At 33.7% G+C, this 65,047-nt stretch overlaps 3 protein-coding genes across 14 annotated transcripts; 2 read left to right on the top strand and 1 right to left on the bottom strand.

Annotated features, from left to right (window-relative positions):
* Positions 1-8,782: 8,782 nt before the first annotated feature.
* On the top strand, positions 8,783-11,123 carry LOC105183798 (WD repeat-containing protein 13). Of its 2 annotated transcripts, none has more exons than XM_011142156.3 (4): positions 8,783-8,992; positions 9,089-9,762; positions 9,838-10,145; positions 10,222-11,123. In XM_011142156.3, the coding sequence occupies exons 1-4, from the start codon at positions 8,911-8,913 to the stop codon at positions 10,466-10,468; spliced, it is 1,311 nt and encodes a 436-aa protein (XP_011140458.1). In that variant the 5' UTR covers positions 8,783-8,910; the 3' UTR covers positions 10,469-11,123. The 2 variants fall into 2 exon arrangements, with proteins under 2 accessions (XP_011140458.1, XP_011140459.1); XM_011142157.3 differs by having other exon boundaries at positions 8,880-8,992; positions 9,838-10,130; positions 10,222-10,468.
* Positions 10,742-21,328, bottom strand: LOC105183797 (uncharacterized). 5 transcript variants are annotated; one of them, XM_025298778.1, is made up of 10 exons: positions 20,507-21,324; positions 20,241-20,383; positions 20,118-20,141; positions 16,436-19,629; positions 15,794-16,337; positions 15,503-15,712; positions 15,377-15,385; positions 15,026-15,152; positions 14,158-14,229; positions 10,742-14,019 (listed from the first exon to the last, which is right to left on the bottom strand). In XM_025298778.1, the coding sequence occupies exons 1-10, from the start codon at positions 20,595-20,597 to the stop codon at positions 13,487-13,489; spliced, it is 4,947 nt and encodes a 1,648-aa protein (XP_025154563.1). In that variant the 5' UTR covers positions 20,598-21,324; the 3' UTR covers positions 10,742-13,486. The 5 variants fall into 5 exon arrangements, 3 of the variants coding, with proteins under 3 accessions (XP_025154563.1, XP_011140454.1, XP_025154564.1); XR_003112899.1 differs by having other exon boundaries at positions 13,905-14,019; positions 15,373-15,385; positions 20,507-21,328; XM_011142152.2 differs by lacking the exon at positions 15,377-15,385.
* Positions 21,329-30,827: 9,499 nt separating this feature from the next.
* Positions 30,828-39,794, top strand: LOC109503826 (uncharacterized). 7 transcript variants are annotated; one of them, XM_025298782.1, is made up of 8 exons: positions 30,835-30,952; positions 35,118-35,439; positions 35,957-36,197; positions 36,357-36,512; positions 36,833-36,979; positions 37,053-37,108; positions 37,181-37,237; positions 38,721-38,937. In XM_025298782.1, exons 3-7 carry the CDS (start codon positions 36,065-36,067, stop codon positions 37,232-37,234), a joined length of 546 nt encoding a protein of 181 aa, XP_025154567.1. In that variant the 5' UTR covers positions 30,835-30,952; positions 35,118-35,439; positions 35,957-36,064; the 3' UTR covers positions 37,235-37,237; positions 38,721-38,937. The 7 variants fall into 7 exon arrangements, 5 of the variants coding, with proteins under 5 accessions (XP_025154567.1, XP_025154566.1, XP_025154565.1 ...); XR_003112901.1 differs by lacking the exon at positions 30,835-30,952 and adding an exon at positions 38,227-38,315 and having other exon boundaries at positions 35,034-35,439; XM_025298781.1 differs by lacking the exon at positions 30,835-30,952 and adding an exon at positions 35,768-35,845 and having other exon boundaries at positions 35,034-35,439.
* The last annotated feature ends 25,253 nt before the right edge of the window (positions 39,795-65,047 follow it).

Here is a 65,047-nt window from a genome sequence, read left to right as displayed (position 1 = left end):
TTAATAGAATATTTTTCATACAGTATTAAATAATCTCCAAAAACAATTACATCCGTGAAATTTTCTATCTGCGCGAAAAAAAATTCATAAAATATATTTGTTTCGTCGCTCTAAATGAGAAAACTCTCAGAACAATATTATAGTTGTTCAGTGCACTACTCAATAAAAATATAATAATACTATGTTTGTATGTGTGAAGAATATTTGCTAACTTACAGGATATTGTAATGAAAGCAAGGAGGTTTTATCTCGTACTTCTAAGGCCAAGACTTATTAACGGCTAAAGACATATTCGAATTGATCTTGCCATAATTGGTCGGATCAGTGATCGTCTTGCCTTAACTGCCAAGCCTCATAACTCGGAAAGTACTCGATGAAATGTAACTTTGTTAGAGTGTTTTGGAATGCTCTCGAGATAAGCTACAAGAATGTGTAATAAAAAATCGTAGTTTCTATTTAAAAAAACATTAATGACTTTGGTCTGATTTTGACAAGGTCACTTCACTCAAGGTCAAGTCCACATTTCCGTTATGTGTCGTCCTTCAAGCCATGCAACTTTCGTTCGAAAAATTTTTTAATAAAATCATCGATAATGGACCATATCACTTTAGTTAGAAAAGTCTGGAAATGGTCAAATACCTCGAAAACGAAACATTTTTAAGAAAAACGTTTGCAACTAAAGTTGTAGGGTTTTAAAAGTTCTATTGAATGATCATGTTCGGTTGACCTTGAGTGGAGGAGTCAAGGCGAGGTCAATGCCAACATGATTTTTTTAAATGGAATATCCCATTTTTATCACACAGTGTTAAAGATGACAGCGAGACATTCCCGAAATACTATTTGATGACCTATTTTTCCCAACAACTAAAGTATCAGTAGCAGGACAGTTGTATAAAGTAGTGAATGTCATATTTCATCATGGATCGTGCATTGCAAGCGGTCATAACACAAATATATGTAGAGAAGGTAAATCTGATTGGATTGAAGCTGATGATAAGCAAATAAAAAACACTGGCCCAGCTACAAAAGTTTGTATTCTTTTCATGGAAAAAATTTAACACGTTTAACGTTTATTAATAGTATCCAATATTTCAAAAAAATGTCTTTTTAGAAGTTATTATTATTCAAGAAAAACCTAACGACAGAAAATGTACGTAACATAAGTTTTTACAATTGTAAAATTTATTATAAAACTTACCTTTTTAAACAAAAAGGTAAAAAAAGGCGCCAAGTACAAGCGCAACATGTATTGTGTTATTTTTAGAAATTTCAAATTCAAATTTTTTTTTAAAGTTATATATATGTACATAACAGGTTTTTACAAGTAAAACTTAAAGATAATACATACGATTTTACAAGTAAAACTTAAAGATAATACATACGATTTTACAAGTAAAACTTATATAAAACTTACCTTTTTAAACATAAAGGTAAAAAAAGACGCCAAGTACAAGCGCAACACATATTGTGTTATTTTTAGAAGTATCAAACTCAAATTATTTTTTTTAATGTATATATGTGTACATAAGTTTTTACAAGTAAAACTTATAACTATAATAAAACTCTGCAACACTATTCTACTGTACAAAAGAAGTGATATATTAGAATAGTAGCGCCAACTGAGAAACCTAACATATATATATGATTATTATATACTTAACTTAATATTTTTAGAAATCTCAAATTCAAATTATCTTCTTTTTTAAGATATATATTATGCAATATATATACATAAATTTTTAAAAGTAAAAATTATATCGTGTTATAAAAATTTTACACATTTGTTTTAGTAGTGTCCAATATTCAAAAAAATATATTTTTAAAGGTTATGTTATTCAAAATATTCAAGAAAACCTAGCTTACAAGTAAAATTTATCATTCTTTATTAGAACACTGAGTTATATGGTTATTTTACTTGTTATTGTAACAAATTAATTATAACAATGCGATAAAAAATATTTAATACAAAAAATCTTGGCGCGGCTGCACCAAAAACTATCGAACTAAACTATAATATATCGAACTAAAACTTGATTAATACATACATGACAGCATTTTTATTATAATAAAATGTTCTTGTAAATTCTCTTTATACATATACGGTATAATGTTCTATTTAAGTTTATATAGTATTATAATAAATAAATTATAAACCTTCATTATAGAATATATTATAATAAAAATGCTGTCATGTATTAAACAAGTTTTAGTTCGATATAGCTTTTGGTACAGCCGCGCCAAGATTTTATGTATTAAATACTTTTTATGCATTGTTATAATAATTAATTTGTTACAATAACAAGTAAAATAACCATATAACTCAGTGTTCTAATAAATAATAAATAAATTTTAATAGATAAATTTTACTTGTAAAAATTTGTTATTTTATTAAGAACTTTTTCGAACGAAAGTTGCATGGCTCGAAGGACGACACATAACGGAAATGTGGACTTGACCTTGAGTGAAGTGACCTTGTCAAAATCAGGCCAAAGTCATTAATGTTTTTTTAAATAGAAACTACGATTTTTTATTACATATTCTTGTAGCTTATCTCGAGAGCATTCCAAAACACTCTAACAAAGTTACATTTCATCGAGTACTTTCCGAGTTATGAGGCTTGGCAGTTAAGGCAAGACGATCACTGATCCGACCAATTACGGCAAGATCAATTCGAATATATCTTTAGCCGTTAATAAGTCTTGGCCTTAGAAGTATGAGATAAAACCTCCTTGCTTTTATTACAATATCCTGTAAATTAGCAAATATTCTTCACATATACAAACATAGTATTATTATATTTTTATTGAGTAGTGCACTGAACAACTATAACATTGTTCTGAGAGTTTTCTCATTTAGAGCGACGAAACAAATATATTTTATGAATTTTTTTTTCGCGCAGATAGAAAATTTCACGGATGTAATTATTTTTGGAGATTATTTAATATTGTATGAAAAATATTTATTATCTTGCAGGATATTGTAATAAAAGCAAAGAGGTTTCATTTCGTACTTCTTGATTCTGTTACAATATTCTTTTATATTTCATACTACATCCTTGTATAACTTAAAATTATTCTTAAAATATTATTAAACAATTCAATAATCAAACCTGTGAACCTGCCCGACTCCGCAAAATAATTAATAAAATATATTTCATTTTCTTGGTGCCGAACATTATTAATATTATTACAAATAATATTACGAATGATATAAATTTTTACAAATAAAATTTGTAAAAATTTGTATTATTTGTAACCTTATTATACAATTACAAATAAAATTACAAATAATAATATTACAAATAATATATATTACAAATAATAATATTATTAATAATAAAATATTATTTGTAATAATTCGGTGCGCCGAGTAGACAAAACTTTTCAGTATTGTCATAGAGAGGAAAGGAGAGAGAGACAGTCGCGCCCGCGATTCAGATTATGGGTAAGAAAGAATTAGGCTCGCTCGCTGAGCGAGAACGAGAGCGACAAGGAGGGAATGATATTCTCTCTCTCTCTCTTTCTCGCTCGCACGGCGCGTCGACGATTGACAATCGCGTGGCTCACACGGATTGACCGAGCTGACTATGTGCGTATATGGGGGGGGGAGGAGAATCCTCGTGCAAGCCCATCACCAACTTCGCATCACTGATACCAATGATGTCAAAACCGAACAAGCTGCGGACAAGCGTAACTTGTAAATACCGGAGATCAATTGTTTATCAGCTCACAGACAATTAATATGACGAGATACCCGCGGAGACGCGTGTATGTACTTCTCTTTCGTCTTTGCGTACAATTGCGATCAATAAAAAATTTTCACGAATTGTTCGGTTTTGACATCATTGGTATACGTGTGTATATGTGTGTGTATGTGTACAATTGCGTACACGTACAATTGCGATATACACTTATCACGTTAGCATTGATCATTTTTATTCATGTTAAAAGAAATAAGTATGATTATGTAAAGAATTTGTCTGCGTATTATTATACATTCTACATAGTTCTCCCTGTGATACTAAAAATAACACACTTGAACAACCTCTACGCTCATATCACAAAGCCTGATCCATTGCGCTACTGAAGCAAATTGGTAATTCTTCTGCTATAACGACATTAACAGAAAAGACTAAACTTCAAACTGCATTTCTCAAAAACGTTTAAGATTTACACCGTTTTTGGATAGCATTTGTTACTATTACATCAATATTATACTTTTCTAAAAGCAAAATCACGCGCTTATTTCAAGGATGAAGATTCCTCTCGTGTGAGATATTGATTATTCATTCTTTATTAATGGGAAAAGATTTTCTTTTGGTTTAAATGTTCAAGAAAAGTTATTTGTCCTCTGAGAATCTTTCAATTTTTATGTTCGTGAAAAGTTTATAAAATTCGTAAAGAAAAAAAATTATTTTACTACCTACCTGTTCAAGAGTTGCGCATAAGAGATATTTTAACAAATCTGAATCTGAATCAGTCAGCAAATTAAATTTTTCATTCAAAGAAGCATATGTAGGGTAAGCATAAGTAAGATAAGTATAAATAATAAATTAAATATTATTCTCTGAATATAATAATAAATAAATGTTTTTTTCTTTAGCTGAATCATCGAAGTAAATATTCTATTATAAATTGACTTTTCGGATTACAATATTAATTTGATTTTTCAGAGTACGCTTTAAAATTGACTCTTCGGAATACGCTATTAAATTGACTTTTCGGAGTACACTTTTAAATTGACTCTTCTGACTACACATTTGTTAGTTGACTCTGTGGAGTACATATTTTTTAATTAACTCTTCGGAGATAAGAGAAGAGAAACATTTTATATTTTATTTAAAAAATCTAATTTTTTGCAGGAAACTGATTGATGAAGAAAATAATTAATTCACGACCTCAACGAAGATCTTAAAAAAATACTGCAAGAAATAAAGTTGTTGTTATTATATGCCATAGTGTACAATATTAAAACATACGCGCAATAATTATCTATAATTTGCATATATGGGCGTTTATGCAATTATAAGTAATATAAAAGTCATGACAAATTAATGTGGCCGCGCGTTATCTCTGTCGCGTCATTGTTAGAAATCGTCCGAAATTATTTTTTTCCCGAATTATGAATATAAAACAATGTGGAAAGGAAAATAAGGGGGTGAAAGGGGAGACCGCGACGTCTGCCTTACGATAACATCGCTGCTGGCTCGCTTCGTCGCGATTGTCTATTCGCTGGTGGTGAGACAAAGACCGATTCTTCGTTTTTATCTAACTAATCTAGCTCGCTCGTGAACATAGCACAGAACAGAATCAAATAATTATGGACATAGCACGGAATAGTACCAACAAGCAAAAAATGTGGAATATATATAAATATACATGTATATTTATATATATATATGGTTCACCGTAATGAGTCCTGCTAGCCTAAGATTTATGCAATTGTTTCAACTGTGATTGCGATCTTTAAGTCATGTTTATTTATGCCAACAAATGGAATATTTTGTTTCGAGTTCAAAATTTTGTATGTTTAACGATTCTGCATCCTATGTTATACATCACAACTTTATGATTTTCGTAGGCTCTTTTCACAGAAAAACACTCCTCATAGAAATATAGAGAATATTCATACAAGCACATACAAATAGGTATATATTATACTTACAAACATTTTTTATGATATAACGTAAACTATAGATTGAAAAAAATAGCTGATTATTATTAATGTAAATAATATCTGTTTTTCAAGAATATATGTAAATATATTTTCAATTTATAACTGTGTTTTATGCATGATAGTTACAGAAAAAAATTAATATGACCTACGAAAAGAAAAGTTATATATGGACAGGCGCGGAAGGACCTCCCAAACATCGCGCCAGAGGTAAGTCACCGTGGGGTTTTAGCCGGTAAGAGTTCGGCACTACCTCGGCAAGGAGCCGGGGTGTCCATGAGGATTTCCCCAGGTAAAAAAAAAAATAATAAAATAAATGGAAAAAAAAGGTAACGCCGATCTACATGCAATGTTAATTCATGCGAGTCAATCGACGCACCGAATCGAAATCGATTGCTATTGGTCCCCTCGTCGAATCCACGCCGAAAGACAAACATCAGCCTCGGGTGCGTGTCGAGACAGAGCGAGATGGAGCGAACACATTCTCTGTCTCTCTTTTGCTTGGCTCGTCGAAACAAGTCGAGCGGAGGGCAGGGTCTCAGAGGAAATGTCATCGACGAAACGTGCAATGCTTGCGATGCCCGTGTTGTATGCAACACGTGCATTTTCTTAAAAAATGAAAAATAATTTATTGTGATACACGTATGTTGTGTGCAACACGTGCATTTTCCTAAAAAACGAAAAAAAAAAAGATTGGCGAAAAAGGACAACGCCGACCGCCAAGGAGATGCGAACCACCGACCTCAACCTCGCGAGTCTAGCGCACTTCCACCAAGCCACACGCTCTTTGAGAAACTCGCTCCTTCATTTGGTTCATGAATCACTCACGATTTTTAATCGCGACTTTCTTGCATATGCTTCAATGCTATGCCGTATCTTTAAGTGCAATGTTAATTTGTAATACAAATCTATCGACACAACGAGTTTGGTCGAAATCGATTGCTATTTATCATCTCGTTCGTGGATTCACGCCGAGAGTGAAACGTCAGTCTCGGCCGTGTGTCGGGAAGCACAATCTCGGCAACGTTGAGAATCAGAGCGAGATGGAGCGAACACATTCCCTCTCTCTCTCTCCCTTTCGCTTGGCTCGTCAAAACAAGCCGAGCGGAGGGCGGGACCTCAGACGGATAGACGGGAGCAGTTTCTTTGTGTGTGTGTGTGTGTGTGCCGACTACATTCTTCACGGAAACGTACGGCAATTTAAAATGTTTAAGCATATATCCTGAGATTCTATCTGTTGCGTATGAGTGCGTATATGCACACGTACGTCACGCAAACTTTCAATGCAACACATGCACACGGACACAACTGCGCTAAAAAACGTCTGCCGGAGTATAAATAAATACTAACGTAACGCTGAAATATTTTGGAAAAATAATTTTGGGTACACACAAAATATTATCTTATTATCATATATTTATATATCGATATAAATCGTATATAATCTTCATGATATTAATCATATACAATCTTAATTCTTATTTTTTTGTGCATGTTAACATGTTAATTCATGTTACAAATACATAACAATGCGCGAGACCGTGCTTGTCAAGTACGCCAGTGCCCGGAATTATTTGCACGATCGGGCCGATTTCTGAGAGCTACGCCTCCTTACTTCCCCTTACCGCTCCAGCCCGCACGGCGGACCAAGAAACTGACAGTCGCGAGGCGCTGTCTCAGGGACGTCACATGAGACAGTCACATGAGACGCTTCACAGTTTAACATAGCTGAAACAAATTTATTTATTAAAACAACTCCATAGGCATTTTTTATAGTTTACTAATATAATATAGTCTTAATATTAATATAAATATATGTTAATAGAAATATCAATATAAGTAATATTCTTAATATAACTATAATATACACTGTATACACTGTAATATTCTTAATATTTCTATTAATTCTTTTTGAAAATCCTCGCACTGTTCATATTGAAGATCAGAAGTTAGAATTTCAGGAAGAACTGTGCCGTTTACAAACAAATATTTCTCTGAAAACGCGACCGGAAAGTGGAATAGAATTTTAAAAAATTTTAAAGCCATGTTCTTATCCCAATCTCATAAATTTTGCACTTCGTATTTCTTCTATGTTTGGTTCTACATATTTATGTGAGTGCTCCTTTTCTAAGATGAAATATATAAAAACAGATAAACGTTCTTCTTTAAATGATGCATCCTTATCCTCATTGATGCAAACAAGCACCTCTAATATTAATGTAGATATCTCGTCGCTTATTCAGTCGCACAAAAGGATTAGGAAATCGGTTTGATACATTCGTCTTCTTTTCAATTTCTCTTTCTCGATCAAAATTATTTTTCTTCTTCAGTGGAATAGGCCTACAGGGGATACCACTTAAAAAAAAACGCGTTGGCAATAGTACCTCATGGGTGACGTGGAAACCTATTGTTTTTTTATAATATAGAAAACCTATACTTTGTACTTATAATAATATTAATACATTAATACTGTATATTATAGTTATATTAAGAATATTACTTATATTGATATTTCTATTAACATATATTTATATTAATATTAAGACTATATTATATTAGTAAACTATAAAAAATGCCTATGGAGTTATTTTAATAAATAAATTTGTTTCAGCTATGTTAAACTGTGAAGCGTCTCATGTGACTGTCTCATGTGACGTGCCTGAGACAGCGCCTCGCGACTGTCAGTTTCTTGGTCCGCCGTGCGGGCTGGAGCGATAAGGGGAAGTAAGGAGGCGTAGCTCTCAGAAATCGGCCCGATCGTGCAAGTAATTCCGGGCACTGTTCTAATTGGTCGACCTGTGATATGCAATCTATAATCCTAATCCAATCTCAATTTTCATTACATAGTCTGATATAGATTTACGATTCCAATCCAGACCTACTACATTCTGATTCGTCCATTTCCAATCCCCAATCCGCAATCGCAATCTTTAATCCATAGTCTGATACGGGCTTTAAGTTAAATGGTCTGTTCTTTATAGCTGCACTGTTGAACTGGTGCAATAAATTAAATGTGAGGCAAATATAGGTTTTCTCACTCTAGCTTATTGCACCAGTTCAGCAGTGCAGCTACAAAGAACAGACCAAAAGTGAGACAAACATAGGTTTTCTCACTTCAACCTGTTGCACCAGTTCAGCAGTGCAGACAAAACGAACAGGCCTAATGTTTATGAAGTATACGCATCAATAACAAAATTTTAAGCCAGTACGATTGAAGTAAATAATACATTGCAAAAAATGGCCACTATGTGGCATCAACAAATATTTGCATTGGATGCAAAATATAATACTCTAAGAGCTACTAAATTATCCAGTTTAGGTATGTTCTAATTTTATTATTGCAATTAAAATGTGATTGCAACTAATGATTAATTAATTAATTAATCAATTTTAATGTTTAAAACCTTATTTGTAGGAATGTTGTATATTCGTCGTAGAAATCAGTTACTCCGTGAGAAATTTTCTAGAGATCTAGAAATTGTTACACAGTATTTAAAATTACGATCAAAACTATTATGCCGACGTTATGGAGACTGTCAAGAACAGAACAGCATAGGGAGTCATACAATTAATGAAGAATCATTAGAAAAGAAAATGAAACATCACACAATACAGCGGAAATCAACTGCAGAGAATTTTGCATTTGCTGGTGTACATCATGTTTTTGACCAACATAAGACAGCTGTATCTATGCTCAAATTCGCCAACAATGACAGATCTAAATTATGTTGTGCATCATTAGATGGTACGCTGTCTATATGTGAGGTCATTAGCACACCCCCAAAAGTAATTGCTTTGTTGGAAGGTCATCATAATGGTGTAACTGCACTCGACTGGAGTATCTGCAATGATCTTATAGTTTCCTCTTCTTTGGATGCTACAATAAGACTTTGGAGAGTGTGTGTGGATATGGAACCAAGTTGTTTGCGTGTGGTGAATGATCAACAACGAGCTGAGGTTCTTTGTTGCAGTTTCATTCCTGCTAACAATAATTTAATAATAGCTGGAAATTCTCAAGGCCTGATTCAGATTTTAAATGTATCCACTGGTATATATACACGTGGTGGATCGTGTAAGATCGGTGGAAAGGTTGATATATTAGAATAAGAACCTTAACAATGCTGTAAATAAGCAAGGTTGATTAACTACTATATAATATTCCAGATTCTTTCTCTGACATGCGAGGGCAGCGGTGGTTCAATAATTTGGGCTGGTAATGATAGAGGTGTGATAGTCTCTTTCCGATTGGAACCAGGTATAGGAAGGTTAACAAAGCTACAAAGAGTACTGGAAACTGGTAGTATGATAACCAGTCTTTCTTGGCGCTCTTGGTTATCAAAAGATGCTCCTTGGGCAGCATTATTAATAAACAGCGCATGCAACATGGTGTTGCTATATCACGTCGTTGATAGTCATGGTTCTTTATGTTTTTGGAGAAAATATCCCATTAAACATAGGTATCGTCTTATTGTGTAAGACTCTTTAATCGATTTTTCTTTAAATATTTTATTTCAATACAATATGGCCACACAAAACATATATTTATAGATATTATTCATTGCGGTCTACTTTCTGTCCACAAATGGGTGCATGTTTAATAGCTACTGGCTCAGAGGATGGAGCTGTTCATCTGTTAGACTGTGCAAGAGAAGGAAAGTCCGCAAGAATCAACCGACTGCATGGTCATGCGACGTCTACAATAACATTGTCGTTTAATTATGATGAATCTTTACTTGCGTCTGCAGATCACGATGGATTGGTCATTCTGTGGCGTAATCATCAGCGTCATTTATAAAGCATTCCTTTGCATGTTTTATGATTTTCATCAGATTAGAAAGCCTATTTTAGATTAGAAAGTCCTATTTTTTCCAATAAAATTCTTCAAATCTTTGGATAAACTATTAAAATATTATGTATATTACACATAAGAAAAAATTACAAATTTAAAAAATTACAAATCCATTGAGGGAAAATTTTATCTTTGATATATTGTTGGTAAAATACTTCTGTTTTCAAATTATCGATTTTGGCCATGCAAGATTCGAGTTCTGCCTTATTAGTTTTGAAGTTTTAGCGACAACTGGTCATCTCCTTTAATGAAGAAGTCACAATATCATTCGACGGCAGGTCTGACAAATGTTTTATTTTTAAATAGTATGAGTTAACAAATCAAGTTTTTAGTTTTTGTAATACTGTCAAATAGATAATTAAATAAGTTTTTAACATTAAATATCTTTAAATATTAATAAGTAACATAAATATTTAACATTGGTTCTTGTACATATCAGAATAAAATAATTGAATAGGAAAGATGTTAAATAAGATGTATATGTTAAAATTATTAGTAATACAATATTATAGAATGAGATACAATAAGATAGAATGAATATTGTAAAATGAAGGAATCTAAGAACACGGTTTGAATAAACGGTTATTTCTGTATAACAATATATTAATGTTCTCTATTTTGTCTTATATCATAGTGAGCACAAAGCAGTATCAATAGTAATTGTGAGAACCATAATAGTGCTCACGGTGCTATAGTAGCGGTGATTTTTTTATATATCTCTTCGAGCCATTTCATGAAGCAATAGTGGCACAAAGAATTATACATATGACATTAAAGTAATGGTGGTATAGTAGTAATAGCAGTTTTCACTTCGATACTGATTCTATTAATTCGTTCCGAGTTTTGTTAATTTTTTCATATATTCGATGTAAATAAATATACAAAAAACGAAGTACATTATTGCAAACAAACATACTTATAAAAATTGTTTGTAAAAATGGTAATCTTGTGTCCGCGTAAGTTTGCGAGTACTTTAGATCCATAGAAATATCTTCTTTTACGATGTATGTATATCAGAGTTATTGATCGTTACGTTTATATATTGCACATTTCTCTCAAATATGGTATAAAGGGATATACTGTAGACCCACACGGAGTTATTCATTAACGTAAAAATAAAATAATATCTGATACTTATATGTAACATAGAGTAAAAAAAAAATGTTTATATGCAATATGATCTCATGCATGATGTATTGGAGAAATAAATCACCTTTATGAATTCTTGCTTCGATATATGCATGCACACAAACTTTTGATTCATCAGATCCGAAATTTACCACAGTGACTGTCATATAAAACGGATATAAAACGGATTGAATATACGAATACACATTGTAATCTCTCATCACAGATCTTCTAGTAAAAGTAAAAATCTATATCACGAAACATCATGTATACATCATATAGAAAATTAGTCGTGCAAGTCATTTCGCCACAAGAATGCATAAAAGCGTGTATATATCTCGTATATACTTTGCATAAAAACGTGTATATATCTCGTATATACTTCGCAATATTATACAATACTTTGATAATAGAGAGCAGATTTGCGTATAATGAATATTGAGAGATGCGTGATAATAAATGTCGGTACAAAGAAAAATAATGCGAGAGAAGGACGCTCATACTCTGAGTGAAATGTTTCTTATATAGGAGTCACAAAAATAATCATACATTTCTACGCAGGCACTACTGCTCCTTTAATGATTATGCTACGAACGGTGTGTATGTATGTGTATATATTATTTACACATGCGCTAAAAATTGTTCGTAATAGTTTCGATGCACCTTCTACAAATCGATTGTCTAGAATTAATATTCTTATCTACAGTTAGCACAATCTTTCGATCGCTTTTTATTCGTTCTTATAGTACTACTAATTCATCATGCAAGTAGTCAACTTTATTAAATCATATATTTATACATATGTAATTACACGCACATGCGCATGTAATTTAATAAAGCTCGACTTATATGTGTGTGTGTGTGTATGCGCGCATTTTGTGACATACTATACGTGCGCACACACATACATACAATTATAAATAATCACACGCACACACACGCATACACGTATATACAGGATGTCTCATAATTCAATACGAGAAATTCGTGAAAACAGAATAGATTAAGACAAACATAAATGTCTCATATTATTTTGTGATATTTGCAATAATTATCGAGTTATTAATAACAGAAATCTAATAAGTAAGTCGAGATGGATAACTGGAGAAGCGTTGCAGCTAGCTCGGGCAAGAGCGCGGATCAGTCGATCTAGCAACTGTTGCCAGTGCACGGCGAAGGGAAAAACGCGCCGCCACTCGCAATTTTATCTCGCCGCACACCATCAACATTCTTGGATCAACTGGATCGCACTGGGTGGCTCGAGCAGCTGCGACGCTTCTCATAATTCATTTCGCTGCGAGCTCACTCGTTACATTTCTATAATTAATAACTCTTTTATGTTTGTCTTAATTCGGTCTATATCTCCAAGAATTCCACATACTGAGTTATGAGATACCCCGTATAATTATATAAACAATTAGTTTCATTAGTATAAAGCTGTAATTTCTTATATTGACAAATTTTCGTATTTACTATGGGACAATTCTAACAACTTTGCTAACAAAAGATGAAACTCATTAGACAACCAATCGAATTACAGCCTTGAGCGATAATCCGCTATATCGTTATTATTTACATTTGTTTGAGATACATGTCATAGTAGTATTAATCTCATCAGCGACAACCGTCAAACCATATAATATCTGAGGGAAAAAATCATCACGTATTTTCATGAGATATTTTGATGAGATTATTACGGACGGACTTGAAATGGTCTCTCTCTCCTTCTCTCCTTTTCTTCTTCCCTCTTTTTCTCTCTCACTACATACATACACACGCGTACGCGCAATCATATACACAAAACTTCGCACACACACTACAAACTCTAGTGTCATTTTAGTCAGGAGTTAAAACACTGCACTTGTTGGTGGGTTCAAACGTTTCCTCGCTATTATACTGAAAACTTCTTGAAGATAGACCAAGTTGTACATCTTCGTGAGGCACCTTTGGTAACGCGTTATCATTCACCTGATTCGATACAATACATTGGTCCTGCGCGATGTTTTCGATAAGATTCGTCGACTCGTGATTTTCTTCAGCGTTTACTTGCTCATCACTCGCATGCAGTTGCTTTACAGGAACGAACGAGGTGGACGGCGTACCGTTCGATGATAATAGATTTAGCTTCAAACGATCTCGTGTGTGTCGTAACTCTCCTAATTGATACTGCTGCTGCTGGTACTGCTCGTATTCGTTGGCGAAATCAATGTGATTATGTTGTGGTGACTTTTGTCGATAACTATCTGTTTCATCTCGGTCATTGGAGAATAAAGTTGCGTTCGCACCAGGAAAGAACTGGCTGACATACTTACTTTCACCAGTTTGAAACTGAAAAGGTCGACTCGAACTGGTCACAAAAAACTCGTGTCCTGCAACAAAAATAAACATGTCATTATATGGTATCATCAAGCAATGAATACCAAATATCCTAAATGCAATATCATCTGCTTTAAATCTGCTAAAAGTGCTTTATTATAATATCTTATCTTATTGAAATTCATTTTTACCAGTATGATTCACATCGTCATAACCTAAAGAATATAGATCTAATCGTGGTTCATCCATCATTTCTTCCCAATCTATAACATAGATTACATGCTTATTTGAGTTCAAATTATCATATAATATAATCCAATAAATATATTATATATTAGGTTGGCCAAAAAATAATATCAGAACAGGCAATTGCGTGAACCTAAAAATCATACCTGGAAACCATGCAATTATTGATTGTTGATGCAAATAGTTCTCAATGCTAGATTTCAATATTCCTAACATTTCAACAATCTCGTACGGTATAACTTGAATTATTTTCAATTAGACTAAAGATTTGATTGTTATCAATCTCGATAGGCCTGTCAGAACGTTTGTCATCAGTTCTCCATCACAAAACTTTGTGAACCATCTTTGCACTATTCTTTCATTCACTATTACCATTACCATGCACATCAAAAATCTTTTTTGCTGTTCGTAGAAACGACCTCTTACGGAAAAATCCGACATTACTTATTGGCCAACCCAATAGAATACATGAATTATACAGGGTGAGTCTTCTTAATCTTAACAGGCAAATATTTCGAAAATGTGCAATTTTACAAAAAAAAAATGTTTCAAATAAAAGTTATATGGTTTAAAGGAGGACATATAATGGTGGCCTTAGTTTGACCTTCATCTGACTTTAAATATACGTTTCAAAGTCAAACTAAGGGGACCATTATACATCCTCCTTTAAATCATATAACTTTTATCTGAGACATTTTTTTTATAAAATTGCACATTTTCGAAATATTTGCCTGTTAAGATTAAAAAGACACCCTGTATATAATCTTTAAATTTTGTGTAGACAATATTTACGCGAATGCGAGAAAAGCGTACCGGAATATGAAGTTGCTTCCAAATTAGTAGTAGTATCTGTTCGACTGTCCGCAGACATCGTTTCCTTCGGATATTCGTACACGCAATGATAGCGTTGATTCTTAAACCATACACTCTTCTTCTGATCCTAAACAAATCACATATCGTCAGTCCGATTGTAGAGAAAAATTTGCTTAAGCTACGTCTATATTCAGCGTATATCTAACATGTAACATATTACGTTTCTTTTTCTTTTTCGTAAAAAAGTACGTGCGCTAAATACCTCAAATTAAATCTGCAAGAGAAAGAGTCACGAGAGGAATGTTAAAATTACATGCATTGCTCGTGTACCTAAGTAATCGACACACCTACCAACTCATCCTAGCAGCATATCGAAAGAGGAAGAACACAATTATTATTAATAATCATGCAAATATGCAGATCGTGTTAATTATTTTCTGTTTTATGAAATATTTATTTATTTGTAATAATGCTTACTCCAGATTTTAATGTTTTATCTGGAGATCTCAGTGCTGACCGATGAGGCGCCAGAGCGGCATTCCAAGCAGAGGGAGTAAACTCTTCTTCCTCCTCTTCATCTTCGACACCCAAATCCTCTTCCAATTCGACATTTATCGCAGTATTCGCTTCGTCGTTGTTACCGGTACTTTTAATTCGTATTTGTTCGATATGTGGCTCGTTGTATCTCTGTCAAGTATAATTTAACGAGATTTAATGGAATGACGAAAAGCATTTAGTATATTTAGATGAGGAGGAAGCACAGTTTACCTTCCATACGAATTCACCAGAACTAGAACTGTTGTCCTCGTCCTCCTCCTCTTCCTCTTCTTCTTCATCTTCTTCCTCTTCTTCCTCATCTTCATCCTGGCTACAACATTCGCGTTCGGTGACGAAACTTGTTGACATTAGATCATCTTGTAACGGTAAAGGTAAAGGTAGTGGGAAGGATGAAGGTAATTGTTGCCATTTAGATTCCTCTTCGGGACTCGGTAACGGTGCACCTCCACTTATCTTCATGATACGCGATTTATCTTCCAATGGACGTGTCATTGAACAAATATAATCTAAATTTTCTTCCTCGGATAGATCGCCGTTTGTTGTGTCATGATCCTCATCCTGCAACCGTTCGCCTAATCCCTCTAATAATATCATTTCATTCGTACAAGTATCGACTAACAATATGTCATCCGACGGCATTAATTCTTTCGAAGCGACAGACACTTCTCTGGAATTAGACATCAACGACTCAGAAGTGACATTACTCTCTCTTTCTTCCAGGATGGGACTAAGCGGTGTTCCGTACACATTATACCTAAGTAGAGAAACACATTCAGATGCATAATAGACATACGATTATAGAAATTATTAATTCAATAATCGGATAAAATTTTGATCTAGAAAAAATCCTACCTGATTGAAATATCTACACCGTCACTAATTTGATCAGATCCATCCTCGCCATCTTCGTCATCCCACCGTTTACCATATGCATCATTAGAAATCGAAGGATTTTCGTCGTCGTGACTTTCCAAGGATTCCACGATCTGCATCTGAGCTTGAGGCAATTTCTCTCGAAGTTCATTACGAATTGCTGTTACGAATTCCTCTTCTATACCAAACGACACATAAGAGTTGTCGCTGCGTAAACTCACCGTCGAACTGTCCTCATCCTCGTTTTCATAATCTTGTAAATATTGTTCCGGATCTCGTTGATTATTAATAACCTTCGTTTCCAATCCGCACGTTTGCTGCAGGTTATCTTGAATATTGAACTCTTGCATTTTTTCAGGAGTTACATCTCTCTTTTCTACCTCGACATCAATATTTTCTACTGCGCTTTCAAATTTTACTTTTGTACAATCCAAGTCTTCTTTCATGTTAGTCGTTTGCATAACATCGGAGTTGAGAATATCCACCCTTTGATGTTCTGGTTCATCTATATTCGTAGAAATATGATGCAATTCAGGAATCATGTTTATTGTTTGCTTCATAGGCGATGTATTTTTCTCGACGTTAAATGCGGAACCGACAACTTCTGTTATACTTTCGGGACTAGCGGTAGACGCAGTCGTGTAATATTCGGCATCTAGAATGGTATCTAATTCGAACAGAATCTGAAAGGGCTCTTCTTCGGAATATGACAAATTAGAGGTCGCAACAGTGTTGCTTGAAGGCAAGAGATTGCCAGACGTCGAGCAAACTGCTTCCTCCTCCTCACAAGATTCCTTGTCGCGAAAACCCGAGTCAGAACTTTGCTCATCGTCTGGCGTAGATAGCTGTTTTCTTTCCTCCTCGTCATCGTTTGGCAAGTTAGCTTTCCGTTTAATTTCCGTGTTATCTACTGTAGAAAAATGATCATCAGATGTATAAATAGGCGAATAGGCATCACAAAAATGAAGGGCATCCGGCGTAGACACGGTGGTTACAGTGAGTTCCGGCGCGCCAGCGTTACTTGGTTCTATCGATACGTCCATGTATTCAGTGAATTCCGCTTCTACGTCGGAGAAGTCTGGTATCTTCTGTTCCAAGGCGGAATCTAGCGCATGATTCCAAAGTAAAACGTCCACCGCGTTGTGTTCGTCGACTTCAATATTATTATTCAAAGAAACGCGATCGGATAAGTTCGCGTCGCCGCTTTTCTCGACGAAAAGTACATCTCGATCCTCTCTGTTCTCTGAAGTTTCAACAGCAGATATTTGATCAGGTACATAACGCAAGAGAGGGAGATCTGGATTCCCTTTTGATAAGAGTCTTAGCACATGCTTCTTGGCGCGTGTACCATCTGCGCTTGTGGAAGCACTCGGCGACATGCTATTGTCATTTTCTGAGATTTTACCAGTATTGTCCAGAGACAATCGTAAGATCGGCGTGTGTCCCTGGTCCATAGTTAGCGTTAAGAGTTTTGGTCGTTCCAGATTTTCCAGCGATCTGATGTTAGTGGCGTTATTTGGCAGAGAATCTCGCAGCCTTTTTAACGTTTTGTCGAACTCATTTGCCGGCAACACGGTGTGTCTAAGGTCACTGTCGCTACCGGTGGTGGGCAGTTTTTTCTTGGCAGTCTTATCAGGCACTTGCGCACCTATCGACCATTCCGCATCGGAATCGGGATCGATATGCACGAGTACCATGAGGTCCGTCACGGACTTAGACTTCTGTTTCACTTTTTCTGTATAAATGCCCTGTTCGATTCGACCCTTCCAGCTCTCCTCCTCGGTTTCTGAACCGGATTCCTGAAACATTGCAACGTTTTTCATTACAGGCATATTTTTCACTTGTTCGTCAGGTCCGAGACGAAACGAGGACGGCAATGTGTCTATCGGCGTATCGTTCACGATGTGAGTCCAGTAATCGGAATCGATGCTACCGCGCAAATCCTGTAGACTAGCACTACGTACGTGCTGTTTATTGCATACATTCGCACGCAGACTCTCCCAACGTTGCTCGAAATCCGCGTGCGGTGAATGTTCATTCAAAAGGATCCGCTTTACTTCATCTAATGAGGGTCTGTCCTTCGCCTTGACGTTTAGGCACGAGCGAGTCGCCTGATATATATTCGACGAACAGTTAACGAGATAACTCTGCAACAGTCGTGTGCCGTTTGGCGGAAATTCGTTTTTCAGTGACAGGATCATTTGTATTACTTGTTCGTCGTTCATATCGTTATAAGGTCTCTCTCCCCAGCTGATGATCTCCCAGAGAAGCACCGCGTAACTCCACATATTGGCCTGCAACGTAATCTCCTGTGTCTCGATTGTAGTGTCCGTACAATTCAAGCTTTCCGGCGCAGACCACCTGATAGGCAACGCCCGATCTCCTACTATGTAATAGTCATTGGGATACTTCTCTACACCGGTGCCATAATCTCCTAATTTGGCTGACAAATCTGGAGCGACTAAACAATTCCTCGCAGAAAGATCTGTATGCGCGAAACCATGGTTATGCATATGTTTCAAACCGGCTGCAATTTCTATCGCGATGCGTATGGGAATATTTTCCTTGGTGAGAGCTTCTCTCGATTTGGTATCACGGTTCGACAACAAGAAACCTTTTAGATCGCCAGCCGGACATGATTCAAACAACAGAAGATACGGATCAGTTTCCAAGCAGAAACCGAGAAGAGCCAATACATTTTGATGGCGCAGCTTCAAGTACGGTGTGGCTTCGCCGAGAAACCAAGCTTTTTCTTTAGTAGTAGCTTCCTCCGTGAGTATTCTCACGACTACACCACCCGATTTTGATACACCCGTGGACTGTTCTAAATCCGCTCGACCTTCAACTACCTTACCGAACCATCCGTGGCCTATTTCTCGCAGGTACTTCAGCTTCTCTCTTGGAACATTAAGTTCATTGGACTGAAACCATTCACTGCATGGCTCCTGCAGAATAGAACGCTCCGTATCTTGTTCTTCATTATGCAACAAAGGTATTGATTTGGGTTTCGAAGTAGTAGTAGATCTCGTGCCAGATACAATACTGTCCACAGGTAGAGGTTCAAATTGAACCCTCTCAGAAGCAGCTAATGTTCTGGAGACATCCAATTCCAATCCTTCGACAGAACGATCAAACGTGCTATCTTGCCCTGTACTGCTTCCATCCCTGAACTCCTATAATAATAGCACCACTGTTTTATATATCTTTGCATCATTGTTATATTGATTATAATAGAGAAATAAAGTAATATTGGTTGCATACAACTAGCATCACACATGCTACTTATTAATATATCTAAAGAATTGAAAAGCTTAGAATATGTGTAATATTCATATATAACTACAGGACGAATACAATAAAAAGATTTTTTTTAATTCAGTAGGATATTGTCTATATATATTGAATTAAAAACAGCTAACTCTGCAATATTCAGTACATATGCCATATACTGAAATTGTATAAATTCTATTCATAAGAACTAATCAAATATAAGAGATGTAATTCTTACACTATTTGTGTTTACATGTGGATACATAAATTATATAGTTTATATAAGCAGAATTCCAAGAATAGAATTAACATTAACTTCGATTAACACTATTGTTTTATCTTATATAGATTTATATGGTAAAATATAAAGAACCTGCAACATCAATGTTACCTGATTGCATTTTTCTGCTTTGTCCTATAATTAAAAAATGCAGAGACTGGTGTTAGAGTCGTAAAGCAATAACATTACTCTTTCTGCCTTACTCAAGTATATGTCAGGATCCTTTTAAATTACCTGGAATCCCTTGGGTCTTCTGTGTCTTTGACAACAGAGACATCCAGCCAGAGTCAATGCCGTTGCTGTAACACTTGAAAGAGCAATCGCATATCGCATCCAGTAATGTTCCCATTGCCAAAAAGTATGAGTATCTGATGAATCTTTAAACAGCAAAATACAATATTCAATGTTTATTTTAATATGTTAAGACCATAAATATCAATTAACACTAACTACAGTCAACCAATTCTTTTTCTGAAAAAAGAAATGAAAAAGAGATTTACCTGTGACAAGTGGCGAAGGTAGAGGGTAGGCTATAGTCATTGATAGTAGACCCACCCAGAACAACCAGTATAACCAGCGTGAATTTTGCATCGCGTATTGGGACAGTTTCTTATTGTCCACGTATTGACAAGTTGGTCTAAGTCATTCTCGCGTTCTTGATAGTGATACGTGAGAGATATAACAAGTTCGAAAGTCGTTGAAAACGGTTCAGGTTCAGGTCGTTGCACGACATCGACGCGTTCATAATCTTCGTCTCGCGTGCTTCTCTCCTTTTCGTGACAATCGCGCTTATGAAAGCTAGCAAGGACGACGCAGTTTATCTAAACCGAGCATGATACGTTATCACACGTAACTCTGTCTTGGATCCAAGTCTGACTGAATAAAATAGAATAGAGAAGACGAACGTTGGTCGATTGGTCACCCCACTTGCCAAACCCACTTCTATTCTCGCCGATTCCAAACCCCTCCGTTATCCTTAACGCGTTATCCAATTATTCACTCTTTCTCTTTTCGCCGTCTATCATCAATCACGTTTGATACGATTTTTTGAGTGGGATATAACTTCATAAGTTATAGACGGTTCGTTGCAAGATATGACACTTAGATCAGCGCCATACCATAACCCAGAATTCGATCTAGACAGATAGCTGCTATTGGTCAAAATTCTCCTTGTGTATCATGTAGGTAATAACGATAATCAACACTGCAATAAACAATCACGTAATGTAATGTGATATTTCCAAGACTAACATTTATGTAGGATTCACACTGTTGACATCACATAAATCCCATGTTGGGTGCTTCTTAGCAACGTAGGTCGTGTAACGTTCCCAACCTAAATTTTTCATCCCTAGATATAATTCCTAAAATCAAATCACCAGAACTTAAGGGTCTATAGGAGCCAGAGACCAGAGAGAAGCCTAAAGGCTCGTCTACAATAGCTGTAAGAGTAAGACTGCAACGTAAGCTGTCAGCGAATGAAAATATTTCATTTCATATCTTGCAACCTTACAGCCTTACTCTTACAGCTAATGTAGACGAGCCTTTAGAGCGGCCATGGCTGCATTTACAGCGTTATCGAAAAATTGGCTGATTCGAAGCGCCAACTGGGCCCATTTTTCATGAACATGAACTACTAAGCCAATGTCCACGATTTGTTGGTACTATTCCACGCTATGTCCATAATTATTTAGTTCTGTTCTGTGCTATGTTCACGAGCGAGCTAGATTAGTTAGATAAAAACGAAGAATCGGTCTTTGTCTCACCACCAGCGAATAGACAATCGCGACGATAAACTGAAGCAAGCTAGCAGCGATTTTATCGTAAGACAGACGTCGGCGTCCTCCCTTTCATCCCCTGATTTTCTTTTCACGTTGCTTTATATTCATATTCAGGAAGAAAATTATTTCGAGAGTTCGGACGATTTCTAGCAATGACGCGACAAAGATAACGCACGGCCACATTAATTTGTCATGATTTGTATATTACTTATAATTACATAACCGCCCATATATGCAAATTGTAGATAATTATTGCGCGTATGTTTCAATATTGTACAATGGTATATAATAACAACAACTTTATTTTTTGCAGTAATATTTTTAAGATCTTCGTTGAAATCGTGAATTTATTTTTTTCTTCACCAATCAGATTTTTGCAAAAAGTAAGATCTTTTAAATAAAATATAAAATGTTTCTCTTTTCTTCTCTCCGAAGAGTTAATTAAAAATGTGTATTCCACAGAGTCAACTAACAAATGTGTAGTCAGAAGAGTCAATTTAAAAGTGTACTCCGAAAAGTCAATTTAATAGCGTATTCCGAAGAGTCAATTTGAAAGCGTACTCTGAAAAATCAAATTAATATTGTAATCCGAAAAGTTTAATTTATAATAGAATATTTACTTTGATGATTCAGCTAAAGAAAAAAACATTTATTTATTATTATATTCAGAGAATAATATTTAATTTATTATTTATACTTATCTTACTTATGCTTACCCTACATATGCTTCTTTGAATGAAAAATTTAATTTGTTGACTGATTCAGATTCAGATTTGTTAAAATATCTCTTATGCGCAACTATTGAACAGATAGGTAGTAAAATAATTTTCTTTCTTTACGAATTTTATAAACTTTTCACGAACATAAAAATTGAAAGATTCTCAGAGGACAAATAACTTTTCTTGAACATTTAAACCAAAGGAAAATCTTTTCCCATTAATAAAGAATGAATAATTAATATTTCACACAAGAGGAATCTTCATTCTTGAAATCACCGCGCGATTTTACTTTTAGAAAAGTATAATATTGATGTAATAGTAACAAATGATATCCAAAAACGGTGCAAATCTTAAACATTTTTGAGAAATGCAGTTTGAAGTTTCGTCTTTTCCGTTAATGTCGTTATAGCAGAAGAATTACCAATTTGCTTCAATAGCGCAGTGGATCAGGCTTTGTGATATGAGCGTAGAGGTTGTTCAAGTGTGTTATTTTCACTATCGCAGGGAGAACTATGTAGAATGTATAATAATACGCAGACAAATTCTTTATTCATATACATACAATACATAATCATACTTATTTTTTTTAGCATGAATAAAAACGATCAATGCTAACATGATAAGTGTATATCGCAATTGTACGTGTTATACATAGGTTATTATACATAATAGGTTCCTACTATTATATAATAGGTTTGGGGTCGATCTGAGATCAGATTCGTAATCAGCGACCCCAAAAACCCATATACAGGGTGCAGATTTATCTGAAGACATCGAAATATCTCGAGAACTATGCATTGGATAAAAAAAAGTGGTGAATGAAAGTTGTTAGTCTCGAAGGGAGACATCCAATGATACCAAACTCGACCTCCCACCTCACCCCCTGGGGGTGGGGGTTGGGGGCAACTTTGAAATCTTAAATGGAAACCCCCATTTTTTATTGCAGATACGGATTCTACGCCACAAAATACGTAAATTTTGTTCGAAACTTTTTTTTTATTCGTGATAAATGGCGCTGTAATCGCAAAAAATTATATTTTCCGCAATTCTCCAGAAATGATCACGGGAAGTATTAGACCGTGATTACAATGGTCGGTGGATTGGCAGAGGTGGCCCGATTAATTGGCCTGCTAGGTCGCCTGATTTGACATCGCCGGATTTCTTTCTGTGGGGTTACCTAAAAGATAAGGTTTATCAACAAGTGCCAACAACTCGTGAAAACATGGTAGAACGCATAACAAACGCTTGCGCTGAAACTCCCGCAGATATGCTTCTATCCTGTGTACAGTCATTTGAAAAAAGGATCAATAAGTGTATTGAAGTTGAAGGTAAAAATTTCGAACACTTACTCTAATTAATTGAACAGTGAGAGGCAAGGGGACTCACATTAAAAAAGCACCCCGATCTGTGAGAGGCAAGGGGACTCACATTAAAAAAGCACCCGAAGGGAACATAAAACTACTACGTCCTCGTCGTTGTTCCTGTGTAACGCTAAAAGTAGTTTCTCGGAAAAATTCAACGCTATCTATCACGAGTGAAAAAAATTGTTTCAATAAAAATTTCACATACAATCTAATTCTGCAATGAAAAATGTGGGTCCCCATTTGAGATTTGAACGTTATCACCCACCCTATCCCGACAGGATGGGGGGGGAATAACTTTTATTATGTTCTTTAAAAATATTGAACAGGTATTTTTTATTTCTCAATCCAATGATCATTTCTGGAGAATTGCGGAAAATATAATTTTTTGCGATTACAGCGCCATCTATCACGAATCAAAAAAAAGTTTCGGACAAAATTTACGTATTTTGTGGCGTAGAATCCGCATCTGCAATAAAAAATGGGGGTTTCCATTTAAGATTTCAAAGTTGCCCCCAACCCCCACCCCCAAGGGTGGGGTGGGAGGTTGAGTTTGGTATCATTGGATGTCCCTCTTCGAGACTAACAACTTTCATTAACCACTTTTTTTTATCCAATGCATAGTTCTCGAGATATTTCAATGTCTTCAGATAAATCGTGCACCCTGTATATGTGTACATAAATTTTTACAAGTAAAACTTCCCAGATAGCACACGGACGTCCACTGGACGTCCGTTATATGTTCATTTTTTTACAAAAAACGTCCATAGGACGTACGTTTGCCACAACTTCGGACGTCCATTGGACATGAATGTCCGATGGACGTACATCGGACGTCCTACAGGTCCGATGTCCAAATAAGGACATCCTTGTTACCAATTTATGTCCACGGACGTAAATCGGACATACGGACATAAATTGGACGTGAAACGTACATCCATTGGATGTCCGGTGCCATCTGGGTTATAACTATAATAAAACTCTGCAACACCATTCTACTGTACAAAAGAAGTGATATATTAGAATAGTAGCGCCAACTGAGAAACCTAACATATACAGGGTGTTTGATAGCTGATCATGCAGACGAAAGTTGGAGATAGATTGGGTGTAGCCGAGAAGAAAAGTCATGTACCATAATGTCAAATTGCCAATAGTTATCGAGTTATTAATTAAAACATGTGAGCCAACGAGCGCGTAGAGAGCGGAGGGCGGCCGCAGTAAGCACGTAGACATTTGATACAGGCGGAGTCAGTGAGTAGCGGTAGACAAGCGCGCGCGGCGAGGGGCAACGTAAGCGACAAGAGGCGATCGCGCGCGACGAGGAGCGAGCGAGCTTTTTCTTTATAGCTTTTTCCTTATAGCTCGCTCGTTCCTCGTCGTTCGCGTTCGCTCGCTCTTCGTCGCGCTCGCTCGCCTCTTGTCGCTTGCGCTCGCTCGCTCCTCGTCGCGCGCGTTCGCCTCTTGTTGTTTACGTTGCCTCTCGCCGCGCGCGCTCGCCTACCGCCACTCGCTGACTCCGCCTGTATCAAATGTCTACGCGCTTACTGCGGCCGCCCTCCGCTCTCTACACGCTCGTTGGCTCACATGTTTTAATTAATAACTCGGTAACTATTGCCAATTTGACATTATGGTACATGACTTTTCTTCTCGGCTACACCCAATCTATCTCCAACTTTCGTCTGCATGATCAGCTATCAAACACCCTATATATACAGGGTGTTCCGCAGCAACATATACAAAATGAAATTGTGCTGGCTTTAATGGTAAATTATGAGACTTTTTTACTTTTTTAATAGATTTAGCACTGTTGTAACTTTCGTCGTTTGAAGTGGTGGCATCATCTGTAAATTGATATATTTTTTTATGACGTTTTGATCTTGATTTTTTCAACTTAGTTTCATCTAATTCAGACAATTCTGCATCAGATACTATTTGAATAATTTGTAGAATGTCTTTTGCACTTGAGTAATCATCTGTAAATGAATATATATATATATAAATTGATTGATATATTTATTAATCATTAACAATTATCACTCAAATTTTCATGTATGTGTGTGTGTGTAAATATATATATATATATATGAATTAATCATTAACAATTATCATAATCATTAACAATCATTAACAATTATCACTCAAATTTTCATGTATGTGTGTGTGTGTAAATATATATATATATATATAATTGTTAATGATTAATAAATATATCAATCAATTTATATATATATATATATTCATTTACAGATGATTACTCAAGTGCAAAAGACATTCTACAAATTATTCAAATAGTATCTGATGCAGAATTGTCTGAATTAGATGAAAGTAAGTTGAAAAAATCAAGATCAAAACGTCATAAAAAAATATATCAATTTACAGATGATGCCACCACTTCAAACGACGAAAGTTACAACAGTGCTAAATCTACTAAAAAAGTAAAAAAGTCTCATAATTTGCCATTAAAGCCAGCACAATTTCAATCTTTTTTGCAATATACTACAACTACAAATAAATCTTTAGGTGAGATAATCTCATAACAATTTTATCATAACGCATTCAATAATTTTAAAATAGCACTTTAAAGTTTTTCGTTCTAATATTGTTTTAATTGAATGAAATTGTGATAAATTATAAATTTTACATTACAATTTTTTAATAATATTAAGTTATGTGCCATCTGCTTTACGCCTCTCTCTCTCTCTCTCTCTCTCTCTCTCTCTCTCGACGCGAGACGTTCTGAATGTGTAAATAAATGCGCGTTTTCGTCACACGTTTTCCTCGCGAAAATGATTATCTATGCTATCCTTTCCACACCACCTGGCAATAGATAGTATGCGCGTTTTTTTAGTGATATCCGCAGGAGGCTTAATAGTTTTGTAAATGTATAATTACTCACTCTGTATAAATGCTATAAGTTTCTTTTTGTATTTTTTGCGTTGCATTCTTTCTGTGTTGATTTTATAGATGCTAAAAAAACTCAGATAAATTTTGAAAAGGAAATAGCAGTTGGTGATAGTCTTAATAGTAGTTCTTCATTAACATTACCTGCAAACTACGATAACAATGATAATCAAAGCAGTTTAATAGTATATCAAAAGAGTCTATTGAAACCAGCTGTACATTTAACTCGCCCCAGTAGTTCAAACATTGAAGAAATGCTTTTAAGTCTTATAGGTAAATATCACGTACAGTATGTGTTATTGAATCAGTTCTAAAAATGTTTCTTATTACTTTTTTTATCAGAATTTGTAATTATTTGATGTAATTTTTTTTATTTCAGAATTTAGCAAGGATATAATTAAGAAAGTTAATAAATTTACAATTTCAATTGAAGATTTGAATAAAAGAATACAGATTATTGAAAATATCTTAAATACAAGAAGAGGTAGATTAACAAATGAAACTTCTATAACTAACGAAATTGAAGATTTTATACTATTGCAAACAGTTGACAAGTTTAATGAATTTGACAAATTAGATAAACATGAATATCTTCGACAAGTGGTAAGTACACAATTGTATTATAATTTTTATCCTTATTATTAATACTATAGCTCTAATTTCTTTAAAAATTATGAAAAACTAACAATATATAAATTATAAAATATAAAAGTATTAAAACATATTAAAAATTATTATAAGTAAAAAATTATAAAAACTAAATTATTTAAAAAATTATAAAATATTATAATATAATTATTCTGCCTGTTTGGTCGACAATATAAATTTGTCCTTTATTGAAATAATATGCTGAAATGCACCTTGCTTGGAGCAAATATAATATAACATTAATAATAAAACATTTTTAGGTACAAGAACAGTAACTATAGGTTCATGTATAATTTGTAAGAAGGCAAAGGCTACACAGAAAACAATTATAATTTTTACCAATATGAAATTAAAAGGTAACTGTAGTGTGTTTTAATGAGATTGCTTACTATAGTTGTGGTTATTGGGTAAAATTCTTATAATTTTTATTTACATATTTGTTAAAAATTTTGATATTTCAGATTACATTGTTTTAAATTAATGTTTTATTAATCTATTTTTAAAATAATTCTTAATTTTATATTTTAATTAATATTTTCTGCATTATAAATATTTCAATAAAAAAAATTAGTATATTGCAATAATGAATATATATTATGAATGTTTGTGCATGTATGTTTATACAATAGTTATACGAGTTGATGCAGGAGTGCAGTGAAAAGCATATTATTTTTATATGTTATAAGAGTTTACCTTCTCATTTTACATTTAATATATACAACCTTGCATAGTCTTAGAAACTAAAGGTGTAGGAAAAGCACAAAAATTAGTAATTGAAAGACTACTTTTTAACAAGAATCGTGTATCTCAGATCACCAGAACTGAATATGTTGTCTAATATTTTTTATAAAAAGAATAAAACTTCTATCAGTTATTTACTCTTTTATTTAAAATATTTTACTATTCTACATTTATTATTTTATTTACGTATATGTATACTCTACAATATTCATAAAAAATAATTAGTTTAAGGAAATTTGCAACAGTTTGTGCACAATCGGTTATTTGGAATAACGATAATACTCTTTTTATAATATTTTCTTTTTTTCTATAATAGAATGATTTTCTATAATAGAATAGATTTTATTACATTTATTATTTTAATATTTTTTTATCTTTTAACAAATTTATAATTACTGAATGAATTGTTTATTTCTGTACTTGAACATTACTTATTCTGTAGGCTAAATTCATGAAATGTATTGGTGGCTCAGAGACACACGAATTGGTTCAAAATATTCTAAGAAGATTTATAACGAATAAATTGGCTACATTTTTCAATATTCAAGGCAAAAACTTAAAAAAAAGGGATGACGCACAGTCGAAAATAGCGTTTAAAAATACGAATTTATTCAAATGTATAATCAGTAAGTTTTGATGATAATGATATCAATTGTATAGCATAAGTGTGTACGATTTAATTTATAATCAATAATAACTTTTAGAAGCTGCTCAACTTCATCGTAATAACGTTGACGAGTATAATGTGCAACGTAGAAGTATTGCACCTTGGTTAGCCCAAGCAAATTTACGTTTATCCAGAGAAAAGTAATACTAACTTTACATAAAAGTTGTACTGTATAAGTATTAAAATTTGTATAATGTATTAAAATATATATATTTTTCAAAGCTAAAGAGACAAAAAAAGACGCAATTCTAATTGAACAACATACTTCGAAAAACGATAGTGATAAAACTACATTTGAGGACGAAGAGGAAACTATGTAATAATATTTTAAAGAGGTTTCTTTACATTTTTCTGTCTATGATTCTGTCTATGATTTGAACATATTACATTTTTCTGTTCTAAGATTTAACATACTATATAACTTAAAGTGATTATACTTTAATTATCATAACTTAAATTACTTAATTACTAATATTGTCTTTTTCTCTTGTAAGAAATATAATAAAAGAGATATTTAGAAAACCATGACAAAATGGAAGTGTTCAATTTTTTACACGCATTTTTATCATAATGTAAATTAATTATCATAGTAATTAATAGAAGTCTACCAGAGGGTGCGTTTTCACTGAGTGCGTCATGCGTCGCAATGTCCGTCATTAATCGATCAAAACATCCCATTTTATTACATCACAAATAGGATATTTTGATTTGCTAACAACAGTTGACGCGACGCGTGACGCGTTCAGTGGAAACGCACCGTCTGCCAAACGACTTCTATTAATATAATCAATGTTAATGTATTAGACATATTTGTGAGATATATTTATTTCAAAATATGTATTACAGTAAGTATATATATAAGCAGTAATATATATATTTCTAGGGCTTGATTCTCGAATGCGTACGATAAATTTTCGCATACAAAAGTGATGCTGTGCGTTCATTGATTGGTATGTAATTTGAGATTAAAAAGTTAATACCAATCAGTGAACGCACAGTATTACTTTCGTACGTGAAAATCTATCGTACAAGTTCGAGAATGGAGCCCTAGAAATATATCCACAATTTCTCGGAAGAAATGTATCTGAAATATATATTCTGAGGTGTTTCTGCAATATTATTAATATATAGACATGTTTCAGAAATGTTGCAGTCATATTACCAAAATATTGCGGAAATTTTCCAGCAAGGTTGCATTTGAAATGATCGCGGACATTGAAATATTGCAGAAATGTTTCTGAAACAGTCCTGAAATATTTCTATAATAAATGCTGAAAGGTGTAATATTTCAAATGAAACATTGTAGCAATGTTTTAGAGATATTACATGCCGAGTGGGATGTTACTAAAATGTTATATAGCTGTTATATAATTGTAATATTATTGTTATGTAAAAAATTTACTTCTAATTTTCTCGCGTCTTGCGTCCCCCCGTCGATAAGCTTTGATTTCAAGCGGTCGGTCACCCCCCTCCGTGTCCTGACCGTGGCTTTGCTTAACATGACGATCGAGCGGCACGCAATTATCGCAATGACTCCAACAACGTTCTTGTGACCTGTATTTATATAATGTATACTTATAGTATTCACAGAACATTATAACCTTTCATGTTAAAAATTAAAACAACGCAACAACATTCGATATACGACGAATATCAATATAGACTATGTTTCAAAATTACTACCCAGCAAACACCGAATATAACTATTATATAACCTAGAAGTAACATGCAATATAACAGAAGTTATACATTATTAATATTGATGTTACATAATTTTCTTTTGTAACTACAATATAACTGTATTTTATAACTGTTATATTTGTCTGTTATTTATTGGTTATAATTGTATAACATCGATATAATAGAAATATTACACGTTATATAACAAATGCTACATTAATATCATTTTAATATTATATAACTATTAGCATCGTCTGAAAAACGATGTGGTCTGTTCTTTATAGGTGCGCCGGTGTGTACAAATTTTGCGTACCTAATTTAGTGTACCTACAAAGAACAGACCTGTGCTGCTCCAGAGATAACCGGCGTGCAACGTCTTTGTTATATAGCCCATCTATCTCAGGAAGGAATCAAGCAGTAGTGAATATTGAACGACGTTATTTATAAGGTAATCCATATCATCTTTAAATAATCAGTTGATATATATTACAAATTTTTTACATGTAATGCAAACTAGAATTTTTACTTAATTTTTGGCTAATATTTTTTTCGTATCTTGCTAAACCGCTGTTCGGAAAATTGCTTATTCAGTGAAAGCTGTTTTAATAGTTTGACCAAAGGTACGTTATATTTACATCATTAAATGATGTAAATATTTGTAAATATAGTTATTACAGATATTTATATTGTTTACTCATGTTTACGGTGCACCTTTGGTCAAATTGTTAAAACAAATTTTGCAAAAATTTATAAGCAAATATTAATTACCAGAATGCAATATGGAGAATGCTGCAATTTGTAATTATATACATAATGATACTTGCAGATAATTGTGGTTTATGATTTTGAATATTATTGCATAAATAGACACTATCATTAAATGATGTGATAATTATATAGAAGACTTCCACCCCTCACCTCTGATTTCGAAAAAAAAACAATTAATCGACGCGTTTTTGCAAGACAAACAAGTTTTGTACTTGAAAAAATCGTCGTTCTGCTTTGTGGAGCAAGATAATTGTTACAGTTGACGATATAATTTAGGTTAAGAAATCTGTCACGGAGGTGAGGACCGTCTTTTCTATAATTACAAATGCATTCCCTAGCTTTTCTAATAACAGACAAAAAATAAATCTTTGCCGTACTAGAAAGATGAGTCTACCACATACTAAAATGACAGATTTTGAAAAGATTGGCAAAGGCTTCTATACAAGGGAGGATGTATCATAAATCAGAAGCAGAAGAATGATAGCATGTGGTATCTCATTATGTAGGGCTGATCTTGTTTCTCTTGTTACGCAATAAAATAGTATATGCTATGATTCTTCCACTTTTGATTCATGATACATTCTCCCTTGCATAGAGGCCTTTGCTAATCTTTTCAGAATCTGTCATTTTAGTATATGGTAGACTCATCTTTTTAGTAAGGCGAAAGATTTAAAAGAAAATAAGAGAAGTGACACACATGGCTGAAATGGTATAAATGGTGCAAATGAGATAATATAAAACATCAGGATATCCCTGTGATATATTTTGCACATTTCTGCTGTGTGAGACATATATGCACACACACACACATACACAGGTTGTTCAGTAATTAGAGAAAGTTGCTATGTACAGATAGATTTGATGAAACTGATCAAAAGATTCCTCTATCATTTTGCGAACAACCACAAAATTTATAGTTATCAATCAGAGAAGATTTCTTAATGATTACGTACTATATATTAAACATTAGTATATGATTGTGGGATTAATATTGTATAAATAATGTATCAATCTTTTTTAATTAATAAATAAAAATCTATGTGGTTATTAGGTAAATGAAAGGATTTTTTTCTTTAGTTCAACCTGATATACAAGTAGACGTCGCTATCACAGCTCATCTATTATGGCGTTCGTATGATTGTTCATAAAAGAGAAGTTAAATAAAGAAATTTTTTCTTCAATTTTATCTAACCTACCTGTTGTTGGTTGGTTCGCGAGTTACTGGACACTCTATACATATATGTGTGTATGAATGTGTGTACAGTAAAATATTTTCAAAATATTATTTAACATTGTTTTCTCATAACTTGTATATTATTTTTTTTAACAATACTTTAATGCATAATAGTTAACAAAATTTATTAACATTTTATATCATAACATCTCATATTTTCTTCATATTTAATATTGCTTTAAAATTGTCTTTAATGCCGTGTTTTCTACATCTCCATCGCATTAAATCTGTTAATCCATAAATTTATTCTGTAAAATGTATTCTATAAACATTTATTCTGTAAAAAAATAAAAAAAAACTTTGAAAGAAAACAAAAATTCAGAGTGCCGTCTATAGATTTTTGTCATATTATTTACATCTTAGAAGATCAGTATTAATTTCTCACATAAAAGAAATCTGAGAAAGAAAACAATATTGATGAATGCAACAATAATAATATTAATGTACTAGTAAACTAATAGTATTAGGTTCGGTTGCACCAACATTTTTTTGGGTTATAAGCGAAACTTAAACATGTATATATTTTTATCTTTCTATCAAAATGACTAAAGACAAACACATATTAAAGTCTAGCTTAAAATCAAAATAATGTTGATGCAATCGGGCCTTAATGTACTAAACTATATTAAATTTTTAAGACTTCAAGTTCTGATAGACATATGTAATGAGTGCACATTTCTGTAATCTTTGTTTAGGCAAAAGTTGTATTCTACATCCGTCATGCCTAAAGATGTTAAGTATTTATCAAACAGACGAAGGAATCAAATTATTAGTAAAGATGTATATAATAGTGAAAATAATGTTTTATTGGAAAGAGCTTCACCCAATGCAGCATCTATTATTATAGTAAAAGCAGATAATATTATTGTAAATTCTGATAACATATCGTATACTAATAATGTATCACTTAAAGATACAAAGCAATCGGAGAAATTATCAGTAGAGTTGCAGTATGAAAGTGATGAAGAATATATTCCTGAATCACAAGAAAATATACCTATATTAACCAATATTTCTGAGAGCAGCAAAGAGCAAAGCTTACGTAAAGACTTACAAAAGTTAATTATACAACGTAACATCCCTCACAGTACTGCTAATGAGTTACTTGCAATATTAAAAAAACATGGTCATATAGAATTGCCTAGTGATGTTAGGGTTTTACTTCATACGCCACGCAATGCATCTGTAAATATTAAATGCATGGGTAATGGTCATTATATACATTTTGGTCTTACTTCAGTTTTAGCTCGATCCATAGAAATATATTCCAAGTTTATTAAGATAAGTGAAATTAAAATAAACATAAATATAGATGGCTTGCCAATTTAGAAGAGTTCTACTAGCCAATTCTGGCCCATAATGGGACCGATTGAAGATATTGGTATTCATCGGCATTCATTGCCATTTGTAATTGGTGTATATCACGGTATGTGTAAACCAAGCAATGTAAATGATTTCCTCACCAGTTTTGTTGATGAATTTTTATTCTTATCCAAAAGTGGTATAATTGTTCATAATAATAAATATAAAGTGAGTATTAACGTAATATTGTGTGATGCTCCAGCTAAATCATTCATAACGTGCACAAAGGGTCACACAAGATATTTCTCGTGTTCTAAATGTGTTCAAGAAGACGACTTCATAAACAATACAGTAATTTTCCTTGAAACTAATAGTATGTTACGTACAGATAACTCGTTTAAAATTCGAAGTCAAACTGAACATCATACAGGCGATTCTATATTGGAAAATCTTTCCATCGAGATGGTTTCACAAATCCCACTTGATTATATGCACCTTATTTGCTTGGGTGTTACGAAACGGTTATTGCAATTGTGGATTAGGGAAAATAAAAGTAACAGATTAAATGCAGAAAATATTAATTTAACTTCACAACATTTAATAAATATAAAATATTGCATTCCATCTGAATTTGCAAGAAAGCCTAGAACTTTACTCGATATTGATAGATGGAAAGCTACGGAATTGCGCCAATTTTTGTTATATACTGGAATAGTAATTTTGAAGTCAACCTTATCTCCGCTATGGTATAACCATTTCCTTTCCCTTAGTATTGCGATAAGAATAATGGCTAATCCGCAATTATGCACGAAATATCTTGCTTATGCTTATTCATTATTATTATGGTTTGTATCCAATTACGGAGTTATTTACGGAGAAGAATATATATCACACAATGTTCATAATCTTATTCATATTGCTAATGATGTAAAAATTTTTGGGTGTCTTGATAATTTCAGTTGCTTTAAGTTCGAAAATCATATGCAAAAAATAAAAAGAAAATTGCATAATTGTGGAAAACCGTTACAAGAATTATCAAATCTCATATTTGAAGTATCTCAACAAGAAATTATACAGCACTCTGTAATAAATTATCCATCTGTCATTTACACAAATAATAAAAAAATTTCTTATGTTCAATATGAAAACTTTAAAATTGCATTAACTGAAATTGACAAGTGTGCTTTGCTTAATGATAATTCTTTAATTTTTATTTTAGATATAATTAATGAGAACAGCATATTATTTTTTCATGCGAAACGTTTTTTAAATACAAAATCTTTTTTTACTGTTCCATGTGCTTCGGAAGAGTTGGATATATTTATAATTTTAAGCACAACTGCGGCAGAAACTATAACAGTTCCACTCACCGAAATCAAGAAAAAATGTTTAATATTGAAAAATACGGACCAACCTGATTCTTATATTACAATACCACTACTTCATACTAACAATTAGATGCTCTGCATTGTTATTAATTAGAAAGTATTTGAACAAACCAAAAAAAATATGATGATGAATATTAATCATTGCAACGTGTTTCTTCGTCTTGAATAAATAAATACTGATATACTTACATACTTGGAAACGTGAAAATATTATCCGCATTCAATAAAACAAACATTTATAAGGTGAGTAGAATATTTACAAAGGTGGCATATTAATGTATAATTTTGTAGTTTAACAATTTGCTTTATGTAATTGAAATTATGAAAAAATTGCAAAAATATAATTTTGATTGGACAGTTAATTATTAAAATATAAAATCACTATTTTTTAACAAAGAATTTATTTTAATTTTTTTTGAATGCAAGAAGGAAATATTGTATTTATTGTATAAATTTTAACATTAAAGCAATATAATTTTCTTAATGTTATATCTAGTACAGTCGCTAATATAATTGATATACACTTTATAATTGATGTATACTTGTAAATAGAAAAGTTCGTCATTTTCAGGGTGAATTTGTGAACTGTGTTTTATTTAATAAGAGAACTTGTTTTCTAATGGAAGAATAGTTCCATTAGATAAAACAGGTAAGTTCACAAACTCGATTCGATAAATAACGGACAACTTTCCTATCTAAGAGTATAAATATTTGAAATTGAAATAATTCATATATGGTAACATATTACTTTCTTTTATAGATTATATGGTAAAATAAAGATGGATCGTTGCGAAACTGGAACAAGTAAGAAATATTCCGTTGTAAAGTTTCTTATAGATGACTCTTACTCCGAAATACATCATGGTTTATGCACGATGGCAGTAAGCAGCTGTGCTTGTGGCCACCACGGACAGCAAATGCCGCTAACTTTATAGCCAATTGCGTAAGTCCATGTTTGGAAACTTGGAATCAATATGAAGTTGATGTTATAAAATCCTGTAGTAAGTCCATATATTGATAGCTTGTTTTATTTTGGTGTTACTAATAGCCTTTATATACTAAAGTTGAATTAATTTTTTTATAATGCTTTTATTATTATACTTCACATACATGCGCATACACATAAGGAATAATAAATATTAATTTTTTCATTATTGTAGCATCTCTAGAATCGGCAAGAAGAAGTGCAGCTGACTCCAATTATCAAACAACCGATGAAGACAGATTGGGACGTGGCAAAAGGCTACATATAGAACCGAACCGATATAGCAGCGAAGAAGAGGAAAAAGAAAACAATATACTTCGACCATATAAGAGTAAGAATATACATTATATAACAGCATGCTTTAGTATGCTTAATATACAAAATGTCTAACTGTTATCACAAGTTCATTCGTATGTAGATATATTAAATAAAATTAAATGTGAAAGCCCTCCAGTTAAAATATTATATATGTATTTATTAATAGCTATAATTCTTTCAAAATGTTACTAAACGTTAACAATTCCTAGAGAACAACTGTCTAGTTTTATTTATATGGGAGCTTTTGCAACATTAATATAAATAAATGAAATTACATATTTGTTTTATCGAATACTATAGGCGCTTGTTTATAAAATAATATTTTGTGTGCAGAGAGATCAATTAATACAAGAAAAATAGTTTCTGCCATTCCATCATTTCCGGGCGACTTAACATGCAGTGATATATATAATATTAATGAAGATATTAATGTGAGGAATAATAATAGAAACGACATTTCAACGTCACAACGTCATAATGGTATATACTGTTATTATCAACGTGATATGTAATATTCATTATTATTGTAATATAATATTGTATATATTTCCAGAACAAATAAAAACCTATGAAGCATCCGACGATGTACAATCATACGATAAATGGAAAGTAAGTACACATTGTTGAAATCAACAAAAATAAGTTTTAACAGTATAACATTAATATGTCTAAACATTGTAGGTTCTTCATTGTGTGTTTCATCGTCTGCAAAGGTACAAGAAGATCCAAATATAAAAAGTATGTATTAATGTACAGAGTGTTCCGTAACTCATCAAGCAGCCGCAGTGTACAGATAGAACGGATAAAAATAATCAGAAAAGTTACACACCATGTTGTAATTTTATCAATATTTACTTTGTAATTAATTAAGATATATAAACGAATGAGCGCACGGGAAACGGTAGAATGGGCTTTATGTGCACAAAAATTGGCTTACCTCTTAGTAACGATGAGTAACAGTTGATTTGGAGACGGAATGAAATGCAGTATATAACACGGTCGCGCACCGAAAAATCAACTGTTACTTATCGTTGCTAAGAAATAAGCCATTTTTTTTTTACACAGAGTTTATTCTACCGCTTCCTATGTACTCATTTGCTTATATATTTTCATTAATTACGGAGTAAATATTGAGAAAATTACAAAATGGTATATAATTTTTCTAATGATTTTGACCTATTTATACACCGTTATTTGTTCTATTTGTACATCGCGACTGCTTCACAAGTTACTAGATACTCTGTACACACATACACACACACACGTGTACGCGCGCGCGATGGTTAATAGTGAAATAGTAGCAACAAATAAAAAAATGCAATACTTTATTTAAATGATATTTAATATTAAATTTTTTTCCATATAATATCATGTTCCACAACTTGTTCAAAGTTTATGGGAGTAAGTGCATTCCATCACTGCAGTATTTTTTTTTAATATCCGCGATGGAATGCCCTGTTGCTTTAAACATCTTTTGCATATTACAAAACTGTGCACTTGTGATGAGTTCTTTAATTTTAGGAAATAAGTCTAAGTCCCTAAAAAAAGAGTCATTCCATTAATAAGAAAGATGTTTCAATATTTTTTATTGTCACTTTTGTCCAAACTTTTTACCATTGCTGGTGCTATTGAAATTGTACCAAAAAGTAAACTACTTTTATTGATATATATCATAACATGTCTTCAATGCATTCTTATATTATGTCCTATGCTTTAAAATTTTACAGGTCATCAGATCCTATTATACTCGTATTAGATAATGTATCAATGATTGAGAATTGGATTGAACATTATATTTCGACGAACTTCGATCTTGGTTAGTTTTATTCCAATTAATCTAATTTTAACCTTTAATTCACAGTCTTCAATCTCCAATCCATAATCTGATTAGGCATTTAGGAGAATATTTGCAATTTATAAAAGATGTTTTGACAATTCACACGCTCCGTCACTGATATCAATTGGAATAATTCTCCTAATGGAATTCGGTGCCTCGTAAAATTTTAAAAAGGCACAAAACAATATAAAGATACATTGAAGAAAAGTAATGATACATATCAGTAAAAGTAGTTTTGCTTTTGGCTACTATTTCAATAGCAGCTATTATATATGTGTGTGCGTATATAATTTGAATTACAAATATCTAACATTATTTTATATTTTATCTATAACATACTTTATTACTTTAGTAATAGGTGTAACATTAGTTATTGTATTGCAGAATATTTAAAAGAAATGTTACGTATGCAAGCAACGTCGAATTTAATATTATAAGATTTGAAACAACGAGTAAGCAGAACAGAAGAAGCAATGACAACTTGCACTCCCGTTTTAAGGAACAGCGATAAGAACAGTATAATTTTACCATTACGAACAATTGAAAGCATACGAGACTTTGAAGCGTTATTACACGATACTGATGAAGCAGTAATACAATTCGTAAGTTTTTACATTAATTTTACATTAATTCGTTCATATCACATAAATTTTCCTTGTGTATGTAGATATTAAATCCTGAAATTATTTCAATAGTAGTTTTATTTCGATACTGTATTATTGCTTCGCTATTTGCAATTGCTCTTTTTTAGTGTACATTTTTAAAATTTGTTAGTGTACATCATTGCATATTGGTTTTTTTTCAGTGTTATCATTGAAATAAAGTATTGTCATAATAAAATATTAAATTGTCTAATTGTTTATTTCTGTTTATAGAAAGACTTTCTGTTCAAAATAGGAGAAATTAATCCTCGGGATAATATTCATCGCACTCTGTCAAAACTATTCACAAACGAGTGCGCTCTTAATTGTTCGTGGAAAGGCATTCGTAATAATTTTAAAGTCTCCGATTTATATTTCATTAAAATAATGAGAAGTATGTTTTACACGTTATTAAAAGCATCCGTTAACCAAAAATTATTCCAATATTATTTTATATATACTAACACATTAATTTTTTTCTAGGAGAAATTACTTTACAACATTCTACTTTAACAGAGGCTGGATTTGATAATATAGTGGCGGAATGGCTGCGTTTTGCCAAACAAAGAAAACAGAGAGAAGAGAAAGGAAAACCCGCCGGACCTGAACAAATGACTGACGAAAATAATTAATACTTTTAAAATAGATGAGGTTTTATTAAAATATTATCAGTTTTTATCATTTTTCAATCAATTATTATTTCAATATCTTCTTTTTGTGATTTTATTATAACGTATGTTCTCAGATGTTTTTTTTTAGTTTTTGTGAGTTTATTGTAATGTACGTTTTCAGACATTTTTTTTCGTTTTTATTTTAATGTGTAATGTCGATTTCATTACAACGTTTCCAAATTTTATTTTCGTTTTTATTTACAGTTTGTACAGAAACGTTGTTTCTTTTTTCTATAATATATGTTACATATATTTAAAAATATATGTTTGTTATTTGTAATAAAAAGAAATATATATTTACGAGAATATATATATTTTTAAAATTTAATAAAATTAGTTTATATAAAAGTAAATGTACTTTTAATAAAATTACTTTCTAATTGACTGTTAATAACTATTACGAATACTTTAAATTTCAAGTATGTTTATTCTATCCAATTGAATAAAATAGTTTTATGATAAAAATTTTGTCTTGCATATTTGTTACAAATATGAATATTACGGATATCCAATTGTTTAATTAATTGTAATTAAAAATAAAATTTTTATAACTTATTTGAAATTGTTGAAATAATTTGATATTTATGGTATTCACGTTTGTAACACATGCAAATATTGAATTATTCAAATTTTTAATATAAATTAAAAAAAAATGGACATCTCATCTCTTCCAAAAGTTAGTCTAAAACATTAATAATTAAAATTGGATACAATATAAATTGTAATATACATCAGATTGTAAGAAATTCACGAAATTATAGTTTAAAGTTCATTTTAATAGAACTTGTTTTCGCGATGAAAATACACAAATTGTTACACTTCTTTTTAATTTTAAATTTTTCATTTATTTCAAATTGAGAAAAATATCAAAATTTATATTGGGTGAGTGCAAAAGTTCGTGCGGAGTTTCAATAGATGGAGTTATAAACGTTGTAAAGTGTTGTCATTAATACTTCCATCTACATATTATATAACGTTGGAAAGGTGACGTCTTCAGCTGTTATTAAAAAAAAAATCATTTGTTTTCATACAAACTGCTTCGAGAAATATCACTTTAAAAATGAGTATCGATAAGGTGCATTTACGGCATGTTATGCTTTACGAGTTTCGGAAGGGAATAAACGTTGCCGCAGCCGTAAAAAACATTCAGGATGTTTATCAGGATGAAGCACCAGCTAAACGAACTGTGGAAAAATGGTTTGCTAAATTTCGGCGCGGAGAATTTAACCTTGAAGACGAGCCACGCTCTGGTCGACCTTCTGACATTGATGACGATGTTTTGCGTACTTTAGTGCTCAATAATCCGCGAATTTCAACAGAAGAAGTTGCTACAGCACTAAACGTTGACCGATCAACCGGTCGGTTGATCAAACGGTTTTCGGCGTTTAAAAAAGATGGGATTCGATTTGAAGCTCGATATATGGGTGCCCCATTTGCTGACCGAGAAGAACAAAATCAAGCGAATTTCTGCAGCCGTTTCTTTACTCGGACGGCTCAATAACGAGTCGTTTTTGGATCGACTAGTGACAGGCGATGAGAAATGGGTCCTCTACAACAATGTTCAGCGCAAACGGACATGGAAACAATCAGGTGAGCATGGTGACGCAATGCCAAAGGCCAGTTTGCACCCGATGAAAGTGATGCTCTCTGTTTGGTGGGATTGCAAGGGCATAATCTATTTCGAGCTTCTCCCCGCTGGCGAAACGATTGATTCGGACAAGTACTGTCGCCAATTAACCAATCTGAATCGAGAAATAAAAGAGAAACGTCCGATTTTGTCAAATCGCAAGGGAGTCGTCTTTCATCACGACAACGCCAGACCACACGTTTCGAAAAAGACGCTGCGCAAACTGAAGAGCCTGAAATGGGATGTCTTAACGCATCCACCGTATTCTCCTGATATCGCACCATCTGACTATCACTTGTTCCGGTCATTGCAAAATTATTTAAATGGAAAAAACTTTGACTCTTTGGAGGCCTTAAAAAACGGCGTCTCTTCGTTCTTCGAATCTAAACCGCGCAGTCTTTATGATCGAGGCATCCGTATGCTGCCAGAACGTTGGGAAAAGATTATAGAAAACGATGGAGAATATATCATTGATTGAATAAAAATTTATGTTTGCCTAATCACTGTGTGACTTTTACTCACAAACTGCGCACGAACTTTTGCACTCACCCAATATATTTTCAGCGAAAAGAAGTTCTGTTATAATAAACAACACTCTTAACTATGACTTTTCGTGAATTTTTTAAAATTTGTATCTATTACAATTCATGCTTTGTCCAATTTTCATTTTTTTATGTTTTAGACTAATTTTTAGAAGAGATGACTGTCCAATCCGTCCTTTCTTCATATGTAACTATTCAATAACAAGAAATATTAAGGTTATGTAACAATTTTATAAGTTTTATAACAGTTATATAAGTATTCGGTTACTTTTTGAAGGTTATGTAACATGTTACCTACATGTTATATACATGTAATATTAACGTTATATAACTGTAATTTCTATGAGTAGGAAATTACTAGTAACGTTAATATAACCTACTACATCTGTGTTATATTGCATGTTACATTTCATTTTATTAAGGTAATATTACAGTTATATATCCGTGTTTGCTGGGATAATATTGGAGTATTATAATGGTTAACCCACAAAAGAAATAGTTTGAAACAAATTCAAGGAAGTTTAAATAAGAAATTTTAATTACTAAATCTAAAACTTTTGAAAAATATTATCTCAAATCCTGTTTTTTATCAACATGGTTTTCTTTAATGAAATAGAGTTTTTTTTCTAAAAATAATATTGTAAAAATATATTTTAATGAAACAACTTAAAATCGAACAAGTAAGAATATTAAACTTAAAGAAATTTTTCTCTATGTGAGTTTTGTATGATGTACAAGCGTTCTTAAACGTTTAAATAATATGAGTGCGGATATCTCCACGAAAATAAGAACGTTGTGTCCACGTGAAATCCATGTGGTTTTGTGGATTCCATGTGAATGCAACGAATGCGTTCTACGTGGATTCGATGTACTTTTTTGTGGGAATATACATATCAGTATGCATATAAACATCAATATATATAGGTAATATGGTCTGCTTAAGCGCGATGAAGGCAATAAAAATACATAAAAACATAGAACTACAAAATAAAACATCTACAAAAAAGCGGAACGGAATTTCTGATTGATTAGCTTTCCATCATTTTTTTATTTGTTACTGTTCCGCTTTGCTATTTCTTTCTCTATCGAAATGCACCTTTATTCGCAATAGAAAGCATTTGCAGCTTTTAATAGACTGCATGAATAGTTGTGCTGTATAACATCAATGTAATATGAACGTAATTATTGTTATATAACGTGTTACATTACTGTTATATTATTATTATAGTGTTATCTCTAATTTATAACAAAACAGTGTAACAGATATATAACAAAATTATATTACAACTATGAAACCAAATGATATAACCTCAATATAACTAGAGTATAACATATGTTATATTACATGTTACTCCTATGTTATATAACAGTTATATTCTGTGTTTGCTGGGATATTAACTATTTTTCATGTTTTCAAATTTTGCTAATAATTAAATCGGTCACTTTATATGAATTATCCTATATATAATTACTTTTTATCTGTGATATTTATGTATATCCACAATATTTACTCATTGAAATCTAAAGTATATAGTATATAGTACATAGTATATAGTATGTATATGTATATGTATATGTATATATATATATATATATATATATATACGTCTGAGCCAAAATATGAAATAATCTTTCACTATAATGTTGCGTATAATATTTTGTTACAATATTTCTGATGTCTGGCATTTCAATGTTGTTATAGTTTTGCATTGATGTTACAGAAATATTACAATTTTTATGTGTTATAATAATATTACAACATAATGTCTATGCAATGCTCTTGCAACATTTCTGTGTTTTACTTGTGTGTGTTATACTTGCATGTTAGGTTACTTCTATTTGTCATAATTAGAATACCTACATAATATCTGAATATCTCTTTATTTTTTATTGTAACATAAAGTTATATTAAATTTCAGAAAACAAAATTGAATGTAGGTGTCTAAAATGCGAGTAAAGTAAATCTCCTCATAATAACACATCCATAGGATATTTTCTATAGAAACTTTATAGAATGCTTGGTTTCTTTTTAACCTTTTTTGTCTGTCAATAACTTATAAGTAAAAGATGCGTAATATTAAGCCTTAATGTATCAATTTTTTAGCAGTAAATAAATTTATACTCGATAATGACTCCTTGAAAAAATATATAATATGTTTATTTGATAAATATATCATATATATGGTAAATGAAAAAATTTGATATAAGTAAATTTGTTAATAATATAGTATATATCTTGAATATGTAAAAAATATGTGCAGTCTACTTTTGTGATCACAGATGTATCATATAAAAATATAAATTGATGAAAATTATTTTATATTTTAAAATTTAGTCACATCACATACACACACATTTAGCAGTTTAGCTAACAAATTTATATATGAACCGAATGAAATTATGAGGGTTGAAGGTGATAGCTATAGAAAGAGAAAGGAAAAGGAAGGAGGAGAAAATAAGGGTAGCCGCATGCGCATCCCTCGAAATAGCGAGTCTCGGTCACCCTCGCCGATTATGGATGTTTAGTATCGACGTTGTTGCTAACGCGTCGCTTTCTTACTCTCAGGTATCATCAGTATAATTGTGCTTGAAAATTACGTGCAAAAAAGAAATTTTTATGAGATTCTTAGTGCGAGATAATAAATTATATCGCGGAATAGAAACTGGAGCTACACAGCAAGGTGCAATTATGTGTTCGTTTTACCCCACGCTGCGTTAGCATCTTCCGTTATCATTAATCATGGTCCGTGACTGCAATTTTGGAGGAGCAGCATGCCGAGCCTCGACTCAAGAAGGACGTGGCGAGCGTGTGCACGTGTCGTGATAGCGATTGTAATGTTACTCCTGCTTGCGAATAATATGTGCAACGGCAAACATGTACACGGTGCGTGCGCTATTTTTGCCACATAATATGCCAAGTTTGCAAGATATATCGGTTTGAGCCTTATGACCTCGTTAATTTCCCAGGAAAAAAGACCATGTATGAATTTTGTTAATATATGGCCATATATAATTATGCATAATTATGCATAATCATATATGTTTATGAAGAAAAAATGATGCCATTATTTGAATAAAACTATTTCTCCCTTTTTTAATTTAATATTATTTTTTTTCCATGTGAACATATACGATTATGTATGTGATTATATATAGTGACAAAATTTACATATATGTTTTATGTAATTATATATTTTATATAATTATATATAATCATATATGATCTTTTTTCTTGGGTTAACAAAACGTTAAAGAATAATTTATCTTTTTCATTAGGAACATCTTTCATATAATATGTTCTCGAATAGATTGCGAATACAGTAAAGCAGCACGTAAATATCTCGTGGAAAGATTTAAACTCTGACAATTAATTGCTCACAGTGCGATCTTTGAATTAAAACATTATCTTCTACTCGATATACGATGTACAAACAACTAAAAATAACTTTCATTTAAAGAGTTGTGTCCATAGACATGAATTCTCATTTTCAACTTATCTAATTTCTTTTTTGTTATTAATAACTCATCTGTATCATATTTTGTTTATATATAAAGAGCATATATAACTACCTCAGACAAATTTGAGAGAAATACGTGTTATCTTTTTTGCGTCCGCGTGGACATATGTGTGTACATATCAGTGTATGGAGCTGCGGGAGACGGAATAACAGTTTAAGTCTCTCTCTTTCTCTCTCTCTCTCTCTCTCTCTCTCTCTCTCTCTCTCTCTCTCTCTCTATTAACTTTAAGCACCTTCCCCTATTGATTAAAGCGAATTCCCTAATGCTATTATATGATAAGATGAGATAATCAGATATAAAGATGTCAAAGTAAAGTAGAAGTGAGGTAAAATAAAAACGGAAACGACGCATACGTAGCTAACAATAAAAAATTATGCGTAGTGCGTTATAACGAGAACCACATCCAACAGTCACGAAGGCTAACAAAAGACTTAGTTTAATTAGTTTTATACTATTCAATCGAGTCGAATCGATTCCTAATTTTGCATTTATCACGCAAGCTGGTGTAAAACATGATCGATTTTTGGGAGCTGTTGTAAGGGCGTACACGAATGTGCGCGTATTAAAAAGCGCAATTTAAACACTCCTAATTACTTGTATATATATTGCAGTATATATTTGCAGATATCACTGAGACACTATTGCGAGGATGTAAATTGGAAGGCCTACATCCACTCCTGATCGTCACGTATAAAGAAATCACTATATCTGTAAGTATCCGGTTTTTTATGTTTTTTATTGCAACTCCAGTTAAGTAAATTGAACGCAGAATACACACAAATTGATAGCAAATTGATCAGCATTCCACACCAAAACGATAGCCATTTTTTTCCGCATTCAGCCCGTATTTTGGCGACAGAGCTTGCTAATATAACTTGACAGCAAATTGGCGACAGAAACCGAGTAGTTCCTGTCGTCAAACTGCATGTTGCAAGGTCTGTTCGTTTTCTGCCGCAAATTTAGGCCGGAGTCTACTCCCTTTATTTGTCAGCAGACTCTGTTATATTTTTAATGGCAGTTTGGTAACATAATCTGATAGAACAGATTCTGTATTGGATATCTTTTGCCTTTTTAGCATAAAAAATGTATAGTAGGTTCAGAATTTGTTCGTCTATATTTGGGTATCTACCCAGATAGACAAATTTCGGCATATTATCTGCATAGAAACTGAACTTCGAGACTTAAAATAATAGCATAAGTATATGTGTCTTCATACAAGAAACATTGAAATATACAGAAAACATTGAATGACACAGAATATAAAAGAAACAATCTGATGCCATGACAATTGCGATACATACTACAATTGTCGGTAAGAGGACGCAATTAATCAGCAATATAACAAACTGATATTTTGCTGTAAAGTATGGAATAATAAATACGTATTTCTTACAGCAAGCATATTACAAACATGTTATGCTGCTTCAATGGTATAAAATATACATTAAATGCATTAAATGCATGCTATTATCAACATGTCTGTCTATCTGGGTGGGTAATTATTCGACGACAACAAAAGGATGCAGAATCCTTATATGAACTGGCTTTCGGTTACATATATAGGGTATTTGGGATCTTTTGGAAACGAAAAATTGTGAGGATTAATCAAATGAAACTGAGAAGAAAAGTTATGTACTATTTTGCGAAAGTCACAATAGTTATTAAGTTATTAATTTAAACGTCTGGGTCAATAAGCATACGGAAAACTAGGCCGGACTAGACAGAAGTATGAAGACAATAGATAAGACAAATGACTTACTTCTGAATATTCGTAGCAAAGACAATCAGCCGTCGGATCATTGTCGTAGACGATGATCATAAATAAAAGATGATCACTGTATCTCGCGACTCGCATGTATCCAACTGACACGTCTTCAGTCACATGAAATTATCTGATACGCATCCTCCGCTCCTCCGCAACGAAAAATGAAATTTACTTCAGAAGAATATAATTACCGATATAATTATTGCTTACGGGCTGGCGGGTGAAAATGTAGCAGCTCGCATCTATGCAGAACGATTTCCCGAGTATGCAAGACTTCCGTCGAGAAAAATGATTTTATCAGGTGTAGTAAAAAGAAATCCATTATTTTTCCAATAGATGGCTTTAGTTATCTGTATCTCGCGTTGTATAAGTCCGATCGGATTCCACTAGATGGCGTTAGAAAGATGAGATTTCGTACTAAAAAAACTTTTGTGACAGTTTTATGATTAGTTAACTCAGTTTTGTTTGAGCGCGCGTCAAAGATGGACACTAGCAAAGAGAAAATACGCTATATTTTACAGTTTTTCTTCGATAAAGGCGAAAACGCAAGCCAGGCGGCTGAAAATGTGAATTTTGTTTATGGCCCTCATACTGTAACAGCCAATCACGCGCAATTTTGATTTCGTCGATTCCGTTCCGGTAATTTCAATGTCAAAGATGCACCACGCACTGGAAGGCCAATTGTCGAAAATATCGATAAAATCATGGACATTGTCGAGTCCGACCGTCATGTAAGCACTGTTTCGATTGCCCAAGAGCTAAAGATTGCACAAAAAACCGTTTGGAACCATTTGAATAAGGCTGAATACAAAAAGAAGCTCGATGTATAGGTGCCGCACGAGTTAACGAAAAAAAACCTCATGGACCGAATTTCCATCTGCGAATCGCTACTGAATCGCAACAAAATCGACCCATTTCTGAAGCGGTTGGTCTCTGGTGATGAAAAGTGGATCACTTACGACAACGTCAAGCGAAAACGGTCGTGATCGAATCGCGGTGAGCCGGCGGAAACGGTGGCCAAGCCAGGATTGACGGCCAGGAAGGTTTTGCTGTGTGTTTGGTGGGATTGGCAGGGAATTATCTACTATGAGCTGCTCCCTTACGGCAAAACTCTTAACTCGGAACTGTACTGTCAACAATTGGACCGTCTGAAGGAAGCAATCGCCCAGAAGCGGCCAGCTTTGGCCAATAGGAGAGGAATTGTGTTCCATCAGGACAACGCCAGGCCACACACATCGATAGTGACTCGCCAGAAGCTCCGGGAGCTTGGTTGGGAGGTTCTTATGCATCCACCTTATAGTCCGGACCTGGCACCAAGTGATTACCATCTGTTCCTGTCCATGGCGAACAATTTTGCTGGTGAAAAATTCGCTTCAAGAGAGGCTTGTGAAAATCGACTGTCTCAATTTTTTGCCAATAGGGACGAGGGCTTCTATGAGAGAGGCATAATGAAATTACCTTCAAAATGGCAACAAGTTATCGAACAAAACGGCGCATATTTGACCTAAATCGGATCATTCTAACTATGGTAATTAAAGCCTTCAATTTCATGCAAAAATAATGGATTTCTTTTTACTATACCTGATATATGCAGTGCAACATTTACATAAGACTGTTAAGGTGTTTAGTACATAACTATGGAGCACAACTGGTGCATTAGTGTATCTTGCCATTGAAGAGGATCTTGTGTGTTGACCCGCTTCATATAATCAGCTGATTGTCTTCGCTACGAGTATTCAGAAGTAAGTTATTTGTCTTGTCTACTGTCTTCATACTTTTGTCTAGTCCCGCTTACCGTTTCCTGTGCGTTCATTGTTCCAGACAGTTTTAATTATTAACTTAATAACTATTGCGATTTTTGCCAATTGGTACATGATTTTTCATCTCAGTTTGATCTCATTAATCTTTACGATTTTTCGCTTCCAAAAAATCCCAGACACCCTGTATACAGGGTGTTTGAAAGCTTATCATAGACGAAAGTTGGAGATAGATTGGCTGTAGCCGAGAAGAAAAGTCATGTACCATAATGTCAAATTGGTAATAGTTATCGAGTTATTAATTGAAACATGTAAGCCAATGAACGCGTAGAGAGCGCTGGGCGGCCGCGGAGACATTTGGTATAGACGGAGTCAATGAGCGTCGATAGGCAAGCGCGTGCGGCGAGGGGCAACCGTAAAGCGACTATTACAAGAATAATCTATTGTGATTGATCTATTTTTATTCTTATTGCCTGTTGCCTGGCATTGTGTTTAGGGCTTAAGCGACAAGAGGCGAGCGCGCGCGACGAGGAGTGAGCGAGCGCGAACGACGAGCGAGCGAGCGCAAGAGACAAGAGGCGGCTGCCCAGCGCTCTTTACGCGCTCATTGGCTCACATTCACATTTCAATTAATGATCTAGTTTACATCGTGCACTTGATACGCGTATTAAGTACTATATTCGTACCAAATTCGTACTAAATATTTAGTACGCATGATGTAAACGCTGTCGAATCAACTTGATGCGAGCATATCAAGTAGAAGTATCGTACTAAATTGATATGCGTATCAATTGATACAAATGACGATATAAACGCATAAAATGCAATTTGAAGGTAATTTAGCATTGAGCATGATCCAATTAAAACCGGTATTGTTATTAATCTTTGATTAAACGATATTACATTAAAATGTCTTGTAGAAAAGGACTAAATTGGAAAGAAGAAGAAACGCGAATATTTTTAGAATTATGCACGGAGAAGCAGATTATTGCATTAATGGATGGGAAAAAACACAAACATGTTAATATTTTTCATTCATTAGTGGAAGATTATTATTTATATTATATATAAATAATATATTATATATAATTAATATATTATAATATATTATAATATATATTATTTATATTATATTTTTATTTTTTATTATTATTATTCGTATTATTTGTCTTCTTTAGTACATTCGATGTAAACGCACATGTACTAAAACATTGGTGCGCACCAAACTTGATACGCGTACCAACGTTTTGACGATGTAAACTAGGCCATAAACTCGATAACTATTGCCAATTTGACATTAAGGTACATGACTTCTCTTCTCGGCTACACCCAATCTATCTCTAACTTTCATCTGTATGATAAGCTTTCAAACAATCTGTATATAGGGTGTCCCAGAACATTTGTTACAGAGCTCGTGGAGACACAGAGAGGGTTAAAACGAACATAAAGTTCTATACCGATTTGCAATATTCATGATAATTATCGAGTTATTAATTTATCGACAAAATTATCGACGAGTTATCGACAAAAATCTGAGGAGTGGGAGCGCGTCGATATGGATGATCGGAGAAATGTTGTAGCCACAGCGCGGCTCAGTCGATCTAGCTATTATCGGTGCGCGGCGAAGGGAAGGATAACGCGTCACTATTGGTGTTTTATCTCGCCGCACATTGTCAACAATTGCTGGATTGACTGTGCCATACTGTGGTGCGAGAGGCTGCAATGTTTCTTCAATCATCCATTTCAGCGCGCGCTCACTCGTCAGATTTCTGTAATTAATAATTTGATAATCATCATGAAACTTGCAAAACGGTAGAGGTCTTTTATATTTTAACTTGCTCTATGTCTCCATGAGTTCTGTAACAATTATTCTGGGACATTCTATCCTGGGACAGGGTAAAGTCCGACTCCAACCCTGGATCTCGGAAACGGCTTTAAATATGGAAAACTGTTTCAGATAAAAGTTGTAGGATATTGAGGGAGACACAGGATAAAAATATGGACTTGACCTTGAGTGACTTTATCAAGGCCAGGTCAATGTGATCGATATTTTCTTAAATGGAACCTCCTATTTTTTATTGCATATTCTGATAGCCCTTGTCGAGACGTTTCCAAAATACTATCTATTTTTGTTTTTTGCGCAAGCCATTCCCAAGATATAAAGCTTAGCCAAGATATAAAGTTGACATACTGCCGGCATTCACATTACCCAAGGTGTACCGCGTGGAGGTTGCACGGTCGGAGTTACGCCTCTTGTGTGTGTGTGTGTGCGCGGCGCGTGTGCGTGTGTGTGTGCGCGCGCGCGCGCGCGCAGGGCCGATTTAACACGTTGAGCGCCACGCCGATTTTGAAGGCAGTCCCCATCAGGCCACGCGCGCCACTTAGAAGCGCTGGTATTATAGGGCCAATGTCTTTTATCGCAGTAGAAGTGTTTACGTTTAGAATGACCCGCCTATATGCATTCATTCATTCGACACGTTACGCGGCAAGTCTGTTTTGTTTTCATTATGGATTCGTGGCCGGTGTTCCTATTACGAATAGATTACAAAAGATAGTAGAGAAATGGCCAGGAAAAAAACTAAGCGAGTTGTCACATTTTATAATACCTGTAAAGGAGAACCGTTTTTATGTTTACCATGCTTCAATGAAATCCACTAATCCTGTAATGTGTCAAAATTAAGTAAATTTTGAACAAATTTTCTGCAATTCCATAAAAGAGTGTAAATTTTATAGTTCTATATCATGTTATACGCTGCCAGCTGTTTTTCGCGGCCTATGTGAAAGGTCAGTGTCACCCAGCCGTAGCAGACACAGCCTAAATGTAATTTCAGTGTCAGCCACCGGTGGTTGACGCGGCCTAAACGGAAAGTCCAGTGTCAGCCACCGATGGCTGACGCGGCGCTCAACGTGTTAATCCGTTCGGAGGCCGCCACACATAGAGGGGCCCTTACATATTGGAGCAAAAGAAAGAAGTCTCAACCGCAAAACATACAACACTTTTCAAGAGAAACAATATGAATACACTTTTTATTGCACTGTCACCACATAACAATTACATGTATTTACGTCTCATTTTCTTTGATACAAACTTATTAACGATGTCATCGAAGTTTATATTCTCTAATTATGCATTCTCTATGTACATAACGCTGTATTCGTTCAGTTTTTTCTGGTTTAGAGTACTACGGTGATCGTTTTTAATCACAGACAGTCGAGGAAAAGATCGTTCTGCACTTCAATTACTTGGTAATATTGTTAAAAATATGCGCATCACTATTCCGATGTTTGGAAAAATTCCAAACAGCTGTTCTACATTCAGTAATTCGTTCATTTTTCTTATTGATCTTATTTCATTGTCTAACTTAGCTCTTGGTTCTAAATAAAACTTGAAGTGCATGAATTCTGATACCATACAACTTTTGTCAGAATCAGTTGGATAATGATCGCATAGTTTGTTGCAATTTATCTTTATATCTTCTTCGCTTATCTCTAAAATATTTGAAATAAATCCAAATCGATCATAAATAGTTTTATAACTGCCACTTCTACGAGTCAGTTCCATTGATAATTTGTCTATAATAGATATAAAAACTTCTATTTTTAATTTTTCTTTCCCTCGCAAAACTATTGCATCTGATGATTTATCAAAAAATGAAAGTCTAGTACTGACTTTTCGAGTGCGTTTATTACTGTCCTTGTAATTCCTATCTTTAACTAATTTTTTCGCTTCCTGCTCATAATTTTCAAATTTAGTTCTCAAACTTTGAATATACTTTTCTAATGACGTTAACAAATCTACAACTACAGATAAATCAATACTTTGTCTTTGTATTTTCAGACGTGCTATTTACACGACATAAAATATCATTCCAAAAATATTCAAGAAAGCTATCTCTAATTCTTTCATTTTATTACTTAAACACATAGTTTCATGCCTAGTTTCCATAGATTGCTGCTCATTATTAATTATTATTTCTAGCGCATCTTCAATTTTATTGTATCCTTCTCGTAAAGTTGAAACCGCATCAGCTCTAGCTGACCATCGAGTCGCAGACAAAATTTTAGGAACTTTGATTAAATTTTGCGAGCTTAAAATATTCCAACGATACGTAGAAACAGAAAAAAATGTATAGCTTTTTTGTAAGAAGTCAAAGTATGAAATCACTTCTGTATTACAATATACAGCATGAACGCCTACTAAGTTTAACGAATGCGCAGCACATGGTACATAAACAGCAGTAGGAGAATACTCTTTTAATTTTGCTTGTAATCCTTTATAGGAGCTCGACATATTTGCAACATTGTCATACGACTGCCCTCGGCAATCGAAGACAGAAATATTGAATTTATTGAATATTGAAAACATTATATTTGATAAATATTCACCTTCATGACATGTAATGGGAATAAATTCTAAAAATCTTTTGACCGCTTGTCCTTCTTCATACCTTACAATGAATGTTAGCTGATCTTTATGACTGATGTCTGGCGTAGAGTCTACTGATGTAGAATATTTCGCTGTTTTAATTTCTGATATAATTAAAAATAATAATTTCTCTGCCATTATTTCGACAAGTTCATCGCAAATTGTCTTCGATAAATAATTTACATGTCCACGACCTGAATTACCATAGTTACTTATATTTCTTTTAAAAATGAATTGTGTTCGCTTATTAAATTTAGGATTCCCAAGTAATTTCCATTGTCAGTAGTACCAAATTTATCACTGTTTCCTCGAAATGGTAAACCTCGTGAAGTTACAAATTTTATGACCGATACTACAATTTTTAAAACTCTCTTCCAATAGCTTTTTTCTTCTTCAAATTGTTTAAATAAATTTGAATCAATACAATTTATTTCTCGTTGGCGTTTTAAATAAGTAATCATACTTTTTCTATATTCAAAACTACTTTCATGTTCTTTTAATGATTCGTGAACATGTTTCCAATCATTAAAACCACTTTTGGAAATTACTAAATCAGATGTCGAAAAAAGACGACAATAGAAACAATATACTTTACCCTGAGACCGAGAGTATAATAACCATTCACGGTTTACTACTTCTCTATTTGGAAGCTGACATTTGAACGCATTAGCTGTTAAAACTCTTTTTTCTAATTTGTCACCTTCTTTGTATGTCGAACAGAATTTCGAAAATCTTGCTCAATATTTTGACAAGGTCCTTTTTTAATCCAATAATAAATCATGTTATCACCAATTTTCCATAAAGCAGGATCATGTTCATAACATTCATTTGTACTGCCACTTGTGCATATGTCAATTGTAGAATCAGTTATAAATGAACTTTCTAATTTTTCGTTTAGTTTCGATTTTTTGTAGATAGTTCACTTTCACAGATATTTGTCCCATTACTTGTAGAAGATTCAGATAAATTTTCGTCACTATTTATATTAATTGACTGGTTTTGCTTTTCAAGAAAAGAAAAAATTTTGGGTAATTGCGCTATTTTATTCTTTTTCTCTTGTGACTTTTTTCTTTTACTTGCTCCATTTGCATAGATTCTTTTCATTTCTCTAAATTAAAATCTTTAAATACGAAAATTCATAATTACTTGATTAAATTATATTGTGAGATTAAATTGATTGGTTGGTATAGCTACCTTTCAATATAAAACACCGCAAAAGTACGAAGAAGAAAATTGAGTTCTCTTATTTCTTTTATTCAAAGAAGAATTTGCCATGAAGAGCTTGAACGTGTTTTAACGTGTCAGCAATGCACGACCACTGAATGTACGCTACGCGTCAAATATAAACAAATAAAAATTGGTTGTATGAGCGAACTTTGAATATTCGGTCGCCGCGGCAAGGTCGCATCCACGACGACCGTGCGCAAAGTGTAACATACCGCGAGCTTGTTCGGAGTGCTGTATATTACGTGAATTTAGCGAGGACCGCGTGCGTGCGAGTATAGTAAGCCGTGTAAATATTGTGTTCATTGTTGTGACGTTATTTCTTTCTCCTGCAGAGAAAGCACGTTGTCTCGCTCGGCTCACGATCTCGACAAGAATATTCTACCGTGGTGGCGGTCATCGGTCCTTAAGACTTTTGTTGCTCTAATTGATTCTCGGAGGAACCGGCGTTCCGCCGTCTCTGATTTTGCCTTTCGTCGGATTGGGCGCCAGGTGCGGAAATCTTCGGCCGCACTTCCGTTCGGTACTGGTTAATGATGGACTGATGTCCTCCCTCCGACGGATACCACCTAGCTTACTTTTGATTATAATCGGAGTAGGCGAGGTACGTGATTAATGTCTTATCATGAGCTATTATTTCACAAAAAATTTAATTTAAAAATCGGGGACTGAAAAATGGGTACTTTTTGCGGAGATTCTTTGTTGTGACCCTTGTGAGTGGGGCCCTGGGTCTAGGCCCAGGTAGGCCCGTGCTTAAATCCGGCACTGTGCGTGTGTGCGTGCGTGCGTGCGTGTGTGCGTGCGTGCGTGCGTGTGTGCGTGTATGCGTGTGTGCATGTGTACGTGTGCGCGTATGTATATGTGTGTGTGTGTGTGAACGGCAAGAAAATAACTAATGTAAGGGGAAGGAGAAGAAGAATGGTGAAGAGAGACAGTGAGATAGAGAGGAAGGGGGAATTTTGACTAAAAAAGCACATACAAAATTGGTCCTTTTTAGGGCCACACGCACGCACACGCACGCACACACACGTACATACACAGTGAAGAGGGTTTGGAGTAAAAAAATACTACGGGAGTGACGAACCGTGGGGTCCTTATCTCTACTGTGACACACGCACACACGCACGCACGCACGCAAGAGGCGTAAATCCGACCGTGCAACCTCCACACGGTATATCTTGGGTAATGCGAATGCTAGCAGTATGTCAACTTTGAAGCTTTATATCTTGGAAATAGCTTCCGCAAAAGACACAAATAGATAGTGTTTTGAAAACGTCTCGACAAGAGCTATAAGAATATGTAATAAAAAATAGGAGGTTCTATTTAAGAAAACAACGATCACATTGACCTGGCCTTGATAAAGTCACTCAAGGTCAAATCCATATTTTTATCATGAGTCCCCCTCAATATCTTACAACTTTTGTTTGAAACAATTTTCTATATTTAAAGCCGTTTCCGAGATCCAGAGGTGGGGTCGGACTTTATACAGGGTGGTTGATTATAAGTTGCCAACCCGAAATATGAAGGTAGATTGGGTTAAGGCAAACATAAAAATCCCATACCGTTTTGCGAGATTCGCAATAATTATCGAGTTATTAATGACAGAAATCTCAGGAGTAGGAGCGTGCCGGCAAAGATGATTGGAGAAGCGTTGCAGCTGCTTAGGCAGCAGCGCGGCCCAGTTGATTCAGAAACTGTTGCCGGTGTGCGGTAAGGGGAAAGACAATGCGCTGCTATTCGTCGTTTTATCTCGCAGGACCTACGTCTCGCCGCACGCCGCCAACAGTTGCTGGGTCGAGTGGACCGCGCTGTGGCCTGAGTATCTGCAACGCTTCTCCAATCATCTATGTCGGCGCGCTCCCATTCCTCAGATTTCTGTCATTAATAACTCGATAATTATTGCGAATCTTGCAAAACGGTATGGGACTTTTATGTTTATCTTAACCCAATCTACCTTCACATTTCGGGTTATAAACTTATAACACCTAATCTTGTATAACAGTAGTAAATGTGTGTGCAGCATCGCTATTTGTATAAAAGCTCCAAATGTATATTTTCTTCATTTAATGTTTATGTCAATAGAATTTATGTTCACTACAATCTGAAAGGTATTTCGATTAAGGATAATTAAAATGATTAAAAAAGTATTTCATGCAATGCACGTGAAATAATTAAACACATTATCATCGGCCTAATTAGAAAACCTAATTTTAATTTTTGACAAAATTGAGATACTCATTTTGTTCGATTTATCTCGTCGACTTTGATCGAATAAAATGAGTCTCAATTTTGTCAAAAATTGGAATTAAGAGGTTTTCTAATTAGGCTGACGTTATGTTACCTCTGCAAGCGTGTAGTGTGACAATACAATATATTTTATTAATTATTGTTGAATGAGACATAACGAAGGGCTTAACAAAAATTATGGAGTAATAATTTATAGGATAGAGAGGAACAATACAATAAATTATAAAAGAATAACACGTTATTATATATATTTCACAATATTAATAAAAAAATCAATACAGTGTTTGCATATAAACGGAAAATAAATGTTACATTTATGGCACATATTTGTTGCAAATGTGGTGATCATGAAAAAAATGTGTGATACAAAGTGATTTTTTGCACCGAGAGTAAATAATTATGGCAGTTTCGCCACAAATATTGCATTTTATTTTAGAATCATTTTGGAAACAAAATTCAACCGGTGTTTCGAATTCGCATGGCCTACTCCATTAAATATCCACTTTTAAACCACGTATATTTAAATAAATTGTGAAACCTGGGTGACGAGAATTGATGGTGCGTTAATGACTGCAGTTTTAAAATATTGTTTCTAACATGAAGATCAATTGCAAGGTCTAATAGCATTACAATATCAGAAAAATGTTTAATAAAATTTTTCCATAATCGAAAGCCATATACATCTAATGGTTGTATTTTTCCCGTTGTACCGGCTGGAATGGTTAGGAAAACAATATCTGATGCAAAATCCGATCTAGTTTCCTGAATTACATTGGGACAATGTCCACTCCATGAATTTAATAATAATACGGATTGTGACCCGACATTCGGAAAAAATATTTCTCTCAACTAGGTTTTCATATAAGCTGATGTCAATTTACCTGATTTGGAAGCCATTACAAAAATATTAGGAGCATTGAATAAATTTTCCTATACTCGTGGACCGAACGTTCCTGTTGGTTCTTTTAATACAATTAACAGAGGCGGCAATAATCTACCATCAGCGGAAATAGTCGACTGTATGGTATAACTATGCGTGGTTGCTGATACAGATTGCACTACGGATTCTATTTTCTTTGTATCTTTTTATGCTAAGGTACGACCGGTGTGAAGTTCTAATTGGAATCCACTCTGATCTGAATTGTAGATATTTTCCACCTCGTATCGATTAATATAATTTGTAATAAATGTATCGCATTTATTTTCTAACTCTGATTTGGATAACAAGGATTTTTTCGTGACAAATTTGGTTATTTTCCTAGACACAATATTATGTTTCTTTTTGAATCTTTGTACTTACCTACGTGATGCTATGAATCCAGGCACATTTTTCTCTTCTTGTGCTCCATTAGTCCATCGAGCAATGTTAATATCATGAATAATGACTCTTTTTTCAAGTGCCTCAGCGAAACGGTTTAGTGTATATTCAGAAATTGCTTTTAATTTTTCATTTCTGCTACCACCTGCATTGATATAGTCCTCCCATCGTCGTAATTGTCGAATTGATGTAACTTTTTTGCACCTTCGTCTAACTCCTTCAATCGTTCTTGGTCTTATTTTACCGCTCTTCCAGCATTCCACAGCTTTCCTTTTATAGTCACTTGATATTTCTGCTTCAACATCAGTACAAATAACTTCTTCTTGAAGATAATCCTCATCTTCAACATGCTCCAACAAATCAACTCTTTCGGCCTGTGGGACCTCATTTGTATCATAGAAATCAAGTGTTTTCTCCTCTTTTATTAGAATGTCCATTTTATTTTCCATGTCTGTGAGCATATTTACAATCTTCTCCTTCACTTCCATTTCTTCCAAAGTTACCGGAGTTTGTAGAAGGTTACGAGCAGTGAATGTTGCGTATAGCAGCAGTATAACATTCCATGGGTTAAATGGAATCATTCTACAAAATATTAAAATTTAACTATTGTTTAATGCTGCTCCGGTCTACCGTATATTATAATATTAATAACTCCACAAAGTATATAATAATTTAAATAATATAAATATGAAGAGTGACAAGCGTAAGACAATAATACAATATAATAAATACTTACATAATTTCACAAAATTATAGTGTATAACACAGTTATTTACACTATGAACTCATGAAATGAACTGCCCGTTTTCAAATATTACAACCATTGTTTTCGTTTGCAAAGTGCGCAATACGATCAGATGAGCCAATTGTAGTGCGCATGACGATCACATGAGTCTGTTTCGTGCGAAACGAAAACAAAATTTATTTATAGAAGTAAAGTACAAATAAATTGTTTTTGATGCACTGCGACACAGTTGACTTTGCTTTGTATACACGGCACTATAAATGCTCAGAAATAAATGTACAACTTATAATTATATATAATTTATAATTATATATAATTATATATAAAATATGTTCGCATATTATTATACATAAAGATATAAAATTATATATAAATTGTCATATATAAATATACATATTTATATATTTATAAGATGATATAATTTATACATGAGATCATATATACTAGGTGCGCAATTAAGTTTCCAGGTTTTTTGATCAATGAAAAATGGAAAATTTCAAGAGAAATACAAAAAATGGTTTATTCAAAGTATTGTCCCTCGCTAGCTATACATTTTTGCCATCTCTCTGGCAATATATGAATACCGCGACGATAAAACGACGCGTCTTTGGACCGAAATCATTCATCCAACCAATTTTGCACTTCTTCGAAATTGGCCAAGTGTTGCCCAGCTAAGCCATGCGCCATCGACCGGAACAAGTGATAATCGGAAGGGGCCAGGCCTGGCGAATACGGCGGGTGCGGTAGCAGATCCCATTTCAGCGTTTTGATGGTGTCCTGGACGATGGAAGTGCAATGGCACGGAGCGTTGTCATGCTGCAATATCACTCGTTCGTTTCTCGTGTCCCATTCTGGCCGTTTTTCGAGCAATGCATGGTTCAAATTGATCAGTTGTTGTCGGTAGCGGTGCCCATTGACAGTTTCGCCCGGTTTCAGCAGCTCATAATACACGATTCCTTTCTGGTCCCACCAAACGCAGAGCATTGTCTTCTTTCCGAAGCGATTTGGCCGTGCCATCGATGTTGATACTTCGCCAGGTGAAAGCCACGATTTTTTGCGTTTGGGATTCTCGAAATATATTCACTTCTCACCGCCAGTAACAATTCGATGCAGAAAACTCTTTCTTTCATGTCACAAAAGCAAAATTTCGGAAGTGGCTCTTCGATTTTCCATCTGTCTCTCAGTCAACTCATGCGGCACCCATTTTCCTTCCTTTTGAATTTTTCCCATGGCATATAAACGTTTGGAAATACCTTGGCGAGTCATGTTTAATGCCTCCGCAAGTTGATCTTGTGTTTGCGTATCATCTTCATCCAATAACGCTTGCAGATCGGCGTCCTCAATTGTTTTTGGTCTTTCGGAGCACTCCTTATCCTCAGTGTCGAAATCGCCACTTCTGAAGCGTTTAAATCAATCTTCACAGATAGTTTTCAATGGTGCATGTTTGCCGTAGGCCTCTTCAAGCATGCGACGTGCTTCAGCTGCACTTTTTTTCAAGTTAAAGCAGAAAAGTAAAGCTACCCGCAAATGCTGTTTATTTGACACAAAACTCGACATCTTCGTTGTTAGAAAAAATATTTTTGCGTTGCGATATGTGTTGGTATTACGACTGGTTATTGTTAACAGATGTCCAAACTATAAAAAAAACACAACTTCAGAGATGTATGTCGACTACATGTGTCGTTAGCGCCATCCATGTGTGAAACCCGGAAACTTAGTTGCGCACCTAGCAACTTTCGAAACATTTTTCAATATAATTATCGATTCGCGAGATAATCGACCATATCACTTAAAATGATACACCCTGTATACATAGGGTGTCCCATTTTAACTTTCGCATTAAAAAATCTCGAAATCTTCGAGGGCGACGAAAAAATGTTTCAGACAAAAGTTTTAGGGCTGGATGGGGGACATGCATCAGTGACCTTGACCTTGAGGTAAAATTTCAAGGTAATTTGAAGGTCAAAGTTATTTTTTAAATGGAAATCCATATTTTTGATTCCAGAAATGAAAAGAGGAAAATTTTACGTTTAGATATGATACATACTTACGATCCGTAATGACTTTCAGGGGTCATTTCAAGTTCAAACAACAATTTCTAGTGTCGCACGCGAAATTGTCGCCAGGTTATCACGATAGTTTCAGACAAAAGTTGTAGGGGTCCGAGCGGGTAAACCACTGGTGACCTTGAGGTTATGTCATGGTCAAATTGATTTTTTAAATAGGGATCCGTTACGATGTTTCCTTAATTGGCCGGATTCGTACTTGATCTTGCCTTCATTGACCGGGTTCGTATCCAATCTTGCCTTGGCCGGATCGAAAACTGATCTTGCATTTGTTGTCCCGATCGAAACCTGATTAATTTGAAATGATATTTGCCTGATTAGTTTAAAATGATATTTAGTTTCAACCAGAAGGTCAAGATGACCATTAGGTAAGATCATTTGAAGGTCAACGTGATTTTTTGAATGGAAAACATACGAGGGTAGTCCCAGAAGTACCTGACCTAACAAAGGAAACAAAAAATTTGGGAAATAATATCTTTATTTCTCTACATAGTCTCCTTTTAGCTCAATACACTTTTCCCAGCGATGTTCAATAGCTTCGATACCCTGTTTATAGTGGGAATCGTCGAGCTCCTCAAAATAGCCATCAACCGCAGACTCCACCTCTTCATTGTTAGCAAATATTTTACCACCGAGCCATTTTTCCAAGTTTGGAAACAGAAAATAATCCGAGGGGGCTAAATCTGGCGAATAAGGTGCGTGAGGAAGCAATTCGAACTTTAACTTATTGATTTTGGCCATCGCGATAACGAATGTGTGAACTGGTGCATTGTTTTGATGAAACAAACTTTCTTTTTCGCCAAATGCGGCCGTTTTTTCTTGATTTCATCACTCAAACGCTGCAATAAGTTCGCATAATACTCGCCGTTGATTGTTTTTCCTTTCTGAAGATAATCAATGAAAATTATCCCACGCGCATCCCAAAAAACTGACGTCGTGACCTTGCCTGCAGATGGAACTGTCTTCGCCTTCTTTGGAGCTAATTCTCCCCTTTCAGTCCATTGTTTTGACTGTTCCTTCGTCTCAGGCGTGAAGCGATGGACCCATGTTTCATCCATGGTTATGAATCGACGCAAAAACTCGGTTTTATTGCTGTGAAATTTCGCCAAACACTCGATTGAAACATCCTCACGACGCTGTTTTTGTTCCATTATGAGTAATCGCGGCACCCATCTTGCGCACAGCTTTCTCATGTCCAAATTTTCAGTCAATATGCGATGTATAGCACTTTTTGAAATGCCTACCATGTCTGCTAACTCGCGCACTTTCAGTCGACGGTCATCCAATACCATTTTATGGATTTTCTTCACCATTTCTGGCGTGGTCACCTCATTTGGTCGATCACTGCGATGTTCGTCTTAGTAGCTCGTACGACCTCGTTTAAATTCTGCCACCCAATATTTTACTGTTGTAAACAAAGGAGCAGACTCCCCCAGAGTAGAATTTAACTCCGCTTTGATATTGGTTGGACTGAGGCCTTTCAAATGAAAGTATTGTATCACATGACGATGACCAATTTTTTCCATGTTTACAAATTCACTGAGAGCGTTCACTATTGATAGCTGCCAAACAAATACTAAACAACGTAGCGTCGTCAAACTTCAAACTTAAGCTTTATAAGGTTGGTACTTTCTACCATAGTCATTCTTTTCAAACAACAACCACCATCTATACGTCAGGTCAGGTACTTTTGGGACTACCCTCGTATTCTTCACCACGGAAATGAGAAGAGCGGAAAATTGTACGTTCAGGTATGCTTCCTGCTTATGGATCAGAAGGTCAAATTAATTTGACCTTATGTCAAGGATAAGGTTACTCGCGAATGGCTTTTTTAAAAATATGAAACACTTCTGTATCATCGTCATAAGAGACTTTAGCAATGATGGCTTATTTGATCTTCAAATGATCTTTAGAGGTCATTCATATCCATAAGTAAAAAACGCCCTTTTCATGTCTGGGTATAAAAATATGGGTTTTCATAAAAAAAAAACTTTGACCTCCAAACGACCTTGAAATTTGACCTCAAGGTCAAGATTAAGGTCACCGTTAAGTGCCCCACTCTCATCTCTACAACTTCTGTCTTACACATTTTTCTCTTTTGGCTTATCTGATGATGATGTTACTGTAATGACATCAAGATGTAATGATATTTTGATTGACCTTGAAATGACCCCTGAAGGTCATTGCGGACCATAAGTGTGTACCATATCTGAATGTAAAATTTTCTGCTCTTTTCATTTTTGGAGTAAAAAATATGGATTTCCATTAAAAAAAATAATTTTGACCTTCAAATTACCTTGAAATTTGACTTCAAGGTCAAGGTCAAGGTCACTGGTGTATGTCTCCCATCCAGCCCTAAAATTTTTGTCTGAAACATTTTTTCGTCGACTTCGAAGATTTCGAGATCTTTTAATGCGAAAGTTAAAATGGGACACCCTGTATATGTATATACATTAATATATTCTCTTACTATGCATGACGTACAAAAGCCCTAACTTTGAGATGCTATAGTTCAGAAACTGTTCATTATAAGACCGGGCCTATTGATATTTTTTATCTACACGTCAATAACTATTATAAAACAAATCTTTAGAAATTGTATAGCCGAAAGTTATTTCCCATAAAAATTCGATAGGATCCTTTTTAATTTCAGACTTTGTTAATATCAACCATTTTAAGATCGTCCTTAAAAACGTCTACCTTTATTTCTTAAAGAATAATTTCGAATCTTCCAAAGAATAAATTTTGTAGGTAGATAAAATCACAGTACCTCACAATGAGCGCGTTACGGTGCGATGTCGAGAATTGGGTAAATATAAGTTCATCGGCGACTGGCTGTTACACTGCCATAATGGCACGTGGAACGGGAAGCTACCTAATTGCGTGCCTACTACGTCTATCTCCAATTACACTGGTGTGTATATTGCATTTTATTAATTGTGCTATTGTTTAAAACAATTGTAAGATAAGTTTTATGATATATAATCAAATAATCTATTAAACAATAGGATTGTAAGAGTTAGTTACTAAGCGCAAGTTTTATAACTTGCATTTATATGCATAATTGTGCAGCAATCAGTTTTAATAAGACAATAAATAAATAAATAAATAAATGAATGAATTCAATATGACAAAATTACAATTTAATTTAATTAGTTTCTTGAATCTGCCTTATCTTAATGATCGAACGTTTCAGTGATTGGTAATATGGAAATAAGTGATGCAGACTTTATCATTGAACGGGTAATCAGTAAAATGATTTTTTTCATATTAATTTTTATTCTAATTTATTTCAGAAATTAGTTTAATCTCATATAACTTTTGTACATTCTCCTTTTAATTTTAATTGATTATTATTATTATTATTTTTACATATTGCAAAAAATCTAAAAAGAGAATTAAAATATTTGTAACTTTATCATGTCTTATATGTACCTAGTAAACACAATAATGTAACTACTACATTGCTGTAATGTAACGAAATGTAATATGCAATACAATATTATGTTATATGTAATATGCACGTTAGTTACAATTTCTCATTCAAACGATATATTACATTCATATTACGTGTCCAATTTTAATCTATTACCTCTCGTAATTGTGTAGGGAGCGGTCATAAAATGATTCAGACAAAAGTTGTATGGTTTCAAGGGCAACATAAAACAACTATATCATTTTGTTTACAGATGTTGCCATCTTCGAGATATTAACTGATCATTACTTTTTTTTAATGGAAACCCTAATTTTTTATTATATTATCTTTTTCTACCAATTAATTTTAACAACTTTTATCTGAAACATTTTTTATTTGCCTGTTATTTTTTGAAATATTTAAGGAAAATTTAATAACTTTTTCAGTATTTAACTTACGATATCTCGCTATCTATTTGTCGAAAAAAAATAGTACTAGACCTTTTTGCTCTATTTGGTCTTAGGAATATATTGTTACAATAATGCCCTTTTGTTAACTTATCAATTTTGGAGATTTCAAAATCATCAAATTAACAAAAATCAAGGCGCTATTGTAACAGTATATTTTTAAGACCAAGTAGAGTAAAAAAATCTAGCATCACTTTTTCTTCCAACAAACAGCAAGATATCGTAAGTTAAATATTGAAAAATTTTTATCGACGATTTTTAAATAATTATTGACAAATATT

Source organism: Harpegnathos saltator, unplaced genomic scaffold, assembly GCF_003227715.2.
Source record: "Harpegnathos saltator strain DR-91 unplaced genomic scaffold, Hsal_v8.6 scaffold239, whole genome shotgun sequence".
In the NCBI taxonomy this organism is placed as follows: Eukaryota; Metazoa; Arthropoda; class Insecta; order Hymenoptera; family Formicidae; genus Harpegnathos; species Harpegnathos saltator.
Note: the sequence above shows the minus strand (reverse complement) of the source record. Positions and strands in the feature narration are given on the sequence as shown.

What these genes read in the sequence shown, in the direction of transcription:
- LOC105183798 (XM_011142156.3), top strand. Translation starts at nt 8,911, where the DNA reads ATGGCCACTATGTGGCATCAACAAATATTTGCATTGGATGCAAAATAT. An exon ending in TACTAAATTATCCAGTTTAG is followed by an intron (nt 8,993 to 9,088) that starts GTATGTTCTAAT and finishes CCTTATTTGTAG; the next exon opens with GAATGTTGTATATTCGTCGT. An exon ending in CGTGTAAGATCGGTGGAAAG is followed by an intron (nt 9,763 to 9,837) that starts GTTGATATATTA and finishes ATAATATTCCAG; the next exon opens with ATTCTTTCTCTGACATGCGA.
- LOC105183797 (XM_025298778.1), bottom strand. Translation starts at nt 20,597, where the DNA reads ATGCAAAATTCACGCTGGTTATACTGGTTGTTCTGGGTGGGTCTACTA. An exon ending in GAAGACCCAAGGGATTCCAG is followed by an intron (nt 20,142 to 20,240) that starts GTAATTTAAAAG and finishes TTTTAATTATAG; the next exon opens with GACAAAGCAGAAAAATGCAA. An exon ending in TGACGATGTGAATCATACTG is followed by an intron (nt 14,020 to 14,157) that starts GTAAAAATGAAT and finishes TTTTTGTTGCAG; the next exon opens with GACACGAGTTTTTTGTGACC.
- LOC109503826 (XM_025298782.1), top strand. Translation starts at nt 36,065, where the DNA reads ATGCACGATGGCAGTAAGCAGCTGTGCTTGTGGCCACCACGGACAGCA. An exon ending in TATACTTCGACCATATAAGA is followed by an intron (nt 36,513 to 36,832) that starts GTAAGAATATAC and finishes TTTTGTGTGCAG; the next exon opens with AGAGATCAATTAATACAAGA. An exon ending in AACGTCACAACGTCATAATG is followed by an intron (nt 36,980 to 37,052) that starts GTATATACTGTT and finishes ATATATTTCCAG; the next exon opens with AACAAATAAAAACCTATGAA.